The 68913-nt window shown below is 49.5% G+C and overlaps 4 protein-coding genes and 1 non-coding gene across 7 annotated transcripts; 2 read left to right on the forward strand and 3 right to left on the reverse strand.

The window, feature by feature from the left end:
• Positions 1 to 4735: 4735 nt before the first annotated feature.
• Xylt2 (xylosyltransferase 2) lies at positions 4736 to 18706 on the forward strand. Its single transcript, XM_052197083.1, has 11 exons — positions 4736 to 4948; positions 11135 to 11627; positions 11853 to 12028; positions 12513 to 12715; positions 13463 to 13543; positions 13730 to 13946; positions 14031 to 14207; positions 14419 to 14681; positions 14971 to 15166; positions 15728 to 16061; positions 17598 to 18706. Exons 1-11 carry the CDS (start codon positions 4814 to 4816, stop codon positions 17918 to 17920), a joined length of 2598 nt encoding a protein of 865 aa, XP_052053043.1. The 5' UTR covers positions 4736 to 4813; the 3' UTR covers positions 17921 to 18706.
• A 3295-nt stretch (positions 18707 to 22001) lies between these two features.
• On the reverse strand, positions 22002 to 28431 carry Mrpl27 (mitochondrial ribosomal protein L27). The gene is made up of 4 exons (XM_052197088.1): positions 28354 to 28431; positions 25616 to 25747; positions 25201 to 25268; positions 22002 to 22511 (listed from the first exon to the last, which is right to left on the reverse strand). The coding sequence occupies exons 1-4, from the start codon at positions 28388 to 28390 to the stop codon at positions 22305 to 22307; spliced, it is 444 nt and encodes a 147-aa protein (XP_052053048.1). The 5' UTR covers positions 28391 to 28431; the 3' UTR covers positions 22002 to 22304.
• Positions 28410 to 37855, forward strand: Eme1 (essential meiotic structure-specific endonuclease 1). Of its 3 annotated transcripts, XM_052197084.1 has the most exons (9): positions 28410 to 28495; positions 31343 to 32143; positions 32226 to 32353; positions 34238 to 34324; positions 34405 to 34523; positions 34725 to 34842; positions 35061 to 35176; positions 36864 to 37053; positions 37262 to 37855. In XM_052197084.1, the coding sequence occupies exons 2-9, from the start codon at positions 31372 to 31374 to the stop codon at positions 37436 to 37438; spliced, it is 1707 nt and encodes a 568-aa protein (XP_052053044.1). In that variant the 5' UTR covers positions 28410 to 28495; positions 31343 to 31371; the 3' UTR covers positions 37439 to 37855. The 3 variants fall into 3 exon arrangements, with proteins under 3 accessions (XP_052053044.1, XP_052053045.1, XP_052053046.1); XM_052197085.1 differs by lacking the exon at positions 34238 to 34324; XM_052197086.1 differs by lacking the exon at positions 37262 to 37855 and having other exon boundaries at positions 36850 to 37014.
• Positions 37649 to 53470, reverse strand: Lrrc59 (leucine rich repeat containing 59). The gene is made up of 7 exons (XM_052197087.1): positions 53133 to 53470; positions 51111 to 51170; positions 48088 to 48246; positions 47764 to 47868; positions 44398 to 44470; positions 40961 to 41134; positions 37649 to 39561 (listed from the first exon to the last, which is right to left on the reverse strand). Exons 1-7 carry the CDS (start codon positions 53235 to 53237, stop codon positions 39314 to 39316), a joined length of 924 nt encoding a protein of 307 aa, XP_052053047.1. The 5' UTR covers positions 53238 to 53470; the 3' UTR covers positions 37649 to 39313.
• Positions 53471 to 59966: 6496 nt separating this feature from the next.
• On the reverse strand, positions 59967 to 60129 carry LOC127695640 (U1 spliceosomal RNA). Its single transcript, XR_007980022.1, has one exon. It is a non-coding gene; the product is annotated as a U1 spliceosomal RNA (small nuclear RNA).
• Positions 60130 to 68913: the final 8784 nt, after the last annotated feature.

The following is a 68913-nucleotide window of genomic DNA, read 5'->3' on the forward strand; positions in this document are numbered from 1 at the left end:
TCTGCAGCCTTTGGACTGGACTTGAAAATCAAAGTACAGTGGACGATTTAAGGGAAAATAAAATTTAAATGGTCAGAAAAAGGGCCAGTGAGCAAAAAAACGTAGCTCAGTGAGCAGAACACTTGCCTAGCATGCACAAAGCCCTGGGCTCCATCCGGGCACTGGATCAAACCGGACACCGTGATGCACACCTTTGACTCCATAAGTTGGGAGACAGTGACAGGAAAATCAGAAGTTCAAAGTCATCCTCCACATATATAGTGAGTTTGAAGTCAGCCTGGGGCCCATGACATCCTGTCTCAAAAAAAAGTTAATACAAAGCTGGGTGGTGGTGGCGCACGCCTGTAATCCCAGCACTCTGGGAGGCAGAGGCAGGTGGATTTCTGAGTTCGAGGCCAGCCTGGTCTACAGAGTGAGTTCCAGGACAGCCAGGGCTATACAGAGAAACCCTGTCTTGAAAAAAACAAATCCAAAACACCAAAAAAAAAAAAAAAGTTAATACGAGAAGACAATACAATAGGAATGATGTAATTCCCAAAATAACTGGTTCCAAGAGGGGCAGAACCAATTAACCACAGTGTCCAGAAGAGAACTGTAAATTAAAAAAAAAACAAAAAAACAAAACGATGAGCTCACTTCTCACCTACCAGATCAGCTGAAATTAAAAACAGAATAACCCCTGCTGCTGGAGGGTGACAGGAAAGTAATACTCTGACACTGTTAAAATGTGAATGCCACCTAATGTCACCTAATTTCAGGCAAGCAACCTGGCAACATGTGTCAAAACTTAAAATCTCTCTTTCCCTGGTGAAGTCACAATGGATACAATATAGAAGTATCACCTACTCTCATCCACATTCTCCTCCCCAAAGTAAGAACTATCGTGACTTGGTTTTGTCATTAGCCAGGCCTGTCTGGTTTTAAGCTTCCTATAAGTGGATCCATAGTTTATGTCTTTTCCACAGGCTACTTTGGCTTTGGATGAGACTAGCAGGGGCTTTATAACACTGGTAATGTTCTGTTTTATAGCCTAAAAGCTGTTACCGGAATGTGGATGTGTTCACTTTATAATATTTATAAAGCTATATGCTCATGATTTGTATAAAAATTCTACATGTATAACTATAGTTCAACAGAAATATTTTTACTATCCTTTTTTTTTTTTTTGGTTTTTTCTTTTGTTTTTTTCAAGACAGGGTTTCTCTGTGTAGCCCTGGCTGTCCTGGAACTCACTCTGTAGACCAGGCTGGCCTCGAACTGTATGTATCCTTTGGTTTTTGTTCTTTTAAAAAAATTCTATTTTTTATGTTTTGTGTATGACCGTTTTGCCTGTATATGCGTACAGTATATGTGTGCAGTACCCAAGGAGGCCAGAAGAGAGTTCTGGAAACTGAATATTAGCCTTCTACAAAAGTAGCAAGTATCCTTAATGACTAAACCATCTATCCAGCCCCTCAAAATATAAAAGCCATTTTTTTCAGTCCTGGGAGCTGGAACCCAGAACCTTAAATGTTCTAGGCAAGTATGGTACCGCTAAACTGCAGCTAAGCTGCATCCCAAGTCTGTTCATAGAAATATTTAGGGTTCTTTTCTTCTGGCTTCTCTAGTAATCTCGTTCCCAGGAAACTACCATAAAAATAAAAGTATCCATCTTAGAGACAGACCTGGAATCATGCTTATTACAGCCTGTAGCACTGACAAGACTTGGGAACCTAGCTAATGTCCTAGTGGCTAGGTAGTTCTGAGGTCATTAAAAAGAAATGAGGCAGGGCTAGCTGTAGCTCAGATGTATGGCCCTTCCGGAGCACATAATTGTGTATAAGGCCCTGAATTAGTCTCAGAACTGTAAGGAAAAATGAAAGGGGAAAAAATGAGGAATTAAGGAGCTGGAGAGATGGCTCAGTGGTTAAGAGCACTGACTGCTCTTCTTGAGGCCCTGAGTTCAAGTCCCAGGAACCACATGGTGGCTCACAACCATCTGTAATGGGATCCGATGCCCTCTTCTGGTGTGTCTGAAGACATCAACACTATACTCACTGTACTCACGTACATAAAATAAATAATTTTAAAAAAAGATTAATTAACCTATTCTACACAACTAGGGGGACTCTATGTATTTATGTTAAAGAAAGAAAGTAAAATGCAGGAAAATGTTTATAATATGATAGCTTAAAAACACCCCCACTCCCCACCCCCAGTAAGGATAATGATCCCTTCAAAGAATAAAGATGAAACCTGTTTGTGATGTGGCACATTTGTAATTTCTGGCCCTTGGGAGGTGGAGGCAGAACGATCAAAAGTTCAAGGTTATCCTGGGCTACATACATAGCTACAGGTCAGCCTGGGCTTCGTGAAGCCTTGTTTCAAAAAAGGTACAACAAAACTAAAATATAAATAAACAAAACAACCCCCCACCCAAAAAAAAAGAAAAAAAAAAAGAAAAAGTACAACAAAACCAAAGCCATGTGTGCAGGCTCACAGAGAGTCAGCATGGCATAATTTGAACAGTAATTACTTTGGGTGTTGCGAGTGATTCTTAGACAGTAAAAGCTCCTGTGACTACTGTTTCTATGATCAAGGGAAAGAAAGCTGTTTTCCTCAGCTTGGGAAAAGTATCGGCAGGTAGCAGTCTCTAGGATCTGATTTAATGAACACACAGGTCGATATTTAATTAACATATCAATCGCTGGCATGCCAACTGATGTTTTTCCAAATCCTTGAAGCCTTAAATTCTCCTAAGTACCCAAAGTGTCATCTGAAACACTGTTTACAATTTCCCCTTTTAAGGAGGCTCAAACTGGGAGAGGGTTAAAGAAAGTTTGCAGAAGTCCATCAAATGACTGAAGCACTACACCACCACCTCTGACTGCCCCTGTAACCACTCTGCCTTTTGTCTCTCTAATTTGTTTGTTTGTTTTGTTTTGTTTTTGAGACAGGATTTCTCTGTGTAGCCCTCTGTGTAGCTGTCCTGGAACTCACTTTGTAGGCCAGGCTGGATTCAAACTCCTCTGCTTCCTAAGTGCTGGGTTATATTAAAGGCACTCACCCCCACGCTCTGCTTGTCTCTAAATTTTTTTGGACTTTCCTTTTCTTTTGATATAATCTCTTTTCTTAGACCTGTTGATTGTGGTTTTTAAAATTTTCAATTTAATTTATATGATTTTTTTCATGTATGTATATGTGGAGGTGGGGTCTTATGTGCAGCTGTGCATGAAGACCTGAGGCCTGTTTCTCAGGGACCCGCTACTTTGTAATTTTAAGATGAACTCCAGGCTGGCCAGCCAGCCAGCCCCAGAGATACACCCATCTATCTTTCCAGTGCTGGGTTTACAACAAAAATACTACCACTCCAGGCCTTTTATGTAGGTGCTGGGGACTGAATTTGGGTCCTCACCAAGCCATCTCTTACAGTGGTTCCAAAAATCTTCCTTATAACCCTATCATCCTTCTATTCCATGGTTGTATAAATCTCTTAGGAGGCCTTGGGCCTGTTATCCTAGCACTCTGGAAGTGGAGGCGGGTAGATCAGAAATTCAAGGTCATCCTCAGCAATATTTCGAGTTCAAGGCCAGCCTGGGACACACTAGAGACTATCTCATACAAACAAAGACAAACTTGTTTTGCACTTGGGAGGCAATGGTAGGAGGGTCAAGAATTAAAAGCTAGTGTAGACAATAAATACTTTACCAAGTTGGTGAAAGTCCATCTGTAAAGCAGGAGATCAGGGTGGGTGGCACATCAAGACAACTGGGTCAAATATCTCGCTTGTTTGTTTACTTAAAATGTAAAGTATTTCCTCTGTGGGTTTGGTTGCCTCTAATCGCCTTACTCTGGCAGGCCCCTCTTTACCTTCTCTTCGGCTGCCCACTGTGGTCTGCTGGGTTCAGGTGAGCCCCCGGGTGTCTAAAGTCCTGACAGGACACTGCTCTTGAACATGCCAGAAAGCAGTATGGTCAACTGGGTGGGTTCTCTCAGCTCCCTACCCTCCTAACGTTTCCTGAGTTTTTAAAGCTGGGGGCCAAGGCTTCGAAGGCGAACGAGGCACATTCGCGGAGAAATTACCACCCGATGCTTAACTTGTACTGGGGAGGCACAAGCAAAGATGTCATCGGTGGGGTGGAGAAAGGCATGGCTGCCAGGGGAGAGAACAGCATATGCTAAGGTTTGGTGGGTCTCTAAGCGTGGTTTCAGCGGAACTTGTTGAAACATTTAATTTTCAGGTGTTGGGAACTGGCGCTGTTTTGTAAAGCATCTTCCAGGAGATTCTGATGGAAGCTAGAAATTGAGAACCACGACCCCAGCAGAGAGGCCTGAGGGTGCTTTGGATGAAAGGGGCGGAGTGGCAAGCCACGGAAGCCAGTCAAGGGCCTATGCTTAGTCTTCAGGGATGTGGCCTTCAGGTTTTAGGCAGGGTGGGTGGTACTCACACATCTGAGAGTGCCAGCATTTCCCAGGGGTAGGGGATTAGCCGAGTCCTCCTCCCCCCCATGCCCTGCCACACCAGAGCCGTTCAGGCCGCAGATCCTCCACACCCCCGGACAACGCTTTTGCGGTCAGGAGGTGGTTCTCCCACACGCAGACACGCATGGAGTCGTGGAAAAGACCCAGAGCACCAAGACTCAAACCTTGAAGACCCGAATCCAGCGGACAGCCCACGGCCTCCCGCCCAGCCCACGAGAGGGTGTGGCCTCGTGCCCCGCCCCTTGCCCGCCCATGTGGGCGGAGTGTGGAGGGGCTCTCGGCCCGGCGTCCGTGCGCACGCCCGCGGCCGGTTTGCAGGGCCGGACGCGCGCCCCGCGTCCCGGGCAGGAAGATGGTGGCGAGCGCGCGGGTGCAGAAGCTGGTGCGGCGTTACAAGCTGGCAATCGCCACCGCGCTGGCCATCCTGCTGCTGCAGGGCCTGGTGGTGTGGAGCTTCAGCGGCCTGGAGGAGGACGAGCCGGGCGAGGTGCTCCGACGGCCGTGCGGGCGGGCAGGCCGGGCGCGGGGGCGCGCGGGGTCCTGGCGGGGCTGCGGGCGGCCCCGGCCAGGCAAGTGGGGCACGGGCCGCGTGCGTGCAAGGCACAGGCAGCCTCCTGGAGCCCAGCCTCCGGTTCCCAACGCTCCCTTCACTGGAGGGCCTGGCTGGCTGCGTGAGGGAGCGGTGTGAGACCCGGAGGTCTAGGCGGCCGGCGAACTGAGGGGCGCGAAGGGAAGAGCAGGACATGGTGGGGTGGTCTCCGTCCCGGGGAACCCTGAAGGTCAGGCTCGGGGATCAGGGCTGAGAGAAGCGACTGGGCCCCAGCCTGCTCGGAGGTGGGGAGCCTCAGGCCAAACTTTCTGAAGTTGGGAGGGGGCGGTGGTGTACGTGCTGTGGGCGGAGGAGTGGGGGCCGAGGGACCCCGGGCATCCGTGTTGAGCTGAGCCTGAGAAGCAGCGACTGGTGGTGAAGTGGAACTCAGGGTGGAATTATGGCCTGTGACAAAGTGTATACACGGGAATAGAGTGAACAGGAGTGACCCCAAGGGAAAAAACTGAAGTGTTCTCAAGGCGTGGCTTTCTCAGCCAGAGAAGAACCCCGGTGGATCTTCAGGAGAGGGTGGGAATGGAAGGTGAACTGTTGAGTTGGCCTGAGGACATGAAAGGAGGAGGGAGTCATCTCTGGCTCTGGGGTAATGGAGGAGCAGCTGTGAGCTCCAGACCCTGACCCCAGGGATTTTCTTTCTCTTCACTGGTGCTTTTAGTTGCAGGCTCAGACACACCCTCCTGGTGGTGTGGTTAGGAGGGGTCCAGTGGGGTCTAGGTCCTCCGTTGTAGAAAGGCCGGGAGGTTTAGTCAAATCAAAGCCCTAAACCGTGGCCAGAGATCAGGGGTTCTTGCTTTTGGCCCCCTTGTCCCTCTGCGTCCAAGGCTTTGGGAGAGAGGTTCTCTTGTCACATCCTTTTGGGCTTTACCTGGTAGGTGAAGAAGGCATGGACTTGAGAAGCCTTCCCTTCCTGCACCTGGTCAGTCCCAAAGACCTGGTGTGGAGACCAGGAGAAGAGCTGCCCTTCCCCAGTTTCAGGGAGAATCAAGATGCTGAAGGGGTGAGGAGAGCCGGAGGAGCTGAGGATGGGCGTGGGGAAGCTGGCTCTGTGACTTGTGAAGGAAGCGAGCTTGTTCTTTGAGCAGCTGGGACCTCTCTGGTGGAGTGGGCCGCAGAAGAGCCCTCTGACCCTGGCCTTTGTGAGGGATCAGGCTGGTGAGGACTCTGGGGAAGAGCATGGCAGTGAATCTGAGTCTTCTCCTAAGTACATGGCCCAGTGGCTGGGGGTTTGAGTCAGTGAGTGGGCTGAGTCCCTGCTGCTCTGCCCACAGCCCCGGGTGGAGAACCAGAGAGAGGTGAGGGAACCGCGGGTTTTCCCCACCCATCTGGATGAAGAGAGGGGAGAGAATTTGGAATCTCCCCTCACTACACACATACACACACACACACACACACACACACACACCACACCCTGCCAAAGCTGAGAAAGGAATCCTAGACTGGGATAGGTCCCTAGCGGCCAAGATGTGTCAGTCGTCTGGCAGCCACCTCAATAGATTGGAGTTGAGAAGTAGCAGAGTGTAGAAGTGTAGTTGTAATGCTTGTGTTGGTCAGCGTGTGAGCGAGCCTGCTCTCTTCCAGACCTTGTCCTGGCTCTATCAAGCTGACCACCTTCAGTCACTCTCCCTTTCGGAGTAGCGGTGGGTGGCAGCGATTTTGTCAGATGAAACAGTACCTGTGAGCACTTGAAGACATAACACATGGTCTCAGCCGTGCACCCTGGGACATTCATTCAGTCAGTCAGGCAGCACGTGGCTAAGTTGTCGCCTATCGGGCATTGAGCTCAGATTGGGAATACAGAAATAAAGAACAGATGAGGTCCCGGCCTACAGTCTACAGGGACAGACAGACAGACGGAGAAGGGAGACTAGCATGACAAGGGGGCTGGCTCAGAGCCGGAGGCTGGGAAAGGCTTCCTTCAGGAAGCGGTGGGCAGGAGGGTTTGAGCAGAAGGTTCTCAGGAGAGTGGGCTGAGCTGGGGGATCCTCGGGGAATGGAGAGGTGAGGCACTTTTCCCAGTGATGGCTCCATCGTGTATGGCCAAGAGAGGGACTAGAGTGGGTTTTACTGTGAGTGCAGTGGGTAAGCGCCCAGCAGGAGCCAATGAGCATTTAAGGAAGGCACTCTGTGGCTTGTGGAGGGGCGAGAGTGGATACCTGGGATGCCCACTAACCCCCAAAGAGCCACTCGATGCCATTCAAAGCCTTCTCCAACAGCCTTTCACCGCTTGTTTTAAATGCAATCTGAAAAGTCAGAGGTGGGGGTGGGTGTGTGGTGAGGCGGGGTGTGTGTGTGTGTGAGCATTTCTTGTGTTCCCTGTCTTCATGGCTCAGTGAGGATTCAAGGATTCTCAGAGTCAGAAAGTGGCAGAAGACTTCGGATGCCTCCTTGCCAGGGAGGAGGGGGGCCTCTGAGGCTAGAAAGTATCCAGCTGGAGGACCATCCTGATGTCAGAGGCCATTCAGGGCAGCCTGGCAAGAGGCGTAGCCTGAGGCTCTGGGACCTTCCTGAGAGCCGTTGGGGGAGGGGGCTGGCTGCCCATGGGGCCTTTCTGTTTCCTCATTGCCGCCCATCTGGTTCCTAGCCTCCTCTGGGATTGTCCTTCTCAGGGTCAGCCAGCTCCCTGCTGCAGTGCAGGGCACCGACGTGGCTATTTCCTCCTACATCCTGTGCCCCACCACAGAGCCTGGCTCTGTGCCCTCTTGCCCTACACTCCTGACCAGTTTCCAGATGCACTGGTTCAGGCTTGGAGTCCTAGAGCTCATACCTCTTTGCCATCACTACCCTCCATATCTCGGGAATGTTTTCCTGTGCTTGCTGTGTGATTGGGTCAGATGCCACTGCCCTGGAGGTTGGCCGGCCCAGGGTGCCCTCCCCAACATGGGCATGGAACAGAGTCTCCTGAGTACTCCAGTGTCTCGGATAAGGAAGGACACCCCTGCTCTTATGGGGTACACTCTGAAGATATTAGAGAACCATCTGGGTGCTGAACAAGGAGCCTGGGTAAGGTGGAGTAGGATAGGACTGTTGACTGAGGTGACTCCTGGATTCCTCCTATGTTCCTATGGAGAAGGGCAGGGGGAGCCTAACCCTGGCCCTCACGGGGAGCCCACCATGTTTGACAGCCTGAGTCTTAGCCTTACATTGACTATTTCTGTCGCAGTTCCTTGGAATAATGAAAAGGCTGGCAGTCTTTGCAAACACCATGCCTACACTAGGACCTTCACAGTCATTCATTTGAACGTTAGTTAACTGAGTGTTTATTTGTGATACACTCTTCTGGACTCCAGGAATATTCCTGCGAACACACAAGCTGTGTTTACAGCCATGTCAGGGGACAGTCAACAGGGTATGACGTAAATAATGTCAGGATGGTGGAAGAGGCCGTCACATTTCTTACAAGAATTTATTATTGTTGTATTGTGTGTGTGTGTACATGTATGTATGTGAGTGCCTTGGCATGCAGATGGAGGTCAGAGAGTAGTTGGTGAGTTATTTCTCTCCTTCCACGGGAGCCTCGGAGATCAAACGCAGGTTGTCAGATTTGGCAGGAGGTGGCCTTACCTGTTGAGCCTTCTTGTTGGCCCAGAGCATCCTACTTCTGTGGGGAAAGTAAAACAGAGAGGATGGGGGAGGGCCAGAGTTTTCAGGGCAGGCCTTGCTGAGAAACGCCACCTGAGCAAAGAATTGAAGAGGCAGTCCCAGGAGGGCACCCAGACTGAAAGTACAGCCCAAATAGAACTTGAGCCAGGCATGCTAGACGGAGCGGATAGACATCGCATAGGCCACGGGGACGCGGTGAGGATGAGGCAAAGGGCTCCATGGGGGGTGGAGAAGGGGGCCTAAGAGGAGGGGACACTGGCTAGGTCTGGTCATGGGAATGCAAGTTCTAAAAGGAGGGGCTGGAGAGATGGCTCAGTAGTTAAGAACACCTGTCTCCTCTTCCATGAAGAGGGCTCCTGTCCCCATGGTCTTGAGTTCAATTCCAGCACCCACAATGGTAGCACACAACTGTGTGTGTGTGTGTGTGTGTGTGTGTGAATCTGATGTCCTCTTCTGGACTCCACTGTGCATTGTACATATGTGGTACACAGCCATACATGCAGGCAAAACACCCCTGCACATAAAAATAACAATAAGCAAGATATTTCAAAGTTCTGAAAGAAACTCTGATGGCTATGCTGAGAAGAGACAGGAAGGGACAAGAGCATAGGCCAGGGCCTCAGGGGACCCTGGCTGGGGGTGGCGGGAAGATGGTGGAACTCTGTATTTCCATGCATGTATGAAGGCTTGGATGTGGGGTGGAGGGGAAGGTTGGGTCCAGGGCTGGGGCTCGGTGTCGGAGCACTAGCTTAGCATCGTGGGGTTCTCCAGCTCGTTGGAAGTGGTAGGTGTTTGCACTTGGGGTTCTGAGGTCTTTAAGGTCCCAGGGGAGACGGGTGGCAAGGAGGCTGCCTGCTCCGTGCCTGGAGGCTCAAGGGAGCCTTCCAGACCAGTGAGGTGAAGCTGGGTTATGGATCATAGAAGGATGGTGTGCAGAAAGCGAGAGAGACGGGCTGAGCTTACCGGGAGGCAGAGGCTGGAGTCTAAGGCAGGAAGGAGGCTGGTGAGTGGCCGCAGATGGGGAGGGACCCAGGTACCTTCTGCAAGCGCACAGGAAGGGTGGCAATAGAGGAGAGGTAGCGCTTGCTCGAGCAAGGCGTGCGCCTGTTGGTGTCTGGCAGGAAGAACTAGAGCACAGAGCGCTAGCAGAGAGGCAGGGAGATGGCTTTCCGGCTACGGCCTCACAGTCCATGTCCCATTCAAGGCTTGCTCTCACAGCTGAGGAGCGTCTATGCCCAGTGAGTGGCTGCTGGTGAGGAAGCAGAGCCCGCCAAGAGCACTCACAGAACACCCCTTGCCTCCGTCCCTTCCCACTCACAGGCATCCACCACATGTCCCTTGTGCGCCAGCTCCTCATGCCATCAGATCCCGAGGAGATGGTCTGACGTGGCTTCTCAGTCCACTGCCTTCTACAGGAACATTCAGAGTCTCAGAGCTCCGTGTACCCCGCTCTGGGGCAGACGGAATGGCTGTCCACCTGGGCACTTGGGCTGATCAGGAAGGATAGGTGGGCTGAGGGAGGAAGTAGGGGAACTCGGAGGAGGGTAAGGACCTAGATAGGCCACTTGGGACAGCAGGCAGCATGGGGGGGGGTTCTGGGTTCCCTTGAGAGATCTTGTCACACGTGCAGAGGTTGGCAGCCTCCAGCTGTGGACCTACAGCTAGACTCCAGGTTTCTAGCTAGGGATCAGTTGCTATGGTGATTGCTGGCCACTTGGGCAGTCCTGTAGGGGAACCCATTGATCTGACCACACCTCAGAGCTGCTGGGGGGCGAGGAGGGGGGGGCTATGGCGCAACCTGCCCCTCTTTGAGCTTGCCCGGCAGATTTTCTTTCTGCCTGAAGCCTTCCTCTGCCAGCCCAGCCTAGGAGCCCAGGCCCCCCCTTATTACTCACAGGGTCCCTTCAGCAAAGCGCCTGCCTGGCCTCAGCTTCCCGGGAGACCCAGGGTCTCAGGCTTCATCTCTACCCTTCCCTCCTGAGCCACTCCCCTGTGGTAGCCTCAGTATTCTTACATGAAAGGCTTTAGGACAAACAGTGCTTTGGCTGCAGGTGGAGGTTAACGCCGTTTTCCCAGCCAGCCCCCTGTTGGAGGCGTGGATCTCATCGGCTGTTCTCCCGGGTCCTCAGCAAGGTCTGTCCACTCTTCTCTTAGCGAAAGCACAGCCCTGTATTTTAAAATATGCGCAAGAAAAAATGGTCTGAGCCCAGAGCAGGAAACGGAAATACAGTGCTGTGCGGTCTGAAGTCTGGAGGGGCACGGGAGGTGCCGTGGAGTGAGATGGAGAATATAGAAGCCACCTCAGCCAGCTGGCCCCGGCATGTCACTGTGCAGTTTTTGAGTGAGCCGGACTTTCCTAGGTAAAGGGGAGAGAGTTGCTAAAAGAGTTCAAGGTAACCTTGGCCAAGATGGAACCTGAGGGAGGGAGAGGTGAGTGGCTAACCGTGATCTGCTTTTCTTTTACAGAAAGGAAGGCAGAGGAAGCCGCGGCCACTAGACCCTGGGGAGGGCTCTAAGGACACAGACAGCTCTGCGGGGCGGAGGGGCAATGCTGGGAGAAGGCATGGACGATGGCGGGGCCGCGCCGAGAGCCCAGGTGTGCCTGTGGCCAAGGTGGTGCGGGCCGTAACCAGTCGGCAGAGAGCCAGCCGACGGGTGCCCCCTGCCCCACCTCCGGAGGCACCAGGGCGTCAGAACCTGAGTGGAGCAGCAGCCGGGGAGGCGCTGATAGGGGCCCCTGGCTTCCCGCAACATGGCGACACGGGGAGCGTGGAGGGTGCCCCCCAGCCCACGGACAACACCTTCACTCCCAAGTGTGAGATCGTGGGCAAGGACGCACTGTCAGCACTGGCCCGGGCCAGCACCAAGCAGTGTCAACAGGAGATCGCGAATGTCGTATGCCTGCACCAAGCTGGGAACCTGATGCCCAAGTCCGTGCCACGGCACTGCCAGCTGGCTGGTAAGGGACTAGGGTACTCTGGCGCTTTCCAGAAATGGATGCGAGGTGATGTGGCCCAGATCTTCACGCTCATTTCCCAGAAGTACCTCCTTGTCCAGAGTTGTGCTCTATGTACTGATTGGCAGAGGAACAGCTGGGACTAAGGCTCTGAGTCTAGGCTTCTATCCGGAGGCGAGCAGGCAGCCTTTTCTTCATCTCACCAATGTCCCTGTCCACTCCACTCAGGCAAGATGAGCCCCGGCATCCAGTGGGAAGAGACCCGGGCCCAGCAGCCTGTGGGTGGCCCTCCAGTGCGCATCGTCTACATGCTGGTGGTTCACGGCCGTGCTGTCCGTCAGCTGAAGCGTCTTCTGAAGGCTGTCTACCACGAGCAACACTTCTTTTATATCCACGTGGACAAGGTACTGTGAACTAGGAAGACCCAGAGGCTATGGTTGAATAGAACAGAGATTCTAAAGATTGTAGACAGGTAGCCTAGTATGCTGGCTAGATACCTAGAGCAAGGCAGGTTGAGGTCCAGCATGGTCAACCATAGGGTGACATGGTCTATTAGGAGCCGGAGGTTGCCGGGCAATGGTGGCGCACGCCTGTAATCCCGGCACTCTGGGAGGCCGAGGCAGGTGGATTTCTGAGTTCAAGGCCAGCCTGGTCTACAGAGTGAGTTCCAGGACAGCCAGGGCTATATAGAGAAACCCTGTCTCGGAAAAAAAAAAAACAAAAAAAAACAAATCCCAAAAACCAAAAAAAAAAAAAAAAAAAGGAGCCCGAGGTCCTGCCTCTTGCTCTCTCTCTTCTGTGTCTCTTGTGTTCTGTCGTCCTCATATGGTGGGCGGGGTGGGGGGCGGCGGCTATGACTCCATCTACAGAGTATCTCTTCTCCCTTAGCGTTCCAACTACCTGTACCGGGAAGTGGTAGAGCTGGCCCAGCACTACGATAATGTGCGGGTGACACCTTGGCGTATGGTTACCATCTGGGGCGGGGCTAGCCTTCTGAGAATGTACCTGAGGAGCATGAAGGACCTTCTGGAAATTCCTGGCTGGACCTGGGACTTCTTCATCAACCTGAGTGCCACTGACTATCCAACAAGGTGTGAGGATGGGTGGGAGTGGAGTCCCATCTGTGATGTCAGGGTTGGCGGGTCCATTTTGCTAAGTGTCATTTAAGGTCTCCATAGCCCAGATAGTGTTCCTTGGCCTTAGGCATGAGTTGGGCTATGAGGCTGGTAAAAGGTAGTCTGATGACTGGGAATAAGAAACAGGGGTGGGGTGGGGGCTGGAGAGATGGCTCAGTGGTTGAGAGTACTGGCTGTTCTTCCAGAGGACCTGGGTTCAATTCCCAGCAACCACATGATATTTCACAACTATCTGTAACTCTACTTCCAGGGGATCAGACCCCTCACATAGACAGACATGCAGGCTAAATACCAATGCAGAAAGAGAGAGAGAGAGAGAGAGAGAGAGAGAGAGAGAGAGAGAGAGAGAGAGAGAGAGAGAGAGAGAGAAAGAAAGAAAGAAAGAAAGAAAGAAAGAAAGAAAGAAAGAAAGAAAGAAAGAAAGGAAGGAGGAAGAGCCAGAGGCTTACACCTGGAGTACTAGGTCAGACAGCAAGCATGGAAGAAGGATGTATCTTCCTTGTGCCCCTCAGGTACCATCAGCCAAGAGCATCAGACAAGCGCCAGGCACATGGTCTAATCATTTCTGTAAGAAAGGAAGGTCTAAGAAGTGAAGGCCATTCGTGCTAGAAGGCATCAGCTCTGGGACAGGGACTGAGCACCTGCATCTGCTCTGGGACAGGGACTGAGTACCTGCTGTATACATCTCCCTTCCCTCACCAGGACGAATGAGGAGCTGGTAGCATTCTTATCCAAGAACCGGGACAAGAATTTCCTCAAGTCACATGGGCGAGACAATTCCAGGTGAGCTGTGGGGAAGGAGGCCCTGGTGTTGCGCACAGTGCCTCCCACACAAGGGCACCTGGTGGCTCCAGCCCTGCCTTGGAAAGCCCGTAAACCAATCAGAGGTGAAGGCATGCTGGTTGCCAGGTGCAAAGAAGGCTCGGACTCCATTGTCTGGGACCTTCACGGCCTTTCTGCCTCCCTCAGGTTCATCAAGAAGCAAGGCCTGGACCGGCTTTTCCATGAGTGTGATTCCCACATGTGGCGCCTGGGTGAACGGCAGATCCCAGCAGGCATCGTGGTGGATGGTGGCTCTGACTGGTTCGTGCTGACACGCAGCTTCGTGGAGTATGTGGTGTATACAGATGACCCCCTGGTGGCCCAGCTCCGCCAGTTCTATACATACACACTGCTTCCAGCCGAGGTAGGTGACCAGGTAGGCAGAGGCCAGGGAGGGCACTGGTTGACTAGCCCATGGTTCACCCTTCACCTCTCCTGCCACCTGCAGTCCTTCTTCCACACAGTGCTGGAGAACAGCCCGGCCTGTGAGAGTCTGGTGGACAACAACTTGCGGGTCACCAACTGGAACCGTAAGCTGGGCTGCAAGTGTCAGTACAAGCACATCGTCGACTGGTGCGGCTGCTCCCCCAATGACTTCAAGCCCCAGGACTTCCTGCGGCTCCAGGTGCTCTCCCTGGGCCCCAAGAAGCCTGTGCCCAGATGTTCCCCACAAACTTTCAGGGTCAGAGAGGCAGGGTGGCTTTCTACCTAGAGCGGCCCCTTGGGTCTGGGCAGCAGTGGGTGGGAAGGCAAGACCAACCAGTCTGAGAGGGGCAGCTCCTGCTGTGTTCTGGGGTCTGCAGTGTCCTTTATCTTCTTTGCCTCTTCCGCCCCAGCAAGTCTCCAGACCCACCTTCTTTGCCCGGAAGTTTGAGTCGACTGTGAACCAGGAAGTCCTGGAAATCCTGGACTTCCACCTCTATGGCAGCTACCCAGCTGGCACCCCAGCCCTCAAGGCCTACTGGGAGAACATCTACGACGTGGCCGATGGCCCTAGTGGGCTCAGCGATGTCCTGCTCACGGCTTACACAGCTTTTGCCCGTCTCAGCCTGCTTCATGCTGCCACTGCTGTATCCCCACTGGCCACTGCAGTCTGCAGGTAAGACTCCCCGCCTCTTCTAACAGAGAGTAGACTCTTAAGAGTGTGGGGCTTTCGTGAGGGGGGAGCAAATCAGAGACAGACCCTGCCCAGAGTGAGTCCCCAGTCTAAGCCAGGAAAAAAAATTAAGAGGGAAGGGGGGTAAAGAAGGCTAGAGCCAGGACCATGTGGGGTATGAGATTTGGGCCCCAAGAAATGCCTGGGACTCCCCAGTCCCCCTCCCTGGCACTCCAGGTGGTAGCGGGTAAGCTGATGGCCTCTCCCTTTCTCCCTACCGAAACCTTCCTAGGTTTGAGCCCAGGGGGTTGCCGTCCAGCGTGCACCTGTATTTCTATGACGACCATTTCCAGGGCTACCTGGTGACGCAGGTGGTGCAGCCCTCAGCCCAGGGGCCAGCAGAGACACTTGAGATGTGGCTGATGCCCCAGAGGTCGCTGAAGCTGTTGGGGCACAGTGACCAGGCCAGCCGGCTCCAGAGTCTGGAGGTGGGACAGGTCCTCCCCCTTGCTTTCTCCTGACCCCCAGCAAGACGCAGGGAGTGGGAAGAGAGGGACAGACACCAAGGGAGGGGTAAGGACTCCATCAGACCTTTATGGGCTGGGCTCCCTGGGCTCTGCTCTGCCAACAACAGCAACTCTGGCGATGTCGCACACATAGGCCTTTGTTCCCCTGTGGGCACACACTGAGGGGCCCTTTCAGACGATAACAGGGAGTAGGGTCGTAGGGTCGGAGCTGTCAGTTCTCACCTAAAGTGCAAAGATTCCTGAGACTTGGATAGTTCAGTTGCGCTTTGGGTGTCCTTTCCCAGAGGCTCTGGCACGTGTGGGGGGAGGGGGGCTGCTGTTCCCCCACCATTACAGGACAGCTCAGGTGGCAGCCCGGGAGAGGGGTTTCAGTTCTAGGACTTACCCCTTCAATCTGAAGATAGGGAAACTGAGCCCCCGAAAGAAGCAGTGGCTGACCTGAGGTCACACCATGAGAGGCGACATCAGAGCAGATAGAAGGACTTCTCCCAGGCTTTTGCCCAGCTGCCTCCCTCCCTACAGGTTGGTACTGAGTGGGACCCCAAAGAACGTCTCTTCCGGAACTTTGGGGGCCTGCTGGGACCACTGGATGAGCCTGTAGCCATGCAGCGCTGGGCCCGGGGCCCCAACCTCACAGCCACCGTGGTCTGGATTGACCCGACCTATGTTGTGGCCACATCCTATGACATCACGGTAGATGCGGATACTGAAGTCACGCAGTACAAGCCCCCGCTGAGCCTGCCACTGCGGCCAGGGGCCTGGACTGTTCGATTGCTTCAGTTCTGGGAACCCCTGGGTGAAACCCGCTTCCTCGTGCTGCCTCTGACCTTCAACCGCAAACTACCTCTCAGGAAAGGTAAGGAAGGAGAGCCCAAGCGATGCCCAGGACTTGGATAGAGCGCGGTTGTCCACGGTGCTGATCCCAGGGCTGAGTGGGGGAAGGGAGGCCTGGAAGGGAAACAGACTACAGTTTGAAATGTGGCTCTGCCCTTTTAACTGGGCCCTGAACTTGGGGAATCACTCAGCCTTGGCACTTGTCAAGCCAAGACAGCGTAACTATGGGAGACCTGTGGGTCACTGGGATGAAAGTCACTCAGGCTAGAGTCAGCAAAGCCGGAAAAGGCCTCAGGTCTCACTGGGGACCAGGGATGCTGTATTCTTCTAAGACACCTTGTCCCTTATCCTGTCCTGTCTCCGTATATACACTCGCAGTGCAACAGAACCAGACTGGGGCCTTGAGACCCTCAGGTCCCACGTAGCGTGGGATGGCTAGATTTACATGTCCCTCTGGTGATCTGGCTGGCCATGGGTAGACTCCCGCAGGGGTTCCCTCGCTGGCGTGAGTGCTGGCTAAGAGTGGCGATGAAGGGTCCCATGGATAGCTGTCCCCTTTCCCCATGCACCCTACCATGGTAGGGGAGGAGGGGAGGGAGGAGCAGGAGTAACCCAAACAGGTAAGGATAAGGGGCTGGGCAGATGCAGGGCGGGCAAGCACTTCCCCATCAAATGATGGAAACAGCAGTCTGAGCAGTCAGCTCTGCAGGCAGGTCTGGGTCTGGACCACAGAGGGCAAGGGTACAGCATATTCTGGGTCAAGGGGCAAAGTTGGCAAAGTTGACAAAGTTATCTCTGCAAGGATAGAGTGAGGCTGGCCAGCCCAACGTAGGGAACAGGCTGCCAAGAGGTCTGGGAGCTGCCTAGAGGTCAAGGGTTGTGGGTGGCACAGCCAGAGGGTACCTTACTCTCTGATGTACCTTGTCACCATAATTCTAAGGTTTGGGGGCTGGGGAGTTAGCTTGGGTTCTGACCTCAGCTTAGAAAAAAAAATTCCAGTTGGGTGGTGGTGGCGGCGCACGCCTGTAATCCCAGCACTCTGGGAGGCAGAGGTAGATGGATTTCTGAGTTCGAGGCCAGCCTGGTCTACAGAGTGAGTTCCAGGACAGCCAGGGCTATACAAAGAAACCCTGTCTCGAAAAAACCAAAATCAAAAAAAAAAAAAAAAAAGGAAAAAAAATTCTAAACTTGGGAATTTAGGAATTATACCTTCTAATTTTGCTTCCTTATTTACTGAGACTCTGTCTTACAGTGGAGCCCAGGTTACCTACCTGGAACTCACTGTGTAGCCCGTTCTGGCTTTGTACTTGGCAATCCTTAGGCCACCGGCTCTCGTTGGTTAAGAGTTACAAGTGTGAGTCACCACGCCAGCTACCACTTGGGTTTCATATAACTGGTGATTTTATAGGCACAGAAACTTCCTTGGATTAGCCATAGTCCACTCTCTGAGAACCCATGGTAAGGTTAGGGTGGGAACTGCTGTGTTCAGCCCTGACTCCTATAGACTGGCCCCCATGGGACTGAGAGACATGCTTAACTGCTTGTTCTGTGCCCCCAGATGATGCCAGCTGGCTGCATGCAGGACCACCCCACAATGAATACATGGAGCAGAGTTTCCAAGGCCTGAGTGGCATCCTGAATCTGCCTCAGCCTGAGGCCCTGGAGGAGGCTGCCCGGAGGCACACAGAGCTTACCGGCCCTGCACTTGAGGCATGGACAGATGGGGAACTGAGCAACTTCTGGTCTGTCGCAGGACTGTGTGCCACAGGGCCTTCTGCTTGTCCCTCCCTGGAGCTCTGCAGACTGACCAGCTGGAGCTCTCTGTCTCCTGACCCCAAGTCAGAGCTGGGGCCTGTCAAAGCTGACGGGCGACTCAGGTAGCAGGACCCCAGCCAGCACAACCCGGAGGAGCCGGGGAATTGCACCTTACAGACAATGGGGAGACATCTCTCCCACAGACAAGAACCAGAGGCCCAGGCAGTATGCCCATTTGAGCCATCAGGAACCTACACTGAGGGCAGGGAAGGTGGTGCACTACTCCCTACTGCTGATGGCTCTACGAGAGACAGCGGTCCACCGGAGCCATGAGGGGGCTCTCCCTCTGCTCCTCGCTAGTTTATACTTTTTTTAATAATTAAAATGAGTGGCAGAGGGAGGACGATGTGCAATAGGGCTTGGAGCAGCCCCAGGATATGGGCCATGGCCATGGGGAGCACCACAGAGCGTATCTGCTACTGCTCTGGGGAGGCATGGTCTGCCTCACCCTCCAGAGCCTCCGTCCCCAGCCTGCGCCTGAGCTGCTCATAGCTGAGGCTCTTAAGAGGCCCGGAGGACAGGTGATCTGGGGGGTTACTGCGGAGCCGGACTTTACTGAGACGGCTTCTTCTCTGGTAGCCTGGGAACCCTAGAGCAGTGGCGGGGCTGGCTCTCGGGCTTTCCTTAGGAAATGCACGACATCAGGGCTTGCCGAGATCCACGAGGTTTCCCCACTGGAGGAGGGAGCCTCACTGGCAGCACAGGAAGACTGTCAGAGCGCTCAGAAGAGTCGCGTTGTGCCTGAAGCTCAGTGTGAAGTCTGAAATATGCAACAGAGGAAATATATCTCTATCTCTCCAAGCCGAATGTCCTTGGTTGCTTTCTACTGCTGTGATAAAGACCATGACTGAAGGCACGCGCACGGAAGGGTTTACTTCATCTTACAGCGTATAGTCCATCAAAAAGGGAAGCCAGGGCAGGGACTGGGGAGGCAGGCACTAAACCCAGGCCACGGCTAATGCTTTTTGGCTTGCTCCCCAGGCTCATGTGGGACCCTCCCACAACAATCATTAATGGAGGCATTTTCTCAACCGAGGTACCTTCCAGGATGATCCCGACTTGTATCAAGTTGACAAACTAGGCAGCAAACTGAGGTCTGCTGTTTTCTACTGTATGTGAGGGAACTGTGGCTGACCCCTGGATTTCTAGAAGTCAGCCGGTTCTGATAGGTTTGAAATAGTAACAGTCCCTGTAGCAGGAACTGTTGAAAATCCAACCAGAAGCCAGACAGCTTTGCAGCGCAGCCTTCTTTCTGCAGAGAGAATGGGGCCTGGGGGTCTTGAGAATCCTTGTTGCTTCCCAACAGGCCAGCATTAGCGATGGTTAGTTCTAAAAAGCTCACCTGGCACTCTCCTGCCTCCACCGGGCCAGACTGCAGTAAATGATAGCTTAGGGGCTTTCCGCATTCCTGAGGCCCATCCCCAAGGCCACATACATCTTTCTTGCTACCTAAGCCTTGCCTTTGTAGCCTGCTCAGGAAGAGAGGTTGTGGTTATGGCCTGCTGGTTAGTTCTGTAGGATTCCCTTTATGGCCAGAGGCAGGGATTGAATCAGTGCCCTAGGACCTGAGGGAATGGTGTCTAAGTTAATTGCCTGCCTTACCTTTCTCAAGCGCTCAGCCTTCCCTGTTGTAAGAGCTCAGTATTAGTTTTTCATGCCTCACATAATGTGGGAGCAGGAATGAAGGCTTCTGGACCTCTAAAATCACGCCATCAGGTGCCACACCAGGCAGAGCTTTAGTTTAGCTCAGGGAGTAAGCTGGCTGATCACTGCCCGAGGTGCAGCGCTTTCCTAGGCGCCCCTGGCCACCAACAAACAGCTCTAAGGTGGATGGTTTGCAGCCTTAGAGGGTGGGACTGCCAAACTTCTGGTAGCAAGGCTTAAGAGCTGGAAAATGAGCCCTAGGGTCAGAGCTCCTGATGGTGGGGCACTCTTCGGAAGGGGTGGAGGCCTCCAGGGCCATTCTGTACTGCGCTCTGCCATTCTCACAGGGTGTGGCTGGCCAGTCAGGAAGTCCTGAGGGAAGCAGCACACAGACAGTGGTGTTTCGTCCAGAGGTGTTTGTTTTCTTTGATGTGCACTTTAATGAATATTTGATGCTCGCTCTCTAGGTTGGGGGTGGTGGTTTGTTTTTTTTCTTGTTTTATTTTTTATTTATTTTTTGTTTTTGAGACAGTTTCTCAGTGTAGTCCTGTCTGTCCTGGAACTCTGATCTGTAGACCAGGTTGACCTCAAATTTTAGAGATCTGCCTGCCTCTGCCTCCCAAGTGCTGGGATTAAAGGTGTGCCCCACCACTGCCATTTTGTTTTAATTTACCAATATCAACTCTTATGTCAGGTACAGAAAATTACCAACTGGATTCTGCAGATGAGGTACAGGCAGTAAATCAAGCTATTAAGGTAGACTGCATCCTCGAGGCCATACCCAGGACCAGTTAACCAGCACAGTAGTTCCCAGAGTACTGGATTTTGTTTTTTAATGTGCGTACTTGATGTATGTTGGGGGAGTGCACACGCCAATGCACACATGCCAAGGCCAAAGCACAACTTAAGGATCCCACTCTATCCGTTTCTGCCTTATCCTTTGAGACCAGAGCTCTTATTGAACCCAGAGCTTGGAGGTTTTTTTTCAGCTAGGCCAATGAGCCTGAAAACCTCAGGGAGCCTTCCATCTCTGGCGCCCAGCACTGGGGCTACAGCTGCTCTCGGCTTTTTGAGCATAGGTTCTGACCAAACAGGCAACTGTTCCTTAGGGAAGGGGCCTTTGAGATCTGCTGAGCCCAGGTTCCCTCTAGCTCAGAGCAGCAGTAGGAAATGTTTGCAGCATCCTGGCCAGGCCCCTCCCTCACCATTGGTAAACAAACTGCCCCAAGAATTCTCCATGAAGACAAAGGTCTCTTCCTAGCTCTCCAGCTCCAGGGAGGAAAGCCAGAGCAGGTTTCTGAGGACCAGAGGGGGCAACTCCAGCACTGCAGGGCCTCTCTGGGACAGGGCACCACACAGCAGCTATGCAGGAAGCAAAACAGAGCTACAGCCCTAGGCTCTCAACTCCCAATGCTGGGAACCAGACAGAGGATGGAGGGGTGAGGACAGAAAATGCTCTTCAGACTGACCTTCCAAAGGCCTCAGAGCTGAGGTGGGCAGATGGAGCCAATGGCCAGAAAGAAACACACTCTCTTCCTCACCTAAGTGCTTCCCAGACATGCCAAGGGCCTGATAGAAGAAACAGGAGTGAGCAGATGGACGCTGGGATGAAGTGTTAGGACTCTACTCCTTTGTAGCTAACCCCGTATCCCAGGCTTGCGTTGGATCCTAAGGCTTAGCTTCTCCCTGTCTCCGTACCATGGGCCGCCTACAGAGGTTCATCCAGGGAAAGGAGCAGACATATAGATGAGCATCCTTGTACCGCCTCCTCTAAGTCGGGGATACAGTATGTGCTGGTATCCTACAGCCAGGCAAGGGGTCTGATGTGGCTAGAAGGCAGTTGAGGGGAAGATGTCAGCTTGTAGAAGCAGGAGCGTGGTACCGTGGGCCACAGACCCATCAGAAAGACCCAGGGAAGCTGGGTAGCACTGGTGCATGACTTCCCTGTGCTCTCTGCTTTTCTTGGTCATAATGGTGTCCCCAGGGAGGTAGCCTGTATGAGGTCCTGTCCCCAGGACCCAGCAGTAAACCCTGTGGCAGTCAGCTTGTGTGCCCAACTGTTGGACAAGACAACTGGGGCATATTTCCCCAGCTGACTGCATAGTGCTCGGGGTCCTGAACTATCCAGCCCTCTACGCCTTGGGTGCCCTGCAGAACTCAGCTTTTCTCATATAACTCTTACATGGTGTCTGCTCAGTGCCCTTGGGCAGGACACGGAAAGGGATACAAAGCCCCTTGGTACTTGAAAGCACCACTTTGCCTCTGTGGACAGACTCCAGGCCAGGAAAGCCTAAAAGGGGTGGGCAATGGCAGAACCTAAGGCAGCAGTGTAAAGGGTGTGTGTACACAGGGCTGGGGGAGAGGAGAGGGCTAAAACCTTTGCTCTAATTCTTCCAACTGCCACCAAGCCATGAGCCCTCAAGGACACTGCTGCACCTCTACCTCATCATGGCTTGCTCGCTCACCCCTCAGGAAACAGCCACTTGTCCTGTCCTTTTCCATCTCTCTTTTTAAAAAATATTTATTTATTTATTTAATTATATTTTATTTATATGAGTACATGGTTGCTGTCTTCAGACACATCTAAAGAGGGCATCGGATCCCATTACAGATGGTTGTGAGCCACCATGTAGTTGCTGGGAATTGAACTCAGGACCTTTGGAAGAGCAGTCAGTGCTCTTAACCGCTGAGCCATGTCTCCCGCCTCTTCCGTGGAGACGTTGTCCTCACCCTGACCGTTGACTTCCATCATCACTTGCTCCTGTGACCTGGGCTCCAGTCTCCACCCAATGCTGTCAACAGGACTTCAAAGCATGTCTACTAGTTTGAAGGTTCCCTCAGGTTTGGCAGGAACCACGTGGACAAAGGTCTTGTAGAGCACAGCACCTTTGGGCAGGCTAGTGACCAGATTCACAGCCTCCAAGTTTTTGGGATTGGGCACGTAGACTTCTTTGGTGTAGCGGACTATGCCTTCCTCCAGGGCGTATAGGCACTTGTTCTTCCCAAGTCCCACCTGCAACACACAGACCCAGTCAGCTGAGAGAAGACAAGTGGTCTGTCATTAGGCCTTACGCCAGATTTCTCCCTCACAGTAAAACCTGGAGCAGAAGGGCAGGCTCTGAGAGGCCCCTCTCAGGTTTCTCTTTTCCACTGCTTGGCACTTCCTCGCCTCTGCTCCTTCAACTCCTTGAGAGGAGGAAAAAGAAAACAATCCTAGACCGCTAATAGCAGTAACATCAACACAGCTGCTCAGAAGCCACAGCACACAGATGCCCAAGCGGGCTCACACTAAGGTGTCACAAGCCCCTGCTCCTGACAGTGTGCTTTGTTTATATGCTTACACTTACAGAGTTTAGATTCTATAGAAATACAGGTCAGGACTGTACGGGTACTAGCATATGTATGCATATTGCTAGTAAAATAATAATGATGTCCAAGAACACTGACACACGGTGCCTGCTCACAGGTAAGTCCTGAGTTAAGTACTGTTTCACAGTTTACACAGAGAGCTCATTTCTCTGTGCATTAGATAGATGTATTTCCTGCCCTATTTTAATAAATAGTATATTTAATACAGATTTTAAAATTGCTTACACTTTTTTTTTTCCTTTTACAACTTGAAACTAGATGTATGGCAAAACTTGAGGGCCTAGAGAGGTGACTCGGTGGCTAGAAAACCTCGCTGCTCTCCAGAGGACCCAGGCTGGGCTCTCAGCACCCCCATGGCAGCTCATGACTGCTGTGACTCAGCTCCGAACAATGCAATACTCCGAAAAAAGGAGAAACCAGCAAGCTGTGCATCATGGCACATGCCTGCAATGTTTGCCAAACTCAGAAAGGGGATCGCTGCGACATTAAGACCAGCCTGGGATACATGGAGAGTTCCAGGCCAGCTAGAGGTACAGAGCAAGACCTTGTCTCAAAAACAAACAAGCAAACAATAGATGTATGTCAGTCTTACACACTAGTCCCATACTGTTTGGCGTCTCTCTGATTAAAAGCATGAGTCTGGGGCCAGCAGTGGTTGGTGGCTCAGCGCTGTCCTCCGGGCACGCAGGAGGCTGTGGCAGGAGGATGGAGCATACAAGGCCAGCAAGGGGAACGTAAGGAAACTCTCCACGGCTAACTACCCTGTGATGTAGGCGAGTTACTGCAGATTGGGAATAAACTCACTACTTCATAGGGTCATCTTAAGGATCATGAAGAACTTGGAGCATACTTAGGTCAAATCAGCTTCTACTGTCGTTATTTTAGTAGAGAATTCACATCCAATGCCCCTCCCTGGGTGGGGCAGGGGGTGTAGAGCTGGTGTCTCATATGTAGTTCTGGCTGGCCTAAAACTCGCTATGTTGACTAGGCTGGTCTGGAAGTCAGAGAACTGCCCGCATCTGACTTCTGAGTGCTGGGTCGAATGGCATGCACCACTGTGCTTGTCTTTCATGTTTACGATTTTAATTTTTTTTTGTTTTGTTTTTTTGTTTTTTTTTTTTTTTGGATTTGGTTTTTTCAAGACAGGGTTTCTCTGTATAGCCCTGGCTGTCCTGGAACTCACTCTGTAGACCAGAAATTCGCCTGCCTCTGCCTCCCAGAGTGCTGGGATTACAGGCGTACGTCGCCACCACCACCACCCGGTTTTAATTTTATGTACATAGGTGCTTTGCCTGAATGCATGTCTGTGTACCACTTGCATGTCTGCTACTATCTGCTACAGAAGAGGGCGCCAGATCCCTAGAACTGGAGTTACAGATGGCTGTCAATCAGTATGTGGGTGCTAGGAATGAACCCAGGTGCTCTGAACTACTGAGCTGTCTCTCTCCTTCCTTCCTTTCTCTTTTACTTCCTCCATCCCTTCCTTTTGGTCTTTTGAGACAGGGTTTCTCTGTATAGCCCCGGCTGTCCGGAAATTTGCTCTATAGATCAGGTTGTCCTTGAACTCACAGAGATCTGCCTGCCTCTGATTCCCCTAGTGCGGGGAATAAAAGCATGCACCACCAAGGCCATTTGATGTTGTTGGGTTTTTTTTGGTTTTTTTTTTTTTTTTTTTTTGGTTTTTTGGATTTGTTTTTTGTTTTGAGACAGGGTTTCTCTGTATAGCCCTGTCTGTCCTGGAACTCACTCTGTAGACCAGGCTGGCCTCGAACTCAGAAATCCACTTGCCTCTGCTTCCCAGAGTGCTGGGATTACAGGCGTGCGCCACCACCGCACGGCTGATGTTTTTAAGGGAAGGAAAAGTATTCACTGAATCTGATTCTGGCTGAATAAAAATATTTCCTCCTTTGGAGTCATAAAAGAAGAAATATTTTTAATAAATAAATATTAAATAAATATTAAAATTATAAACTGATTACAAAAGCCTGAAAGACACATATATCTGTAAGAAGTACAGCACTTTCAGAAGATAGCTGTATTTAAACCATAATATTTCTAGGTCTTCAGGCAGCAGCAAGTGCTCATACATTATTTTATCTTTCTTTCATATTCTATGGAAGAGAAACATGAGACCCAGGACATGCTATGACCCGACAGCAGGCAGTCTCAGCTTTAACTAGAGTCCCACTGCTCTCTGAGCCTCTGGTATTCATTTCAACCACACAATAGAGATGACATCTACCTCACAGGGACAGGCTGAGGACACAAGACATGCTCATGAGAAGGTTGCCCCAAGCAAGACAAGGAAAGGGGGAGGGCAAAGAGCAACTCACGTGAGCGCCTGGGTGCCATCTAAACTGACGCTGAGTGCCAAGGATGTTGCCAGCGTGAACGTAGTGACCTAAAAGAGGAGTCCACAGTGAGGCGGCTCTGAGAGAAGTCATGACAGCCTGAGGATCCCCGCCAAGCCCCAAGCCTGCTCCCGGATGGACCTCCAAGATGGCCCTACATACACAGCCTGACCCCTACCCAGCAGACTCTTTGGACTGCATGGTTAAGAAAAGGCAGCTCACCGGGCTCCCCCCCTCCCTCCACCTCCTCCCCCTTTAATGTGGGGTCAAGGGCCACAGTGAACCTCGAAGATACAGGGGGAGGGAGGCTCCTGAGTGGCATTCTGGATCCTCTAAGAGAGGGCGGGGCTGCACTACAGGATGCGGCTGGAAACCCGAAACGAAGGCACACCCTCACCTTCCATTTTCTTGATGCCATAGTGTTTGCCTCGTGATTTCCCACCAAGGTTCTTAGAGCTGCCACCTGTCTTCTTGGATGCGTGTCTGACAGCAAGCGCTGGAGGCACTGTGGGACTCAGCAGGGCTGTCACTGCACAGAAAACAGAGACACTGCTCAGAGAGGCTCCCAAATACCATACACTTTCTTTGCCTCTAAGGACCATTTGCTAAGCTGAGAAGTAGCAAGGGAGATGAGAACAAATCAAAGACTTGTGAAAAGAACAGAAATGCTAAGTGTGTGGTGTCCAGGGAAGGCCTGGGCAGGGAGCAATTCCTCCCTGGAATCGGCCCAGAGGTAAGCGTGGTGTGGAGGCTGGGGGTTGTTGTTGTTGGTTGGTGGTGGAGGTGGTGGTGGTGTGCGTATCAATATGCTCTGGCTCCTAACACTTCCAGCCCAGCTGAGCAGAAACAGCACGAAAACAGATGATGTGGACACCAGACAGCTGCCTGCTTCAAAGATTCAGTCTCCTGCCCAAGGGAAGAGCAGACTACGAGACGTGCAGGCCTTCTGCTTCAGCCTCCCTCACCACTGTCTTAGCTATCCACTCACCGACTGAACATCCGACAGCTGCACCAGAAGTGCAGCCTGTCAGAGGGTGGCTCCTGCAGCAACTGGCTATTTCAGAAAGGTTTTGTCTTCCCAGAGCCCATAAGCAGACTCGACAACATTTACTTTAAAAGGCTAAATTAGTGGGAGGCATTGAGGGGGTAGAGATGATCAAAATACACTGTATACGTGAACAAAATTCCCAAAGATTAAATAAAAATACTTTTAAAAGAATGTTATCTAAAATGCACACTAATGGGGCCAGAGAGATGGCTCAGAGGTTAGCTGCAGTGACTGCCCTTGCAGAGGTCCTTGGCTCAGTTTCTAGAGCTTTCGTAGTGGTTCACAGCCATCTGTAACTCCTGTTCCAAGGGATCCAGGGACCTCCGCTGATACCTAGTATACCATGTGATATACATATATACACACAGGCAAAACATTCATACACATAAAATAAAATTCAGGCTAACGGGCAGTTAGCTGTCTTTTTGGTCTCAAGGCATAGTATTGGATCTTAGAATCTAATATCAGCATATTAAGAGATGCTTTATGGGTATTTGGGGCATACTGGTTACCTAGGTTTCTCAAATTCCCCCAAGAACAGGACGTTGCTGGGATACAAGACTAGAGATAAGAACTCACAGAGCAGGCCGGGCATGGCAGCACATGCGAGCCTTTGATCTTGGGAGGCACCTGGTCTACAGAGTGAGTTCTAGGGCAGCCAGGGCTACACAGTGATACAGCATTTCCAAACTAACAAACATCACAAAAAAGAACTTAGGAGACACATTCAGTGTCCAGCAATGGAATGGAATCTTCCTAACTTTAATCCCCTCCCCTCTCCTGTAGCCCAGGAAGGCCCTGAAGTTGCAGTCCTCAGGCCTCTACCTCCCATATAACCTGAGGTTCCAAGCATGCACTTCCTGGCTTCACTCACTGATTTACTGGTATTTTGCTTTGCCTACATTATTTCATTCATAAATCTGTTCTTGTGAAAAATAATCTACACATTACTTCACTTCCCTCACTTTACAGTGCAGTAAGACTTGTGGAATATATCTTCAGAACAAAGAGATGTCATATTCACCCCCTATCCTCTCCAGGTTCTCTACCATCACAACTAATATCTTGGCCAAATCCTATAGCAAGTTTTTCAGATGTGTAAGAGTTATTTATTTATTTATAGCTTTTGAGACTGTGACCCAGGCTGTGACCCAGCAATCCTCCTGCCTCAGGCTCCTAAATGCAGGGATTACAGGCACCGCCATTCCTGGTCCCACCTGGTTTTATTTTCACTTATTTATTTGCATCCAGTCTGCCTTCTCTTAATTTGCTCTTCAAAAATAATGGAAACCGGATCAAGTCACTTTCTTGTCTTCTGTCTACACAGGGTTGGTTGGGTCTGTCTCTTTGAGGTTTTGTTATCTCTCTTTTTTTTTTTTTTTTTTTTTTTTTTTTTTTTTTTTTGGTTTTTTTGAGACAGGGTTTCTCTGTATAGCCCTGGCTGTCCTGGAACTCACTTTGTAGACCAGGCTGGCCTCGAACTCAGAAATCCGCCTGCCTCTGCCTCCCAGAGTGCTGGGATTACAGGCATGCACCACCACTGCCCGGCTTTGTTATCTCTTCAAAAGACTTCCTTGATCCCCTAACCTAAGACTCTCCACAACACTATTCATGATTACAACTAAGTTACTCACGTGCTTACTGGATGGACTTACAACGTTAGAAATCATGTTTATGCTGATACTCTGAACGGTGTCTCACCAGACCTAAGCGTTGGTCATGGTCCTGCAATACCAGCACTAAGACGGCAAACTACAGAGTGAGCGCCTACCTCAAAAGTGAGGACGGGAAAAGAGCTAAGTCCTGAATATCTGCTGATGGCTCGATTAAATTGTTTGAACGTGGTGTTCTTCAAATACGAAGGGATCCACATAAACCCAGAGGGGACAAGGCGCCTGGGACGGGCTTTCTCTCTGCACTACCACCGTGCAGCACCGCCCACCACGTGTCACGTGACCGGAGACACTCGCCCTCCAAAGGTCGCGAGCCCCACACTCCTCGGTTTCTAGAGTTCACCATGGGCTCCAGTTTCCATTTCCCAGCCTCCCTGCTGTTTCGCCCCCGAAACAGCCACAGTGATGAGCTACCTGCTGCCCGCGTCCTCAGCGTAAGCGCCGCCGCCATAGTGCTTCACATTCACTTCCAGGCTGGGAAGGCTGCTTCCGCTGCCGGGATAGATCTACTTCCGGGTCCTGCGTACAATTCGAAGAGTGGCGGGAGCGGTAGCAGGTGAGCGCACATCTCTTGGGGTTTGTGGCTGGGACCTCCGGGGGCTTCTGTGACGGACCGTGGGCCTCCGAGGCGAGGAGTGTGGCCAGCACGGACGTTTGTCCCACTCCAGAAGCCACACGAAGGCCCCTAGGGAGGGACCAGGGCGAGGCTCAGCCAGATTCAATGCTAAACTGGTTGTAGATGCACAATTTCATTTAGTTCCTTATAAACCTAAATTATCAGTATTATGTTAAACTGAGATCCAGGAAGACTGCAAGGATTATCTTGGGCTACAACCCACAGTCACTATTTGTTGAAAGAATGACTCTTGCGTGTAACCCAGCAGTTCCAGGCCAACTTCAGTGTACACACAAGAGAATTGTGAAAACACACCCATTCAGAATATTTGTACATGAAGGTTTGTAGCAGCATTATCCATAATAGCCAAAAAATGGAAGCACGCTAACCGTCCATCAGGCAATACATGCTTAAACAAAATGTGGCATAGCCACACAATGGAATATTATTCAGCCATAAAAATGAGGCAGTACTGGCACATAGTATGGCCACAGAAGGATACCGAAAGCATGACCATGAAAGACACCAGTCACTAAAGGCACATACTGTGTGCTTTTATGAAATATACAGAACACGTAAGTCCATAGAGACAACGGATCTTGTTTTGTTTTTAGGTGCTGGGAGAGGGAAAGAAGTTTTTGTTTGTTTTTAAGATTTATTTATTTTATGTATGTGAGTACACTGTAGCTGTCTTCAGACACAGCAGAAGGAGGAATCAGATCCCCTTGCAGATGGTTGTGAGCCACCATATTGTTTGTTGCTAGGAAGTGAACTCAGGACCTCTGGAAGAGCAGTCAGTGCTCTTAACTGCTGAGCCATCTCACCAGTCCAAGAAGATTTTGTTTGAATTTTTAAATTAAAAAAAATTAAATGAATATAGAATTACTCTTGCTTTTGAGAAGTCTCACTGTATCATGTAGGCTGGTCTTGACCTCAAAATACCACCCTCTATAGCCTCCCAAGAGGTGGGATTGTATTGGGCACCAACATGCCCAGTTTAGGGAGGATTTCTTTTTGTGGTGATGGAGACATTCTGGAATAAGATGATGGTAATGATCACACAACACAGACATGCTAGCCAGCCCCCTATTAGTGTGAATGAATGATTTATCTGTTAATTGTAATGCTGAGGATTAAAACCCATGCATGGCTCTATACATGCTAAGCAAGCACTCCGCCATTGCTGCCCCATCGCCTAAAGTAGAGTTTTAAGTAGTAGACACTGTTTATGCGAATTGTAAGGGTTTCCTGTGTAGGACATGAATGCACATGAGTGTTTGCACAGGCAGGCGATCCAGTGTGTAGGTTCTAGAAACTGAAATCCAACTAGGTAACGTGCGTCTTTGCTCACCGAGGCATCTTATTTACCTATGTTTTTATTTATTTATTTTAAAAATTCATTTATATATATATATATATATATATATATTTTATATAGGTGGGGAGGCCAGAGGAGGGCGTTGGCTCTCCTGGAGCAGGGCTTCCACAAGGTTGTGAGAAGTGCCCAGTGTGGGTGGATGCCGGGAACTGCACTTGGACCTCTCTAAGAGCAGTGTCAGCTCAGCTGCAGAGCTGGATCTCCAGCACCGGCATGGGTTTGTTTCTTATTTTTGTTTTTGGTTTAGAAAGATCTCCATGTGAGGGGAGCCAGTGAGCTATGACAGCTATGGCTCAGCCAGTAAAGGTGCTTGCTGCCAAGCCTTATGACCCGGGTTCAACCCCCAGGGCTCACACTGTGGAAGGAAAGAACCAACTCTCTGAAAGTCATCTTCTGACTGCCACCTATGGGCTGGGGCATATATATGCCTACACACATACCCAAATATTTTAATGTTTTTTTTAAAAGATTCACCATGTTAAATCAAGAATTATTGTGCACACTTGTGATACCAGCACATGTCAGTGCAAGGCAAAGGGATTTGGAGCTCACACTCATTCTCAGCTGCACAAATTCAAAGCCAGTCTGAGCTACATGAGATAGTCTCAGAAAGACAAAACAGAAAGCTCTGTCAAATACAGGGATCAGCAAGGGGAGAGTATTGAGTTTTTTTATTAGTATTCCCATTAAAGTTTTCCAACGCTGTTTTGATTATATGTCTCTATGACCTGGAAAGGTTTTGAAGCAGAGATCCTGAATGTGTTGGAGCATGTTCTATTTCTCGGATTCTCTGAACACATTTATCTTCATAAGGCTTGACGTCGTGAGCACAATAAGCGGGCCAGCTTCAATGGCCTCAGGTCCCATCTCTCTGTTGCAACATATTTCCTATCCATTTACATTGAGGCAGTGAGAGGCCAGTGATTGGAGGGGAGAAAGGAGGAGGAGCTAAGAGAAGGGAGGAGAGAGATGGGGGGGGGGGAGAGGTTTGCAGTCCCCATGAACGGGGAGAGAGGGAGACCAGGATATCCAAATGGCTTCAGATGTATTTCTGGTGTTTTGGAGAGGTTAGAAATATTGGGATAAGACTTTATCATTGTAAATTGGCATTATGAAATTGGGAGTTTCTTATACATACATATATTTGGTTAACTATTCAAGTTTAAGAGTCATGCTTTATTGGATACTTGGAAGGAGTGGGGACCGGGCAGAAGTGTGGGACTCCCACCATTTACAGAGTCTATGGCAGAGAGGAAACACAGCTGGGATGCTGTGAGAGCTGGCTCGAAGAGATTGGCTCAGAGGCGACAGTGAGAGCGGCCCTGAGTGAGACCCGCCGGGACTTGGTGCAGAGGATTGGTGGGGTGGTACCAATTTGTGATTATTGAACACTACATCTCTCCTTTTAGGCAATTAATTTGAGAGCTCTAATGGGTTGATGGCTCTAAGAAAGTTATCCCTCTCTCTGCTTTCCATGGAGAGTGATTCTGAGGAGCTACCCACATTTGCCTTTCTGAAGAAGGAACCGTCTTCAACGGACAGGAATCCACCTCAGAGGGAGAAGAACATAGTGGTTGTCACCTCAGATTCTGAGGCCTCCTGTCCTCCATCACCAGGCTTCAAAGATCTACCATGTGTCCCCAGTGTAGCTGACACTCCCCCACAAGCAGGGCCAGTCAGGGTGCTAAGCAGTAGCAGTGAGGATGAAGACGGATTTGTCCCCCTGGCTGAGAGGATCACATGTAAGCTTCTGACGAGCAAGCAGCTGAGCCCTGAGCACTCTGGCTCCCCACTTAAAACAGGTTTGGATGGCCAAAATCATGGAAGTGCCTCATGTGACTGGAAAAAGCAACCATGGCCAAAGATTCCTCATGTCCCCCTCCACGGTGCCTTAGAGAAGAGTGCAGCAAGTGACAAGGACTCTCTCTTAGGCAGTCAGTACTATCAGCTTCCAGCCTACCAGGCTACCTGCAAGGAGTTGGCAATCACCGAAACAAATCCTGACTTCCCTCTACCCGAGAAGAGAACCAAGCACATTCAGAGAGCACAGAGCGGAGGCTCTCGGGGATGCTGGCGGCGGGGACAGGCAAGCAGAAAGGAAAACACCCCAAGACAGCATGAAAGAAAACAGAAGGCAGAGATGGTCAAGAGGCTCAAAGCCCAGAGGCCAGAAGAATGCCTGAAGCACATCGTGGTGGTGCTGGATCCAGGTCCTCCCAGCTTCCAGCTTCCCCTGAGCCCAGAGGTCTGCCCTGGACTCCTCCATGACTGGTCCTTTCCTGTCTATTGCAGTGCTTTTACAGATGGAAGGTGGGGGCCAGCTCCTGGGAGCGCTGCAGGCCATGGAGTGCAGCTGCGTGATTGAAGCACAGGCCATCCCCCGAAGTATCACTTGGAGGAGGAGGACAGAGCTGGTAGAGGTATGGGCTTCTGGATGCAGGGTCTTCTTCCCCTTAAGCCGTCAGCCCCGCAGGATAAACTGCTGCATTGCCCCCAACTGAGACTCAGTGGCATAGCTGTTACTGTCCCCAAGTCTGGAGGGATGCAGAGAGGAAGTGGTTAGCAGAATCCAGAAGAATACAGAGGAGGGTCACCTTCAGGCACCTCCTTGGGCTGTCCTAGAGTGCTATGGGTACAGTGAACACCAGGCGACACTGTTGTGGGGGAATCCTGGGAAGTACAAGCACTCAGGAGTTTATTTTCTTTCCCTCCAGTTTACCACCCAGGTTCCTAGCTGAGAGCCTGGGATCAAGTAATGTCTAGACATAGCCCAAGTGGAGTGGGACGGGAAGAGAATGTATATGCAGTCCCTAGTTCTCTTGATGGGCTTTGCTATGTCCTGGCCCCGAGGCTTGACTGCTGGACTCTGCAGCTTGTCACGAGTCTTTGTGCTTCAGTTGCCTGTTGCAGAGAGTGAGGTAACTGGTAACATCCCTTTCCCCCGCTGGAGGGCCTAAATGAGGTAATATGGCACCAGCGTCTAGTAGGCTCACAGCACACACCAGCCTCCAGCCTGAGCTCCCTCCCCACATTACTATACTAACTGTTCCTACCATTCTTCCTCCTGTGAAGCCAGCCACTCTACCGCTCAAGAGTTTAGAAATTGAGATGTTTGTTTTCTAGCCCTCATAGCTTTCTCAGTAACAGGACAGTCACCTATACATTTAACCTGTGTTATTAACAAAACTATATTCATAGCTGAGCATGCTGGCACATACCTTTAATCCTAGCACTTGACAGGCAGAAGCAGGTGGATCTCTGAGTCTATATAAACCAATCTGGTTTATAGACTAGTGATCTCACTACATAGTAAGATCCTGTCTCAAAAACAAACAAAACCCCTTATATTCATAGAGCAGTTTATCTTTGAACACCACATGTTCTGTCTTGTTCCTGCCACAGCTGTCCTGAGGGCTGAAATAGCCACACTTCACAGGTAGAGAAAGGGGATCAGAAAAGTTGGCCGCTTGGTTCAGGGTCAGCTCCTCCATGCACCATGTTTGTTTAGAGTCTTGTGTAGGGACCATAAGAAAACTGCACAACTCTTGCTCCCAGTCACTCCTCAGAACTCCGTTGCTATGGGATGCTTGGCCCGGAAGCACCCAGACTTTGACTGAGCCCTCACTCTGACAATTTTCTTTTTATCTTTCCCCTTGTGTGGGACAGATCCCAGGGCCTCCTGTATGCTAAGCCAACCCATAGGTGGCGCCACTTTCCTTTTTTTTTCTTCCTTTCTTTTCTGTTTGTTGTTTTCTTTTTCTTCTAAGATAGAATCTCTCTATGCAGCCCTGGCTGGCTTCACACTCAGAAGCACCTGCATATTGAGACAGGATCTTTCTCTGTAGCTCTGACTTCCCCAGAACTCTGTTTAGGCCAGGCTGACCTTGACCTTACAGAGACCTACCTACCTATGCCTTCTGAAAGCTGGGATTAAAGGTGTGTACCACGACCACCCCCTAGCTTTAAAAAAAAAATTGTATCACAGTTGTGTCTAGATCAGTGGACACGTTTGTGGATCACAGTTCTCCTTCCTTCATGTGGTGTTGCTCCAGGTGTTGAACTCTGGTCACCAGTTTTATGCGGCAAGTACTATTAGCTACTGAGTATCTTGCCCATCCTGATCCTAGTCTGACTTTGAGATGCATTGGGCCAGTTGAGTGGGAAGGACAAGGATCACAGGTGGTTTTTCTTGCCATCGTGACTTCACTGAAGGATATTACCTAGAGCTATTCATCCAGGAAATGCTGCCCACCCACAGGAATCACGCCTGCTGATCTTCCTGTGTCGTGTTCTGGTCTTGGCAGGATGGAGATGACTGGGTGGAAGAGCCGACAATCCTGGTGTTGGTCCTGGCAGAGGTCTTCATGTCCATGGCCTACAACTTAAAGCAGGTGTGCGGGGCCAGGCATGGAACGGTGCCAGCCTCTATCAGAGGAGCCAGTGTTAATGCCCTTTCTGCCCCTTCATGCAGGGACGTCCTGGCAGCACTGAGAAAGGGAAGGAGACCCTTCGGGGCTTTGTAACTGATGTCACAGCCAGGACAGGGAAAGCATTGTCACTGGTGATTGTGGACCAGGAGAAATGCTTCAGGTATGGCTATGCCCTAAACATAGAGGCCTTAAAGGGACAGCTCATGGGTTACCAAGGGGAGCTTATTCACCCTGGCTACAAGGCATCTGCAAGATGGTGTCCCTGACAAGCCATGGGTGGGATGTGCTGGTCAACTGTCCTGCAACACTTCTGCCTGAGCTCAGTTCGGAGCTGTTCTTCTGATTTCCCCCTCTGCTCCAGGGCTCAGAATCCCCTGAGAAGGAAATCAGGAATGGCAAATAAACAGGCCAAGGAGAAGCATCAGCAGAGACAAGAGGCTAGCACAAGACTCATGGTGTCCAGGGTAGACATGGAAGAGGTAAGAACTTCCTGTAGCCCAGGTGAGTGCTTGCTGCTTATCTAGGTAATCTCCAACAGACACCAAATAAAAGGCTCACTAGCACTGCTGCCTGCCGTGGACTGTAAGAAAGTGGGATAAATGGAGCCAAGAGGTTGTGTATAGCTTCAGGAAGCATTGAGATGACTCCCAAACTGTCCCTCCACTCTTCCAGTCCCTTGTTGCCTTTGGCTTTCTAGGCCCTGGTGGATCTGCAGCTATATACAGAAGCCCAGGTTCGGGTCGTGCAGAGCTGGAGAGAGCTGGCTGACTTCGCCTGTGCATTTACAAAGGCTGTGGCTGAAGCACCCTTCAAGTGAGTGACCTGCCAAGTCCTCCCTCCACACCAGCCCTTGCTGCCAGAGAGAATTGCCTTTCTCCTAAACTCTGCCATCACCCCAGTGTGTCTGTTGAGGCAGAAGCCAATCTTACGCTGGAGGTCCAGAGCAAGAGCCTCAAGTCTAGGGGGCTAGAGAGATGGGTCAGTGGTTAACACTTGTTGCTCTTGCACAAGACACAAAACTGTTCTTAGCACCCACATGGTAGTTCAAAACTGTGACTCCATGTTTAACACCCTCTGCTGGCCTGTGAAGTCAAAAGTGATGCACATATATACATGAAGGCAAACACTCATATACATAACATTAAAATGAAAATACATCTTCTCAATTCCAGCCCTTTATAAAACTATTCTCAGGGGCTGGAGAGATGGCTCAGCAGTTAAGAGCACTGACTGTTCTTCCAAAGGTCCTGAGTTCAACCAGCAACCACATGGTGGCTCACAACCATCTGTAATGGGTTCTATTGCCCTCTTCTGATGTGTCTGAAGACAGCTACAGTATACTCACATATATAAAATAAATCTTTTTTTTTTTTTTTTTTTGGTTTTTTTGAGACAGGGTTTCTCTGTATAGCCCTGGCTGTCCTGGAACTCACTCTGTAGACCAGGCTGATCTTGAACTCAGAAATCTGCCTGCCTCTGCCTCCCAAGTGCTAGGATTAAAGGCATGTGCCACCATCACCACCCATCTTAAATAAATCTTAAAAAAAAAAAATCTCTTAACTCAGATGTAAGTATATTCTATAAGTTGATGCTGTGTTACCAGGATTCACTTAGGTCAAATCTTCAGTGAACCTAGTCAGAATTAAAAACGGAGGGACCTCAGAGGAAACCTGTTTTGTTATATTGAGAGAACTAAAATCTGAGATTGAGTTGTTTTAAGCTCCCAGCAAGGACCTGAAATAGATTCCAAATTGCCTAATACCCAGTCTCCCATGCCTACTCCTAAGCAGTACAACCCCATCTTAACAGTGAGACAGAGACACAGACACACACACACACACACACACACACACACACACACACACGCACGCAATCTATACCTTCTATAATAAAAAGGACTAGATGAAGGGGTTGTTTTCTAACCTTTGTGTGTGTGTGTATGCACATCTGTGAGATTATAGACAATAACCCTGGTGTGGGTCCTTACAGGAAGATGCAGGAACTCCTTTGCTGCTGCATAGGTAGGAAATATTGGCCTGTGCTTCTAGGAATTCTGTCTCCACACCCATTTCACCATAAACTCAGGTTATAGATACACCAAATACTTTACCCCCTTAACTATGCCTCAGGCCCTAGATGCAGTTTTCTTTTCATGTGTCTGGTGTTTTGCCTGCAAGCATCTGTGCACAGTATATGTAGTGCCTGAGGGAAGAAGAACGCATTGGATCCTCTGGAAATGGAGTCAGGTGGGAGTGAGTGCTGGGATCAAATCTGGTACAGTTAAGAGCAGTCAGGACTCTTAATTTCTGAGCCGTCATCTCTCCAGCTCCACTAAATGCAATTTTTAAAGGAACCAAAACTATGCTTAAGAACAAAGAGACTGTACTGGCCCAGTGTAACACTAGTCCACCACCGGGTTCCTGGAGAACATTTTAGTCCACAGTTAAAGGGACAAATAAGTGGGCTAGAGGGACTCAGGTCTCCAGTGGTGCCCTTGCAGGAAGCTCCGGGATCAAGCCAGCTTTTCCTTCTTCCTGGAGAAAGACTGGGCTGGAGGGATGAAGGTGGACCAGTCTGGTAGGGGACTTGCACTGGTCTGGAGGCGGCAGATTCAACAGCTGAACCGCGTCAGCTCAGAAATGGCCAGCGCTATTGTGGATGCCTATCCATCACCACAGCTCCTGGTGCAGGTATGCTATGGGGACCTTGCTCTCCAAACAACCTTGAGGGAAGTTTTACTGAGGGGCCAGGAATGTAGGTCAGCAGTGTGGGTTGGCTGACCTGAGAACAGACCTCCGGCCTGAACTTGACCTTCCTACTCTCCTATATCAACCCTTCTAACCAAGGGATGGCCATGGATGGGTGGTGTGGTTTTAAGAGGTCATTTATCATTTCCAGGCTTATCAGCGGTGTTTCTCAGAGCAAGAACGCCAGAATTTGCTGGCTGATATACAGGTGAGACGTGGGGAAGGTGTGACAGCCACCTCCCGCCGTGTCGGGCCAGAATTATCCAGGCGGATCTACCTTCAAATGACCACAGTGCAACCAGATCTCATCTTAGACAGTGTTGACTGATAACCCACCTTGACACCTGACTGCAGAGGGGCCAGAAGTACCTCCTAGGTACAGTTAGGGAGCAAGTCTCCCATCTGTGGGAATGGAGAAGGCTGAGACACTTGAATCTACCTCCACCACCATTTACTGTTCCTCTCCCAGCAAGCAAGATACCAAGGACAGCCATCCACCCCATCCCAGCTGACCCTCATAGCACAAAGGAGAAAGGTGGACCACTCAGACACGGATTTAATAATCGTAGAAATCCAAGAAATAAGCATCAAATCTCGAAGTCAGAGTGAACTTGCCTGCAGGTTGGCTTGACTACACCAGCCACTGAGCTGCCTCAACCAGCCAGGGAACTATGACGAGGCTGACTTCTGTTTTCATGATGTCATATGTAGTATGTATTTTGTCTCAATAAAGCATTTGTACCAATGGCTCTGGAGCTTGGAGGAAGACTAAAGGAATGTGTAGTGATGCTGAGTAAGGTGTGGACCTACATGGCAGAGCTATCGGGGGAGGAAAAAACAAAGGCCTTTCTTCCAGTGTCAGGACAGTTTTGAGTGACAGACCTATCCAGATAGGCCACTAGGGCTACACCGTCTGAACGCCGACAAGTCCTTGCTCCTCTAGGGAGAGCTTGCGACTGGGAGGATTTAGCAAATAAGCACCGAGACAGTGGCTTGTGATCCCTTCATGCAGCTGTTGTGAAGAGAAGGGAAGGGGAGAATGCTCTTGCGTACAGCAGGGAGATGGGTGGGGCTACCCTGGTTTGTGCTAATGTTTAGATATGTTCACCTGCAGGGCCACCATGTAACTTTGTTTCCCTTTGGCTCCCACTGTTCTATTCCTTCCTTCCCTTCTGTTCTAGGTCCAGAACCAACTCTAAACCTGCGTCTGTGAAGTCAAGTCTCTAGGTTGCCTTTGAGGTATTTCATCACACCAAGTGGTAGTAGAGCAGTCACAGTGCAGCTTTACAGAGAGGGATCTGTCTCTGCTTCCCAGGCTATCAGGGAATTAATGCTCTAAAACTGAGGCAAGGAGCCCAGCCTGCTGCCATTTTGTGGAAGCCATTGATAAGCTGAGGCAAAATTGCACAGGAGTTTCCCAGGACCCTGATGATATGAGATCTACTTATGGATAGTAGGACTGTCTATTATGAAAGATTCACTTTAGCTGAGACAACTCTGGTGTGAGTTCGTCCTCTTGGGTATTATACAGGAGGCCAAATGACATAAAGGAAAGGAAGAAAACTGGAGTGAGAGCTGGGTTGCGCCTTAGACTAGCTTGAACACTAGCTTAGGCAAGTAAGTCACGGACAGCACCTCCTGCCTCGGTGTTACACCAGACCAAAGGCAGTGAACGTAGTTCACAGCAGACATTTTAGACATTGCTAAAATGCTTGACTGAGACCTTTAAAGGAAATGTATTACTTCACCTTCCCAGCTTAGGCTGGGTTTACCCAAGTATTCCTAGTCCCCTAGTCCCCAGTAACACTGCCCTCCCAATCTGTCCTGGTTACCCAGGGAGGAATGAAAGAAAGGGTTTGTGACATACAAAAGTATAAATGTAGTGACAGCTGACCATTTAGTAGAAAGGAACCTTGCCTTACACAGCTTTGAATAGTTAGAAAAGCCTATGCCTTCTCTCCCCACCCCTAAGCCTACTCCTTTAGGCATGCAGGACTTCCTCCCCCTCTCCATTCCTCCGCATCCACCAGGGAACCCTGGCTAAGGAACAGAAGTCCTACAAAGGGGAGATCTCAAGTACCAATCAGCAGCCATTGATGACGGCAGGTAGGTCTGACGCTATAAAGAGGTTGTGTCCAGCAGAGCCCAATTCCATAGGAATCCAAGCCCCAAGGCTGGAAGGCGGCAGGGGCTGAGGGCGAGCTCACTGCTGGGAGTCGGTCTGCAGGACCCACTGGAGGATCTCATGGTGACGCAGGCCCTGGACAGCATTGTCGTAGATGGTGTTCACGCTGGTGCAGAGGGGCTGCTGCTGCAGCCCTGTCACCCGGCATGCAACCAGCCCTCCTGCCACACACAGCAGCAGCAGCGGCAGCAGCACCCTCAGCACAGCCCAGGAGCGAGTGTGTTTTCGGGGTGGTGGCTTGCGAGGGCGAGAGCCAGACTTCGATTCTAGAGAGACAAGAATAAGTCAGTGTGGAGAGAGGCTCTGCAGGCAGTCCATGCAGATCCATTTCCTTCTCAAGCCCTGAGAGACAGTTTAGGAACATCTAAATGAGAGCTAGCCCCTCCTCTTAGAGGCAGAAACAGTCTTCCAAGGACTACATTTGAAAATGGGATTCTAGCTGGGTGGGGTGGTGGCAAAGGTAAATATCAAAAAAAAGAAAGAAAGAAAGAAAGGAAGGAAGGAAGCAAGCAAGCAAGCAAGCAAGCAAGCAAGCAAAGGTAAGTATCTGAGTTCAAGGCCAGCCTGGTCTATAAAGTGAGTTCCAGGACAGCCAGAGGACAGCCAGAGATACATAAAGAAAAAAAGTGGGGTGGGGGTGGGGAGTTCCTTCTGCCTTCTAACTGTAGCTCAGTCCTCAAGGTTTTCCATTCTCTTTGGTAATGGGGAGATGATTTGGGGGCCTTCAGAATCACAAGGTGTGTTCATCAGGGGTGTCCAAAAGGGATAGATTGCCACCCACTTGGGGAGATGGGTCCAAATTACTAATATATACTATGTATAAACTAGGCATGGTGGCACAGGTCTGTAATCCTAACATTCAGGAGCCTGAATCAACACAGGAAGTCTGAGGACAGTCTGGGCTATACTGCAGCTGTCTCCAAAAGGGGTGTGGGGTGTGGGCGGGAGTGCGGGGTGGAATGTATACAAAGTCTTTGGCAAAATAATGCAAGTCTCTAAAAAAAGACTTACCAGTTGTGGTAGCTCATGCCTATAATCCCAACACTCTGGAGGCTCAGGCAAGAGGATCAGAGACTCAAAGCTAGCCTAGGCTCTAGTACAAGACCTGTTCTCAAAAAACAAACTCAGATAAAGGCACACACATTATAAATGCAACTACTACCAGTGACACTGAAGTTCTCTGTCTCCCCTGTGATGAACATATTTTTTTGTTTTTGTTTTTTTGGATTTGTTTTTTTTCAAGACAGGGTTTCTCTGTGTAGCTCTGGCTGTCCTGGAACTCATGCTGTAGACCAGGGTCGCCTCAGATTTCTGGAACTCAGAAATCTGCCTGCCTCTGCCTCCCAAGTGCTGGGATTACAGGCGTGCGCCACCAACACCCAGCTGTGATAAACATACTTTAATTTCCCTCTTCTCTTTTTCATTTTGAGACAGGTTCTCACTGCCACCCATAGCTTGAACTCCCTACCTAGTACTGCCACACCCACTTTAGGCAAGAGCTCTGAGGGTTTTCTCATTTATATTCTTCACCTGCTGCCAAACAGATCCAACCCCCACCTTCAACAAGCCTCGGTGACATTAGTCACTAGCTCAAGGCAAGGAAGGACAGGCACAGAGACACAGACCACCACCCCGCCCTTCCCCTGAAAATGGAAGCAAGCTTACTTGGGGCCTGGTTTGTTTCCTTCTTCGGCTTCTTCTCCTGCTCCCGCTTGGAAGCTTTCTGGGCGTCGTACTCCTTCCGCCGGCGCTCCTTCTCCTCCGCCTTCTCCCGCTTCCGCAGCTCGCGCTCCTTGGCTTCCTTCGCTTGCTGCTTGGCCTCTCGCTTCTTCTCAGCCTCTGCAGCATAAATGCGATCTTTGACTCCTCTCTCACACACACACCCCAGCAGCCCGTTTGCCTGAGGGCTAAGGTTGGGTTCATTTGCCTTCTTCTCCCTTAGTCCATGGACCACACAGGAACTGTAGGAGCATTCAGGTACTGCAGCACTTGGGGTGGAAGAGTTGCTGATTGTGTGTGGGATTATGAGTTTTAGGCTACTTTGGACTATATAAGAAAAATCTGTAAGAAAAATGTACTCCCACACTCAGGAAGCCCAGGCAGAGGATCGCCTGCTCCAGGTCACCCTTAGCTACACAGTGAGTACTTGGCCAGCTAAAGACAAATAAGTTTCCCTTAAAAACAATGCTTCTCTCAGGGTTTACTGAAGCTTATTAAGAGACTTCTGGCTATGGGTGTAATACAGGGGAACTTCAGAAAGTTATGGGTGGGCTAGCAAGATGGCTAAGTGGGGAAGGGCGCCTAGCCTCAAGCCCAGTGACCTAAGTTTTATCCATAGGTCCCATACAGAAGGGAACAGCCTCCCACAAGCTGCCCCCTACCTCCATCACATGTGCACCATTGGAACACACAGTAACTAACTAGAAGGCTGAGGGTAGGGGAACACAATATAAGCCTGGAAATTAGAGACAAGAAAACACCTCCTGTTCCTTGCAAAAAGAAAAAAAAGTACAAAGAAGGCAGAGTCTTCTAGAACTTAGTCATAAAGTACACAGAAGGCAGAATCTTCCAGAACTTAGTCATAAAGGAAGATCTAGCAGAGGTACTGATAATATGGAATGAAAGTGGAACAGGAGGATTGTGAGGTGAGCTCCTGTCAGCTTCCAGGCAGTGCAGTGTCTTTGTAGAGTTAAACCAACTTAGGTCAGGAAGATTCTACTCAACACTAGATTTGCTACAGTTAGCTTTATAGCTCATGTGTGTTTACATAAAGTATCCAACTGCCAAATTATTGGATTCTAAAAATGCATTTTCAAATTAGTCATTTATAAATCTGAAAAACATGTTTGCAAAGTCAGAATAGCACAAAATAGTGGTTAAATGTCCATTTAGAGCTTGAAAGCCTAGGGAATCTGTGGAGAGCATGGGGGGGCTGGGGGGGTCTTCAGGCAGGAATCTGACATTAGGCCATGACAAGGAAGTAAGCTCAGGCAGGAATCTAATTTTAGGCTAGAACAAGGCTGAAGTAGGCTTCAGGCATGAATGACTTTGGGCTAGGACAGGGAAGTAGGCTCAGAGAGATCTTGGTCATCCTGAAGAGCCCTTAGAAACAGTGATCACAGGAGTGGGATCACAGGACTTTGTTTACTGCCTTGCTTGTTCCTGGACTATTTGTGTTTTACTGCCTTGCTTGTTCCCTATTGTACTATTCTCCCTTAATACTTGCATGTAATTAAAATGGTATAAAATTGGGAGAAAATAAACCTGCCTTCAGTCTCAGACTTGACTACGGTCATGCTGCAGCTGTCTGGAGACCCTGTTGACTGACAGGGAGCTGAAAAGTAGCACAAGCTGCTCTCCAGGGACCAGGCACTGGCAAGGAATGGACACAACAGAAGTCAGCTGTCCTCCCATTGCAGCCACGAGCCTACCAAAGAGCTGTGGCGCAGGCACGGTGAACTCGGGGACTGCCTGGAGGCAATACTGGACATGTCCTTTCTCCTACCGCAGCTTAGAAGCCAGCCAGTCACTCAAGATTACTGAGTGCCAAGATGCAGAGGGGAAAAAACAGGACAAACTCTAATGGCTGCATTATTTGCTTGCTTTCTTACATTTTTAAAGGTTAATTTTAGTTTATGTACACAGGTGTTTTGTCTGATGAATGTCATATCCCCTGGAACTGAATGGCTATGAGCCACCACAAGGGTGCTGGGAATGGAACTCAGCTCCTCCAGAAGGAGAGTGAGTGCTCGTAACCACTGAGCCATCTCTCAGATCTATGTTTGCTTTTTTTGGAAAAATATTTTAGGATAGGCATGGTGGCAAATAACCTTAACTCCAGCATTCCAGAGACAGAAGCAGGCAGATCTCTGCATTTGAGGCAAGCCTGGCCTGCATAGTGAGTTCCAGCCAGGGCTACATCTTAATACATTAATATTTTTTATTAATTCTTTGATCATGGGGCTGGAGACATGGCTCAGCAGTTAAGAACACCGACTGCTCTTCCAAAGGTCCTGAGTTCAAATCCCAGCAATCACATGGTGGCTCACAATCATCTGTAATGAGATCTGACACCCTCTTCTGGAGTGTCAGAAGATGGCTACAAGGTACTTAGATATAATAAATAAATCTTTAAAAAAATATTTTTTGATCATATTCACCCCATCCCTCTTACCGTCTCCCAGGTCTGCTTTCACCTTCTAATCCCCACCCCAACTTCACGGCCTTTGGTTACGGCTGTTGGCATTGGTTTGGTTTGGTTTGGTTTGGTTGAGACAGGGTTTCTCTACATAGCCCTGGCCGTGCTGGAACTGAGTGTGTCCCAGTGAGTTGTGGTCTATATGCTGCCAAAGAAAGTATGTACATGGCTAACTTAATGTCATGCTTGCCTGTGGCTGGCCTTGGTCACAGTAGGCCTACTGGCCACCTCACTACCTTGGGATGCCATTCTAAAGCCAACAGAAAGCCAGAAAAGAATTTTAAGCATACTGTTTCAAAAAGTTCCCAAGCTGAGCGGTTCTGACAAGTCAGAGGGACTGCGGCTCCACAGAATGATGAAGACTCACAGAGGGCTAGCTGACAGACCGAGCACAGCAGACAAATCATGGGCATCTGTTCTACCTCAGGTTGAGAACTCCAGAGATGGCAGCTTCCTACCACAGGAAGGCTGAAGGGGGGGGATGGGTCTTTAGCGATTTGTTTTATTTGGGGGGGGGGGGTTTATATCGGTTTTTGATTGGTTGATTCTTTGTTTATTTTGATTTGTTTTCTGAGATGAGGGTCTTGTTTATAGCCCAGTCTACCCTTAAATTCAGAGTTCTTCCTCAGCCTGCCAAGTACTGGAATTATAGGTATGTGCCCATATCTAGCTCCAGCCATGTTGAAAATATGAAAAGCAGTTGTTTGTCTGTGGAGCCCTGTGGAGAAGCCTGGGTGGAGAAAGCCATCAGATAATGGGGAGAGGAGGCACCACTCTACTGCCTTTGCCCCAGCACCCTGCCCCTGCAGCACCCGACTCGAGTGCCCGCCCTGCAGCACCCCGCTTGAGCACCTGCCCCTACGGGCTGGTTAGGACAGGGAAGCCTAGCAGGAGGGCCACCCACCTCGCTCCACCTCCAGCCGGCGCTGCCGCTCTCGTTCCTGGTCTGCCTGCACGGCCTTCATGTGCTGTAACACCTGCAGGAGAAAAGAGGCTGGAGCTGCTGGGGGGCAGTCTTCTCAGCTCAAGTCTGTTCAGGACTCTTTGCTGACCACAGCCACCGGCCCTGAGGGTGGGGCAGAGCCAATGGAGGTAATCCTATCTTTGCATCTGAAACACGAATCTTCCTTGAGTCCCGTGGATCCGGGTCATTAAGACTGTCAGAAAAAAGCTTCCTGTAAAACACCACCAACTAGAATCTAAAAATCCTGTCACATCAGCTGTACAGGGATGATGTCACACAATGCACTGAGGTGCTCCCTCATCCCCAGGGAGACAGCAGCACGGCTTCCAGCAAGCTCTCCTGACCCTCTCCTTAGCGGGCATTGGCCCTTCTTCCACGTCTGTTCACCCGCTATAAATTCCCTCTGGTCTGTTGTTGGTTTGACAGTCTTAACAGGCATCAGCCAGCACAGAAAGCTACTCCATTGTAATTCCTTGTTACCTTTCTGTCATAAATTCCTTCAAAAGCAGAAACTGCTTTGTTCATAGGTAAATGGCTAGTTGCGACCAGTAGGAGGCACTGGCTAGATTTCTACTTCAAAAGGAGGGAAATCAAGACAAACTGTTATGCCCAGGACACACAACAGAAAGTAACACAACTGAGACCTGAGGAGTGGCCCTCTGAACAGAAGACAGGTCAAAGAGAAAGGCCCAAACACTGCCACTTGTAGTCAGCACCCAGTGCCCCAAATTCTCAGGTTAAACTCATGAATGATCTCTAGCTGAAGGTCAAAAAGTCTCACTGGACAGGGGAGCCAGAGTCCTTTTATCTTTTCTGTCTGTGTTCAGAGCTTCTACATGTTACATGCTAAGAAACTGGTGCTCCAGGGTTGTAACTCAGCGTCCCAGCAATCCAAACTATCACACTGTGTAATCTCAGCATGCCTTTCAACTGTGTAGCCCTGGCTGTCCTCGAACTCAGAAATCTGCCTGCCCCTACCTCCCTAGTGCTGGGATTACAGGCGTGCACCACCAAGCCGATCTTCTGATCAGGAAGCCAGAGATAACATGTGCTTGCCTGACCACTCAGCAGTCAGCCAGCAGCATGGCAGGCACTCAATAAACACTACTGCAGAATCCCACCATCTCCACTGCATGAACATGGCCAAAGCCTGAACTGCTCTAAAGAAGACAGCACAAGGGCCTGACCTTCAAGACAGTGGTCAAGCGTAACTCTTGGAAAGAACACACTCATAAGAGTGCTCAATAGCCAGCCTAGAAAACCCTTGCCTATAGCTTGGTTTTAAGCCACAAACTACTAACCCAGGACTTGAAGCTGCCAGTACCTCTCAAGGTAATCCAACTTATAAAAATGGCTACCTAACAAGGACCTGCAGGCACTGGAGGCTGGGCGGACATCATGGCGAGGAGAGCCCAAAACTGCACAAAGCTCCTGGTTCACTCCAAACTGGATCCTAAACACACTGTGCTCAGCGTCTGCCCTAAGGTAAGCTCCTGGGGCCTGTTGTTTTAGAAACTTCTGACCTTATTCTCATTCGTCCAAGCCACTCCTCTGCAATGCCTAGAGGTGTGCGGCACTTGTGCCAAGGACTGTGGTCAGTTACAACATCTGCAATGCACGGGACTACCTGGAACATGCCTGGAAGAAATGAGTGATCAGAAGGGACCTCTGACTAAATACAAACTCTCTCTGTAGCCATAAGCTATGAAATACCAATGGGTATCAGTGAAGACCGGGCTGACTTCGAACATATTGTGGTTCAAGAGTAGCTTTGAATTTCTGATCCTTCTGCGTCATTGTCAGTGTTGGGATTGTGGCCTTCTACCACCAAATTTGGTTTTATGCTGTCCTAGAGATCTCAAACCCTAGCTGGGCGGTGGTGGCACATGCCTTGGGAGGCAGAGGCAGGCGGATTTTCGGAGTTCAAGGCCAGCCTGGTCTACAGAGTGAGTTCCAGGACATCCAGGGCTACACAGAGAAACCCTGTCTTGGAAAAAAAAAAAAAAAAAAAAAACCCAAAAAAAAGAAAAGAGATCTCAACCCCAGAGCTTCATGCACATTTGGCAAGCACTACACCACAGTCTGCTCTTGATAGATCAGTTCCAGACAGTCCCCCATTGTCTGCTGAATAGAGAGGTAATGATTTGTGCGCACACACACACACACATACACACATACACACATACACACATACACACACACACACACACACACACTTCACAGGTTGGAAAAAGGAAAACACCCACTACCCAGGGTCATGAAGACTAAGACACTCACGCAAAGCAGGTAGGGCAGAGGAAGTATCGGCCACTAGCAACCTTCAAAACCGAGACTGCTCATCAATGCCAAGTTTCACACAGGATTTCATGAGCCATGTGGGCCTTGGCTGCTATGTCGCCTTGCCTGGCTGGTCATGTTACCTTAGAGCTTGGTGTTTTCTAACAAAGAGCCCCACTGATGGTGAGATTATATAAACTCTGAGGAGATAAGGGGAAAGAGGGGGAAGGCCACTGCTCTCGAGCTCACAGAGGAGACTTCACACATGTTTAGCTTACACTAACTGTAGTCAAGCTAAGTGTCTCGTACCCACAGCCCCCAGACATAGTCCAGTGAGCCTTTGGTGCTCAGCTGAAGCAGCAATCGGCTCCAATGGTGGGGTGGGAGGTACTGAGGGCACAGTGCTACCAAGCAAGGCAAGGAAGGCATCATCGAGGCGACTGGTCACCAGAAAGGTCTGTCTTGCATAAATGCCCTTGGTTCTTCTCACTTGTCAGGATAGGTCTGTCAATAGTGATAAACGTCTAACCCTTAACCCCCTTTTTAAAAAGCTGTAATTATGCCAGGCGGTGGTGGCACACGCCTGTAATCCCAGCACTCTGGGAGGCAGAGGCAGGCAGATTTCTGAGTTCGAGGCCAGCCTGGTCTACAGAGTGAGTTCCAGGACAGTCTCTGGGTCAGCAGTTAAGAGCACTGGCTGCTCTCACAGGAGCTGGGTTCGGTTCCCAGCACCCACATCAGGCAGCTCACAGCTGCTTGTAACTCTAGGTCCAGGGAAGTCAAAGCCCTCCTATAGCCTACATGAGCATCAACATGTACGGTACACAAACTCATGCAGACACACATACACACATCTTTTTAAAAAATAATAATAAATACTAAGTAAGCACAGCACCACAGACTCTCCCTCAGGCTCATCTCACTGAGAACTGGAACTGTGGGTACCCTGGGAGAAAAAACAAGAGGAGGGAGGGGCAAGTCCCAGGGGAGGCTGTGAGCGAGAACCCTGGGAGTTGCACACACACTTACCTTGTTTGCACACTGCTTACACTGCTTCTCATCCAAGCAATCACCTGCCACCTTGGCCAGGACAGGATCCAGGGGATTGTCCTTCAGATCCAGCCACTTCAGATTCTACAGGGATGGAAAAAAAGAGCTGGCTAAGCCTGAGTTTACACAGTCCCTCAACACAGAACAGAACCTGCTAGAAGAAAACTGTGTTCCACGGAAGAACAGCTGAGGCAGGACCAACAAGATGGCGGGGTCTGGTGTCCCCCTCCCTGGCTCGAGGTTCTGCTCCCGTAGTTCCTGAGCCCTGGACCACACTTGGCTGTGCAACCCGGGGAATGCTACCTTGAGCTGAGCGAAGCTCACAGGCAGGGTGACCAGCTTGTTGTTGAGGAGATCCAGGTGCTGAAGGTTGACCAGGCGGCCGAAGTCTGCGGGCAGCTGCTGCAGCTTGTTCTTGCTGAGGTCCAGCTTCACCAGGTGTGTGAGGCCACAGAAATCCGACTAGGACCCGGAGAACGGAGACTTTGGAATAAAGGTGTAGAAACCCCCAAGTAAAGAGAACCTATGAATCCCAACTGTACCTCTCGCCACCTAGCTCTCCTCAAATAACAATGAAGAGAACACTTGATATTCCTGGTGGTATCCACCAAGACAAGCTCGTAAAACAGCTTAGCAGGAAATGCATTAGAAATGCATACCCGCCGGGCAGTGGTGGCACACGCCTGTAATCCCAGCACTCTGGGAGGCAGAGGCAGGCGGATTTCTGAGTTCGAGGCCAGCCTGGTCTACAGAGTGAGTTTCAGAACAGCCAGGGCTATACAGAGAAACCCTGTCTCAAAAAAAAAAAAAAAGAAAGAAAAGAAAAGAAAAAAAGAAATGCATACCCACTCAGGAGGCAGAGGCAGACAGATCTCTGAGTTCTAGGCCAGTCTGGTCTACAGAGGGAGTTCCCTCTGTCGGCTAGTCAGGGCTGTTACATTAAACAAACAAACAAACAAAAAAACAAACTCTGACTACCAAAAAATTTTGTCCTGCCTTCCTCTTATCAGAACTAGAGCTCATGTCCACACTGCTACCACAGTGATGCAGGGTCCTCCCTGCCCTGCCAGTGCCCTGCCTTCATCTTTTGCAGGAGTTCTCACTGGACACGGCGGTATACATTTGTACTCCTAGCCACCTGGGAGACTGGTACAGTGAGAAGCTGGCCTGGGCAGAATAACGAAACTCCATCTCAAACAGCAACAGGACAGCTGCAGCTCAGTGGCAGAGGGCCTGCCCCGCATGAGCAAAGCCCAAAGGTAAATTCCTAGCTCCACACGCACAAAAGCTGCACGGAACTTAACCACGAGGCCCTAGGTTCGATTTCTACCCCCAATGTCCCTCCAAAAGAAAAGAAAAATACATATGCAGTTTTATAAAAAGGGACAGTACATGAGTACTAAGTCTTAGTCTTTGTTTTTTGTAACACCTAGTACACCTGATACTCTGCATAAGTACTCCGTGAGTGTTAGGATAAGTAACTAAGTGCCGAGGACCTATCTACTCAAACAGGCTCATTCTCGGCGCAGACCAAGCCATCTCTGACAGTGACAGGACCACTCAGCTAGGGCACTCTTCGTGCCCTGTGGGGACTTTTTTATTTATTTTTTTGGTTTTTTTGGATTTGCTTTTTTTCAGACAGGGTTTCTCTGTATAGAACTGGCTGTCCTGGAACTCACTCTGTAGACTGGCCTTGAACTCAGAAATCCACCTGCCTCTGCCTCCCAGAGTGCTGGGATCACAGGCGTGTGCTACCACCGCCCAGCAGGGGACTCATAATAATCACCAGTGGGTGAGAGGAAAGCTGTCAGAACAGACTCAGACTGAAAGGTGCACTTGAGGAGCGGAGTGAGTGTTGGGCGCCGTGGACAGCAGGTGCGGGAGCCGCTCCCCTTCTTTAATGAGACACAGAATACCTCCCGGAACAGAAACCGTTTTTAATGAGCTGTGGGAAGATGGTGCTGTTGACAATAAGAGAAGCCCAGGAGACCCTGAGAGAGAAGGCCTAATGAGCCAATGGAGAAACTGCTAACTTCTGAACTCCGTTACTGAGACTGAGCCAACAGGCGGCTACCCTGGACTCCAGCAAGGCAAGGCTGGCCACAGCAGAGCAAGAGGCACACTGACAGTGTGGAAAGGCCTGATATAGAAGGAGCACAACTACTGAGTGGCCTCTGCACAGGAGAGGACCAGAGGCTGAAGAAATCCAGTGCCTACGCAGGTCAACTAGCAGCTGGGTGCTGTCATCCCTGTAACCACAGACTCAGGAGGCCGCTGAGACCAGCCTCGGGCACACAGTGAAACCCTGTCCCCAGAGAAAACGAGAGCTGAGACAAATTCTGCTAGAGGACAGATGGGAGCAGGGGTAGGGAGCATGTGAGCAGGATACAATTATGTGTTATAATGACACGTTATTTTCTATACTGAAGAAAGAAAAGATTCCAAAACAACAAAAGGACTTGATATACATTGGGTATGCTCAAAAACAAGAGAAAAATCTCAAGCAATTCGAGTCCTTGTTTAGGGGAACAAAGGCAGGATAGTGTCCCATCAAACCACAGTCTTTCTTGTTCCTCATTGAAAGATATGTGGGACCCAATGTGGTGACTCAGGCCTGAGATCCCAGCTCTTGGGATGCTAATGCAAGAGGACTGCCTGGGCCAGTTTCTATGATCTCAACGCAAAATAGAATACAAAACCAAACAAACCACACTCAGAGGGTGAAGCAGGGACATTAGGGGTTCCAAGGCCAGCCTGGGCTACCTAAGACCTAGTCACAAAACAATATGCAAGGGATGGGGAATCACTGTCCCACAGAATGCAGAGCAAACTGACACAATGGTCTCTACCTCCTTATGCAAGAGAAGGAAACTACTTTCCTCAAAAGAATGAAATAACCAGAACATTGTAGGGGAGTACCAGGACAGGGAAATGGGGGGGGGGGGGTGATTAGGAAATAGGTGAAGGGAAGACGGCTTATGAGACCGGGGAGGGGGGAACCAGGTAAGGGGAAGCATTCGGAATGTAAACAAAGAATATAGAAAAGAAAGAAAGAACGCAGAAAAAGAGGAGGCCAGCAAGTGACTCAGCCACTCAGCCAACACCCACACGCTGCTGGCTTTACCTTCCATGGCCCGACTCTCCTGCTGTTCGAAAGGATGTACTTCTGAGGTAAGCCTCTCTCCCCCCGAGTGTCCCCACCGATAACCTCAGATTCAGTTGGACCATGTAGACCTAGCCTGAAATCACACTTTATGCCCTGTCTCCCCCTGGCTACAGGAAGGACGTTCGGGGCTCTGGGACCCAGTGCAATGTGCCAGTCTTACCGGAAGAGTACTCAGTTTATTGCAGGACAGATCCAATACGGTAGCCTTTGGAAGTGCAGCCTAGAAAGAGAGATGAGAAAAATATGTCAAACCAACACCTGGAATGATTCAAAGACATCTGCGAATAAAGCATTTTCCAGAGAATGTTCCCACAATTAGCAAAGACCTTTAAAAACAATATGGGGGAAGGCAGGGTGGCACATGCCTACGACCCCAGTATTCAGAAGACAAGAGGATATTAAGTCAAGTCTAACTTCCACTTCATAGTAAGACCTTGAGGGCCGGTTGGAGGTGGCACTCGCCTGTAATCCCAGCACTTGGGAGGCAGAGGTAAGCGGATTTCTGAGTTTGAGGCCAGCCTGGTCTACAGAGTGAGTTCCAGGACAGCCAGGGCTACACAGAGAAACCTTGTCTCAAAAACAACAACAACAAAAAAAAAAAAAACAAACAAAACCCTAAAAAGACCTTGAGGGGGAAAAAAGGCACAAAAATATAATGTTCTTGGGGATAAGAAGAAAAAAGCCAGTCAACTAAGATCTTGGGAAGATTGGAAAAGGAGGGATTTGACTATAGAATGTCCAAGGAAAAACTAAACCTTCATAAGCCCCCAGGGAGCTTGAAGTTTTCTCTAGTGCCCGTTATCTGGATTCAGGACAGGAACTGGGTCTAATAAAGCACTGCGTATTCATTCAGGTCTCCGTCCACCAACATGTGTTGGTACTAAGTGCCCTCTCTGGGGAAGGTTCTGGCTAGAGAACAAGAGAGCAAGACCCTCATAGCCTGCCTCTTCCTCCGTGGTGTCCAGGACTAGAGAGGCTCTGCAGAGCTGACCCTTTCTTCACCCTAAGGACAGCACTATCATGGCTGTATGCCTGGAAGAAGTGATTCCAGATAGCTTTCCTCAGGTCAGGCATAAGCAAATCTGGCCATCTTCTATAGAAGGGAGGTGGACATGCAGTCAACGACCCTACATCCACATCTCAAGTCTGACCACCTAGAGAAGTTTGGATACCACAGCAGGGAGAACACCAGCTACTTTTTCTTGCTACCCTCCAAGTATTTATCTTATGATAATCTCTGCAGAACATTTATCTTATTTTAACACTCCTAAGTGTATGAGATCGGAACCATTAACACCGTCTTATGAATGAGGAAATCTAGACACAAAGGTTGGTTAGTTAACGTGCCAAGAACATTCAGTTATTGAGCAATGATGCTGGGATATGAACCAGGCATGCCACTCAAACCACTATACTACACAGCCACAAAGTGGGGTGGGAATTAGGCCAAATGCCAAGGGCAAATATAATCCCTTAAAGTGTAGGGCATCCAAAGTGAAGTTAACAGGAGATGTTAGAGCTAGGGAGCACGGAGCTGGGTAAGCACTGATCAAGGACAGTAGCACCATGCTGGCAACAAATGAAGTGTGACGTCCCTAGGGCCCCCAGGCTTCCAAATGGGATTGGGGGTAGAGGAAGGGGGATGGAGGGGGGAGCGCGATTCCGGACAGTTTCAGAGCAGCTGGGATGAGACCTTGCCAGTCCTGCAGAGAGATTTCACTTTCTTCACGGAGGGCTGCCTGCAAGCTGGGAAAGCCAGCTGGGATTGCAGGCTTCTTAGAAAAAACTGGGTTCGGCGCCACACCCAGGTCTATCCGAGGCCTACTTCCCGGGACCAGGTCATTCATTCATCCTCAAACAACCCTTCTCAGCAACCCTTCTCTCGGGTTTCCACTCTAAGGCCCAGCACGAAACTGGACATTGTGAGAGCTTCCACAATCATGGTAAAATTCATTACTAGCCCCTAAAAAGTCCAGGATTGAGTAGGTAGAGCTACCCTATCTTCTGGAACTGTGCCAAAGTGACACGTGTACACCGCAATAAGAATACTGGGACGGACCGCAGCCTCCCTGGAGACCTAGTTTTTAAAGATCGGGAAACTGAGGCTTAGGAGAGGGGCCTGCCCGCGTGGGGCCGGCGTCGGGAGTAGGTGGGCTCCCGGGGTTCGTGGGGCCGTACTGACCAGCTCCTTGACGGGGACCTCATTCAGGTCGCTGAGGCTCAGGTCCAGCTCATTGCCGTCCAGTTTGTCGCGGAGGTTCCCGCCCTTGCTACCGGTCTTGGTCATGATGACGCCGGCTAAGCGGGTCCCTGCTCCCGGTTTCCGACGTACAGGAGAGAGGGCTGAGGCGCCGCTCGTGGGCTCAGCGGACTCGCACCCAACGGACCACGCCTGCGCCTTAAGCCGCCGCCGCTGCGAGGCCTCCGCCGCCCGTCCGCTCGCCCGCCGCACTCCCAGCCCAGGGCCCCGCTCCCACCGGTGCCGCCGCGACGACGACCACTTCCGTGTCCACGTCACCTTCCGCGGCTACTGAGATGGGCCGGGCCAGAGAGACCCGAGCGTGTGCCGGCGCGCCCTCTGCCGTTCAGGCTGGTGAACTGCAGCTATGGGGCGCCACCTCTGCCGGGAGGAGTTGAGTAGCTAGACGTGGCAGTCGGGAGGCATCTGTACAGAAAAGACAGAAACTGGGTTTGCCTCCCTCATGAGATCATCCCTATCCTCTGGATTAGGAGCCAACTCTGAGGGTGTCCTCCAAAATTACTTCTAGTCCTCGTCTAAATCCGGTTACTGTAAACTTCCTCTTCCTTCCTTCAGCCCTCCTCTCTCCACTCTGGAATCTCAGCACGTGAAAGGCAGAAGGATCCCCCACCAATTAGAGGCCAGCCTGGAGTTCCAGGCCATCCAGAACTACGTAGCAAGAACCTGTCTTTAGCCCAGCAGCGTTGGTGCACACCCCACCACCTTTAATCCCAACACTTGGGAGGCAAAGGCAGGCGGATTTCTGAGTTCAAGGCTAGCCTGGTCTACAGAGTGAGTTCCAGGACTACACAGAGAAACTCTGTCTCCAAACAAACAAAACAAAGAGCCTGTCTTTAGAAAAGGAAGAGCAAGATGGCTCATCTGCTAAATGTGCCTGCCACCAAGACTACCAATCTCAGTTGAATCCCTGGAGACTCACAGAGTAAAAGATAACTGACTCCCCCAAATTGTCCCCTGATTCCTCCATTCGTGTGCCCTGGCATGTACATGTGTATGCCACACACTAGACTAAATCAATCAATCAATCAATCAATAAATAAATATAATTTAAAAATGAAAAGTTTCTGTTGAATGGATTGTCTTCATCAGGGTTCTCTTAGAGTCACAGAACTCATGGGTAGTCTCTATATAGTTAGGGAATTTGTTGCTGACTTACAGTCTGTGGTCCAACTCCCAACAATGGTCAGCAGCAGCTGCGAGTGGAAGTCCAAGGATCTAGCAGCTGCTCAGTGCCACAAGACAAGCAGATGGAGAGAATCTTATTTATTCTAATGTCCTTATCTAGGTCTCTAGCAGAAGATGTAACCCAGATTAAAGGTATACACCACCATGCCTGGATCTGGGACTTGCTTTATCCTAGATGACCTTGAAGATGACAGAGATCTCCCTGTCTTAATCTTCTGGGATTCATAGTCCCTATGCCTTGAGATCTCCACGCCAAGATCCAGGTCAGAGTTCATTCCAGATATAGTCAAGTTGGAATTAGGGGATGTATCTATGGATGTATGTGGTGTCCATGCATGTACACATGCTCACATGTGTGTGTGAACATGTATGGAGGCCCTGGGTTGACACTGGTTGTCTTCCTTGATCGCAACCCTCACATACTGAAGGAGGGTCTCTCGTGGAAGCCAGAGTTCTCTGACCAGCAGGTTGTCTGACTGGGCAGCTTGTGCCAGAGATTTCCTGTCTCTGCTTCCCACATCCTGGGAGGGGAGACTGAAAGATAGCCCACCTGGCTTTCCTGTTGGCTTCTGGGGACCCAAGCTTTGGTCGTCATGCTTGAGTGACAAGTGCCTTCTGCTGAGTCATCTCTGGGAAGACACTCGTCTCTCCGCAGCCACAGGCACGGGCGATCTTGACCTCAAGTCCTGTTTCTTTTTATCTCATCCTACTATTCCTACCCGCAAAGGAGCTTACACTCCGCACACATAATCTGCAGGTGCAGACCCTGCCATGGAGGGCTCATCTCCCCCCACCCCCCATCCTCCAGTCTGTCCTGGAGCTAGAAAGTATTCCAACAAATTACGGTATGCCATTTTCTAAGGTCTGGGTCAAAATTCTGTTATTGATTAAACATTCAGTTGAGAAGGGAGTCCAGCAGAGTGACAGTAAGGCTCTCCATGACAACCTGCCATGGAGGGGGAAGGATAAAACGGCAAAGGATTAAACTTGGGCTGGAGAGATGGCTCGGCAGTTAAGAGCACTGACTGCTCTTCCAGAGGTTCTGAGTTCAAATCCCAGCAACCACATGGTGGCTCACAACCGTCTGTAATGGGATGCAATACCCTCTTCTGGCAGATCTGAGGGAGTGACAGTATACTCACATACATTAAATAAATAACTATTAGACTGGCCCCGCTCCACAGAGTATGCTCCTTGAAGAGGAAGGTGGGATGAAGCTGGAGATTCCGAGGATAGCCGCTTCGGGAAGCTTTCCTTAGGATGATGAATACTTCTGGCTTTGGCTAGAGATAGAGACATCATGACGTCTCTTTTTATTCTCCCTTTCTTTAAACAGAGTCCCCCCATAATCTGCATCCCTTTCCTGGGTGTAGAGAGTGGTTTTTAGGCACTCTCTAATTAAAGAACCAGGATTCCTTCCAAAGAGCTCCCTGCGAAAGGCGTTGTGGCTCGTGTGCTGTTTTCTGCTTGAATGAGAACTGAGGGAGAAGTAGCTCTGGCTTTGAGTGATGACTCGTCACCAGCATTGTAGGAGTAAAGTCCTGGCGGGCACGCGCCCAGCCACGTAAGCCGAGAGCATGACAAGGGGTAATGGCTCCTTCTTCCTTAGACTCTGGGTAGACAATCTATAAACTGTCTCAAACATTCAATCCAACCTAGAGGATAGACTCTGTAATTCAAGAAGGACTGTATCAGCTTATGTTACAAAAAGAGACAGAGACATGGGTTGGAGAGATGGCTCAATGGTTAGGAGCACTGGCTGCTCTTCCAGAGGTCCTGTGTTCAATTCCCAGCAACCACATGGTGGTTCACAACCATCTGTTAAGGGATCCAGTGCCCTTTCTTGGTGCGTCTGAAAACAGCTACAGTGTACACATATACATAAAATAAATAAATAGGGAGAGAGAGGTTGAGTTCTTGGATGTAGGGACTGCACTAGTCTGGGAAAGCCTTATCCTTAGAATATAGTAATGAGATGTCTGAAGGAGTTGTGAAAGACCAATCTATCAAAAGGAAGATAGATATTATTCATGATGGCTGCACAGTGACCCAGCAATTTATCTTTTTTTCCCCCAAGACAGAGTTTCTTTGTGCAGCCCTCTGTAGACCAGGCTGGCCTCGAACTCAGAGATCCACCTGCTTCTGCCTCTCAAGTGCTGTTTAAAGGCTTGCACTACCATACCCTGCCTCTTTATCTCTTTAATTGCTTACTTACCCATGCAGGCAAGCATAGGAATTATTCAACCAAATCCGAAAGCACAGGAATAAGTCTGTCTCCACCTCCCATTGTAACCCAGACCAAAGGCAAAGTGAGAGAGATGGGGGAGAGGGAGCACAGAAAGCCACCAAAAAGAGGGAGAAAGTTCTCTTTTCTAGAAACAGGAACAACATTGGAACAGGGTACGGGAATCTACTTTGTTACATCTCATTTAGTCCACTGAATTCATTGGGTTAGCTATGAGTTTGCTGCAAGCCCAGCAGAGAAGGCACGTGTAGCCATCGTCTTATACGTCACAGCCTCCTCCATCCCGGCAGAGTGGCCAGCCCCTGTTCTCTTGTACTTGACCTGACACCTCTTGTCCCATTCACCTTTACCTCTGTCTTCTTACCTGACATCGTGGGCCCAGAATAAAACACTAGAGAGAGAAATTTGTATCCATGAAGCAGGAGGGAATTCATTTCTGTTACTTCCAGGATGTCTCACCAAGTGTGTTACTGATGGTCTCTTATGTTTGTGGATTCTTGGCATCTTGTTCAAAGACCCAACAAAGCACACACAAATAGCAAAAGCAGCAAGGATTTTTTTTTGTGGGTCCATGAATAGAACTAGTTGGTTTGCTTAGGGGCAGAATGCAGGTGGTTTTCTGTGTTGATAGATAGGTTACCTAAGCCTTAGTTACATCCTGTGGTGGTTTGAATCAGTGTGGCCCGCCCTCATAGACTTATGTGTTTGGATGCTTGACCCATAGGGTCTGGCACTATTAGAAGGTGTGGCCTTGTTGGAGGAAGTGTGTCATTGTAGAGGCCATCTTTGAAGTCTCCTAAGCTCAAGCTACGCCCAGTATGGCACACAGTCTCCTTCTGCCTGCAGATCGAGACACAGAGCTCTCAGTTGAACTAAACCTCTGGACTGTAAGACAACCCCACTTAAGTGTTTTCCTTTTTAAGAGTTGGTGTGGTCATGGTGTCTTTTCACAGCAATAAAATCTTCACTAAGACAGAAGTTGGTGACAGGGACTGGGGTATTGCTGTCATTGGCCCCACCGTGCTTCTGTTTGAAGGAATGTGGATTTTGGAAATGTGTTGCAGTCAACAAAGCTGAAGCGAGTTGGAGATCTGAAGAGCACTGGACATCTGACACGGAGATGCAGGGCTTGGAGTTTGTCCGGCTGGCTCTCAGTCTTGCTTTGGTCCAGGGTTTCATCACTATGTTCCTTCCCTATGTTTTAGATCGGTAAAGTACGTCCTGTGTAAGTATGTGGTCTGCTTTTTATCTTTAGATTCTAGGGTATTACAGTTAAGAGATTGCATGAATCTTAGAAGAGATTTCAAGCTTTGGACTTTTAAACCTTATTGAGGTTGTGATTAAACTGTGGGGGCGTTTGAAGTTGGACTTAGTGCATTTTGCACTATGTTATGGCATAAGCCTATGGGGGCCAGGGAGTGGAATGTGGTGGCTTGAATAGGTGTGGCCCCATAGACTCCTGTGTTTGAATGTTTGCCTCATAGGAGGTGGCACTAGTAGGAAGTGTGGTCACATTTGTAGGAGGAAGTGCGTCACCGTTGGGGTATTTTTGAGGTCTCCCAGTGTGGTGCACAGTCTCCTCCTCCTGCCTGCAGACCAGGATGTAGCGCTCATTTCCTTCTCTAGCACCGCTGTGCCTGTGTGCCACCATGTTTCCTGCCACATGAGAACGGACTAAACCTCTGAACTGTAAGCCAGCCCCAATGAAATGTTTTCCATTATAAGAGTTGGCATGGTCATGGTGTCTCTTCACAGCAATAAAATCTTAACTAAGACACGTCCCTTTTCATGATGCATCTGATTTGGGTCATATGCATGCCTAATTATGTACGGGTATAAGATGGTAAGGAGGGGCTTATCCCTGAATTTGAACAGACAGTTTGCCTTACAGTGAATGCACTTAAAAATCAGTCTGGCCTGGTTTAGCTTATTTCCTTTAGAATGTGCTTGACTGCACATAGGAAGTACTCAGGGTTACTAGGAAGCCGTAGATTGGAGTAACCCGACTGCTTTGTTTGGAGAGAAGTGTACAGTTAGCTAGATGCAGGTGGGGTCCCAGCTTGCTAAATACAGTTGGGGGAAAGGGGTGTGTATGCACTGTGTGTCTTAGTCACTGTTCTATTGCTGCGAAGAGACGCTGTGACCAAGGCAGCTCTTATGAAAAGGGGCATTTCACTGGGGGCCTGCTTACAGTCTTGCAGTCTCAGGGGCTTAGTCCATTAGTATCCTAGCCAGGGGCATGGTAGTGTGCTTGAGCTGGCACAGTATCTGGAAGCTACATCCTGATCAATAGGCAAAGATAGATAGATAAAGAGAAAGGGGGGTGGGGAGAGAGAGAGATAGACAGACAGAGACAGACAGAGAGAAGAGAAAAACAGAGGCAGACAGAAACCAACAAAGAGACAGAGAGACAGAGACAAAAACACAGAGAGGAGGGAAAGAGGGAGAGAGAGAGAGACCTGGCATGGTCCACCCCCACCCCCAGTGACATACTCCCAACAAGGCCACACACCCCTAATTCTTCTAATCCTTTCAAATAGTGTCACTCCCTGGAGACCAGGCTGGCCTCGAACTCAGAAATCGGCCTGCCTCTGCCTCCCAAGGGCTGGGATTAAAGATGCGTGCCACCACTACCCAGTGAGCCATTCTTATTCAAATCACCAGGCAGTTCAAACCAAGCACCGGATAAGAGGTGCATGACTAATCCTTGCACTCAGGAGGTAGAGGCGGGAAGATAAGTAGTTCAAGATTATCTTGGGCTGTGTAGTAAGTCTGAAGCCAGCCTCTGTGTGAAGGTGTAGGGTTGTGTGTGTTTGTATATGGGCATGTAGTTGAGTTATATTCAGGGCTGATGGGACACTCAGCAGGTAAAGGCTACACAAGGTTACACAAGCCTGCCAACCTGAGTTTGATCCCAGGATTACATGTAAAGACTGAAGAAATTAACTGACTCCAGCAAGATGTCCTCTGATCTCCACAAGCACACCATGCCAGTCCCCAACCACACACAGAACAGGCACGGGCACACGCCCACACAAGTAAAAGTAATCATTTCCTCAGAGGAAGTTATGAGAGGAGAGTTGTGCCAAAGCTTTACAAATACAGCTTGGCTGAGCTAAGAGCATTTCGGCCTAGCTATCCCTAGGCTCAGGCTTGGAAGCTTCTAGCCTCCAGCGTAACCTTCTGCAAGCCCGAACCCTGAAGGTGTCAGCTTCCAGCCTCCATCTCCCTCCATCTGCTGACCTAGGCCTCTGAGACTCACTGCTGAAGAAGCTAACCTTTCTAGATCTTTCTGAACTCTGTTTTTTGTTTGTTTGTTCTTTCCAGGAGAGATTGAGAATGCAGTCCCCCACTACCACAAATTATGCAGTTGAGTTTCCCCACATTTGGGGACATCGCAGGGGTCAGCACATCCAGAGTGCAATGGATAAGCCTCACCCTGGGAAAACCACTTTCATGATCATGGTATCTCCCCTGCCAGGTAAGTATCTGAACTCTGGCTAGCTGGTTCAACTCAGCCGTTCTGGCCCAAACTCCTCTCCAAGGTATCCCATTCAGTCTGGCTTCTCTCGGCTTCTCACTGAATTGCTTTGCTTGGCCTCAAACTAACTCTGGCCATTTGTTCTAATCATCTGGCTCCTTCTTATCTCTGGCTTCTCATGCCTCTGCTGGCCTGCACAGAACCTCATGAACTCCACTGCTCCTGCTCTCTCTCTCCCTCCTTCCCTCCCTTCCTCCCTCCCTCCCTCCCTCCCTCTCTGTACTGCTGTACTCTGTACTCTGTACGGGAGCATTCTATCTCTGACTTATTCTGTCAAACTTTTCTCTAATCCATCTTTGTCTGCCCCTCAATTTGATGTCTGCACCACTACTGCCCAACCTGACAAGACTTTAAGACTGTGTGAAGTCTCCTCTGGAAAGGTAACTGTTCCCCATGTCCCCTGCCCCAAACCCAGCCCATCCCCCACCCCCAGCTGGGACACTTTGCTTCTTCAAGCATGGTATTTCTGGGGAATTTCCTATGTCTTTGGAGTTCATTGTTTCAGTTGTCTGATAGATTAAGAGAATATTGTTCCTGCCACCTCCTGCTGCCAGAAGACAGCCTGGGCTATACCCTTGGCAGAGTTGTAGAGAGTGCTTCTGAGGGAAGCCAATAGTACTAGAAAATGTAACTTCCCGTCCCTGCACAGTTGGTGGCTCAAAAGGAGCCCACCTTGGGGTTGTGAGGGTTAAATGGGACAACATAGCTGGTGATGGGCACCCAGAGAGTCTGAATAAATGAAGAGAAGGAGAGAGGGATCCCCACGTGGCCAGAAATGACCAAGGTCCTCAGGCTGGGGACTGAACATCTCTCAGTTTTAGCCCCATCTGAAAGGTTATTTCTTCACTGCCCCTGAAATGAACTGATTTAAGCCAGATTAGATCATATTAAAGGCAGGTTTATCGAGAAGCTGTCCTCCGTTGGGTGAGTTCACTGGGCCCAAGGACCACGGCCCGGGAATTCTCCAGGGGGCAGGGGCAGGGGTAGAAGACAGAAAGCAAAAGAGGGAAGTAAACATGAAGAGAGAAAAGGAGGAAGGGGGAGGGAGAGAGGAGGGGGGGAGAGAGAGCAAAATATCTGGGTTATATAGGGAGGAACCTGAGAGGGAAGAGGCTGGAAAGTTCAGGTGGAGGCCTCATATGCCTGGCTTGGACTGAGGGATGCTGGGAGACCCTGGAAGCCAGGTCTCCTTTGGAATGTAAAATATGTACTCCAGTCCTTTGTATGGTGTGTGTGTGTGTGTGTGTGTGTGTGTGTGTAAATCCAAATGAGGTGGTGTGATTCACTCTCAGAATTTGCACCCAGGGCTGGTCACTATTGTTTTTTGTTTGTTTATTTTTGTGTTTGGTTTGGTTTTGGTTTTTTGAGACAAGGTTTCTCTGTTACCCTACTGTCCCAGAACTTGTCCCATGAACCAGGCTGTCCTGGAACTCATAAACATCTGCCTGCTTCTGCCTCCAGGGTACTGAGAATAAAGGCACCGCGGCACCCAGCAGCTTTTGGGTTTTTTTTTTGTTGTTGTTGTTTGGTTGGTTGGTTGTTTTTTTTTTTTGTTTTTCGAGACAGGGTTTCTCTGTGTAGACCTGGTTGTCCTGGAACTCACTCTTAGACCAGGCTGGCCTCAAACTCATAAATCTACCTGCCTCTGCCTCCCAAGTGCTGGGACTAAAGGCATGCGCCACCACCGCCCAGCTAGACGTCACTTTCAAATGTGGCTCCTTGCTTTTACAAACTAGTTTTTCAGTAAAGGTGTGTACTGAGGCGCATCTGCATTCCAGTCAGATCACACACTGTCTTCAGGCGTGACTAGAAGCCATATTGCTGCATTAACAATTCTCTTCTCTCTCTCTCTCTCTCTCTCTCTCTCTCTCTCTCTCTCTCGCTCTCTCTCTCTCTCTCTCTCTCTCTCTCACACACACACACACACACACACACACACTCACTTTAGATATGGAAGCCAGGTCCTTTCTTTCTAGGTAAGTACTCTACTACTGAACTACTACTTCCTTGGTCATTTATTGTTCCTTTTTTAACTCAATCTTCTCAAAATTATCTGAGTGTTACAGGAGAGGGAATTGAGACTCGCAGGTATCAACCATTTAAATCCAGTCAAGGGAGTGAACGCATTGTAAGACAGGAGACTCATACCAGCTTGGTAAGGAGGAAGAGCTTGAGGGAGGGGGAAATCAGGGCAGGCTCCTCGGAGGATGTGGCAGGGTGGTGGTGTGTTGGGTTCTGAGGACTATGTATGATAAAAACCCTTAGAGGTTTGACCCAGGGAATCAGGTAGCAGAAAAGGACAGGCAGGGGGTGCTCTCTTCAAGGGAGGCTGCTTTAAATCCCTCAAGTGTGGAATGGGCAGCGTGGGAGACAGTAAGCCTATCACACCTTGGCAGCATTACCCTCGGGAACAAAAGACTGGCCCGGTGCTGATCTCCCCCGCCACGGCCAAATGTCATCTTGTACCCTCCTGTGCGGTCCAGGTTGTTTGGGGGAACTGCCAGGAAACACAAGTCCCAGCAGCCCTTGGGAAGCTGGTGTAGCAGTTTCCAGATTACAACCTTCTACCCACTCCCCAGGAAAACCTGTGGAGACACAGGGTATTCTAAGGAGCCTGGGGGTGAGATGGACGACCACCCCAGCCTGCAGGAAAGCCCCTCATGTTCAGAAGGCAACCAAGCCCATGGCTTCGGGAGCTCTGTAAAACTGACCAGATTCCTCAGGTCCCTCCCTCCCCAAGGGAATATGAGCAGTAATGCCAGCTGGGCGATGCTCTCAGACAAGCTAAGCTGTCTAGAAGACCTACTGCGCGGCCAGGAAGGAACAGAGTCCAGCCCAGCAGATGGACAGATGCTCAGACCGAGTGAGCCACCCGGAAGAAACTAGTAGAAAACGTAATGTTAACGGAAATAAATCAGACACCAAAAGATAAAGAATTACACATCCTGTCTTATTTCTGGAAGCCGAAACAAAACTTGACCTGAATATTGAATCATAATTAACCGGCAGGGAGGTGCAGATGTGCAGGGGAAAAGCGGGTATCGTTTGTGCCGCCCACTGCGCTCCAGGTTCCCGGCTTTTGTGAGCTGTCAGCCCTGTTGGAGTGTGCTCTTGGGATGCAGTGAGTCGTTTCTCTTTCTGTAACTAACCTTTCACCTATGATTCTATAAGTAACCTCAATAAAACTCATGGTTCACCAAGCTGGACTTTGGTGGTGACCGTATTTCAGTCTGTCGTTGGTTCCCTGTCTGAAGCAAAAAGATGTTTGCCCATGTCTCCCCAGGAAGAGAGTCACACAGGAGAAGCCAAAGGTCAGCATGGGACAGGACGCCTGGACTTTAAGCCAGCACTATGCTAAGCACTAAGGTCACCTTGATATGTCACTGCATTCCTCAAAGCTTCCGTTTACTCTTCTACAAAATGTGTGCACTAAGAATTTCATTTTTGCTGGGCAGTGGTGGCGCAGGCCTTTAATCCCAGCACTAGGGAGGCAGAGGCAGGCAGATTTCTGAGTTCGAGGCTAGCCTGTACTACAGAGCGAGTTTCAGGATAGCCAGGGCTGCACAGAGAAACCCTGTCTCAAAAAACAAAAAAAAAATTTGATTTTTTTTCTCCCCCCCCACCTTCTCCCTCTTGCTCTGGCCCTGCTCATACCGGCCCATAGGTCTTTTATTTGTTTCTCATTATGGATGGTTGCGAGCCACAATGTGGTTGCTGAGATTTGAACTTATGACCTCCGGAAGAATGCTCTTGCTGAGCCAGAGATTTTGTTTAGATATAATTTATATAATTATAATTTATATATAATATAAATAAATTAATATAAATTAATATAAATAAATTATTATTGGTACATGTCTTTATTCTCAGTACTCTGCCTTCTGTTTATGAGTTCCAGGACAGCCTGGTCTATAGGACAAGTTCTGGGACAGTAGGGTAACAGAGAAATCCTGTCTCAAAAAAAACAAAACCAAACTAAACACAAAAATAAACAAACAAAACAAACAAACAAACCAGCCCTTGATTTTTTTTCAACAGTCATTCCTCTGTATACATCTATTTGAGTGAATTTAGATTATATTATTAGAATTATTTTTTTTTCTGTCTTTTTTTTTTTTTTTTTTTGATTTGGTTTTTTCGAGACAGGGTTTCTTTTTTTGTTTTGTTTTGTTTTTTGGGTTTTTTTCGAGACAGGGTTTCTCTGTATAGCCCTGGCTGTCCTGGAACTCACCCTGTAGACCAGGCTGGCCTCGAACTCAGAAATCCGCCTGCCTCTGCCTCCCAGAGTGCTGGGATTAGAGGCGTGTGCCACCACTGCCCAGCTTATTTATTTTTTTAAAAAATATTTATTTAATCATTTTACATTCAGATTGAAGCTCCCCCCCTTCTCCCAGTACCCCCCTCACACTCCCTCCCCATCTCCTGACAGATGGGTACCAGCATCTCCTACCCTCCATCTCCTTATCTACTGAGGCCAGACAGGGCAGTCCAGCGAGGGGAAAGGGATCCAAAGGCAGGCGACAGAGTCAGACACAGCCCCCACCCACTCCAGTGTTAGAGGACACACATGAACACCAAGCTGCACATCTGCTACATATGTGTAGGAGACTTAGTCCAACCTCTGCGTGCTCTTTGGCTGTTGGTTCAGTCTCTGTGAGCCCCCATGGGCCCGGGTTAGTTGACTCTATGTCTTCTTGTAGTGTCCTTGACCCCTCTGGCTGGCTCTCTCTCTCTCTCTCTCTCTCTCTCTCTCTCTCTTTGGTTTTTTTTCAAGACAGGGTTTCTCTGTATAGTCCTGCTGTCCTGGAACTTGTTCTGTAGACCAGGCTGGCCTCGAACTCAGAAATCCACCTGCCTCTGCCTCCCAAGTGCTGGGAGTGCGCCACCATGCCCGGCTCTCTTAATCCTCCCCCTCCCCACTCTTCCACAAGACTTCCTGAGCGCTGCCTATTGTTTGGCTGTGGGTCTCTGCATCTGTTTCCATTCAGCTGCTGGATGAAGCCTCTCAGAAGAGAGTTATGCTAGGCTCCTGTCTGCAGTTACAGCAGACTATCATTAACAGTGTCAGGGCTGGCTCTCTCTCATGGGTCTCAAGTTGGACCAGCCATTGGTTGACCATTCCCTCAATCTCTGCTCCATCTTTATTCCTGCACATTTTCTAGGCAGGACAAATTTTGGGTTGAAAAATTTGAGAGTGGGTTGGTGTCCCCCTCCCTACCTGACTACAGAAGATGCCACTTCAGGTCCCATATCCCCAGCTACCAGGAGTCGCAGCTAGCTAGTGTCACCCCATAGACTCCCAGGAACTTCCTCCAACCCAGAGATGCACCCCACCAATTTCCATTCTTTCTCCCAGTCTTCTCCTTCCTACCCCCACCCTCCCCACACCTGATCCTCACCCCCATTTTCCATGCCCCCTCTCCCACCCAAATTCCCTCCCTCCTTCCACTTTTGATGTCTATTTTATTTCCCTTTCTGGGTGAGATTCAAGCATCCTCTCTTGAGCCCTCCTGGTTACTTAGCTTCTTTGGGTCTGTAGATTGTAGTGTGGTTATCTTGTATTCTATGGCTAATATCCATTTATCAGTGAGGACATACCATGAGTGTCTTTCTGGGTCTGGGTTACCTCACTTAGAATGACATTTTCTAGTCCCATCCATTTACCTCCAAGTTTGTTGACGTCCTTGGTTTTAACAGCTGAGTAGTATCCCATTGTTTAAATGTACATTTTCTTTATCCACTCTTGAGTTGAGGAACATATAGGTTGTTTCCAGTTTATGGCTATTTCAAATTTATTTGGTTTTGGTTTGTTTGTTTGTTTGTTTATTTGTTTGTTTGTTTGAAGATAGGGTTTCTCTGTGTAGAACTGACTATCTTGGAACTCTCTCTGTAGCTCAGGCTGGCCTAGAACTCACAGAGATCCATCTGCCCCTGCCTCCCAAGTGCCAGGATTAAAGGTGTACACCACCGCTGACCAGTTTATTAGAACTATTTTTAAAATTACTTTGTGACTTGTTGGTTTGAATTTCATGAGGACTAAACATGAAGGAGAACTGGAGAGATGGCTCAGTGGTTAAGAGCTCTGGCAGTTCACAGCTGTCTGTAATTCCAGTTCCAGGGGATCTGACACCCTCACACAGGCACACATGCAGACAAAGCACCAGTGCACACAAAAATGAACTGATTAATTTTAAAAACCATGTAAAGGAAGCGAGGCTGTCTGTAACCCCAGCAATTGGGAGGCAGATATACAGTGAACTCAAAGCCAATCTGGGTCACATGAGGCCCTGCCCTAAAATTTTAAAAAAGCACATAGCTAGATCCTGTTTCAAAAAACAAAATGATAGTAATAAAGTTAATTAAGGATTTTGAGATGCAGCCGGGCAGTGGTGGCCCACGCCTGTAATCCCAGCACTTGGGAGGCAGAGGCAGATGGATTTCTGAGACTGAGGCCAGCCTGGTCTACATAGTGAGTTTCAGGACAGCCAGGGCTACACAGAGATACCCTGTCTCGAAAAACCAAAAAAAAAAAAAAAAAAAAAAGGATCTTAAGACGCAGACATTATCTTTACTTATATGGAGGACCTCGCCATATAATCTCAAGTGTTTTTCTAAGAAAGGCCTAGGGAAATTGGGTATGGAAACCGAAACAGAAAAGCAGCCGTTAGAGCCAGGAGCATAGAGCACCTGGGCCATCAGGAGCCCCGGAGCGTCTCACACACAGTCCTGCCCAACCTTTGACATAGTGTTTGATGTTGTAATACACAAATGTTGGACCTCATTCTTAGCTATCATTGGACACATAAAGCTCATGGGCCAAGTGTTGGACACATTTCTAAGAAACCAGTGTAATGCAAACACCTTGACTTTAGTGCCATTAACTTGTTTTAGACTTCTAGTCTCCAGAACACACACACACACACACACACACACACACACGCACACGCACACGCACACGCACACGCACGCACTCTCTCTCTGTCTCTCATTTATTTGTTTGTTTATATATTTATTTAATGTGTTGAGATAGGGTCTTGCTATTAGCCCAAGGTCCTCTAGCCCATTTGGTTTCAAACCTCAAACTCAGGATCCTTCTGCCTCAGACATCCCAGTTCTGGGACTACAGGTGAGCACACCTCCCCTGTTTAAGGGCATTAAACATGTGTGATTTGTTGCCGTAGCAACAGGAGGTGAACACAGTGCCCAGTGCCTCTGCTCCTCTCACTCAGTCCCTGCCCACCATCCCTAGGCTGTGAGCCCTCTGCTAACATCAACACCAGGCTCCTTGTAACTAAACAACACCCTGTAGTCTTACCTCCACGTTCAGGGCCCAGCTACACACACAGTACAGTGTTACCTGCTGGATGTCTGATGAACCAATGCACTGCAGAAGACGGATTTGCTTAACTTAGTTCCTGACTTTGACCCAAGGAAAGATAAAAGTCACATCATTCAAACAAAGAGGCTTGTTTTTCTCTTTACAAAACCAAGGCTTTCACAACATTTGGGCTGTGTGAGGAGTGATTTTTTTTTCTTTTTTTGGTTTTTCTTTTTCTTTATTTTTTTCCCACTTTTAACTTATTTTATTTCACATGTATCGGTGTTTTACCTGCATGTGTGTCTCTATGACTGTGTCAGATCTCCTAGAACTGGAGTTACAAACCGCTGTGATCTGCCAGGATGGTGCTGGGAATTGAACCAGAGTTCTCTGGAAGAGCCACCACTGTTCTAACTGTACTCTAGCCATTTTTTTTTTCAATTTGGGGCTGCAGAAAAATATAAATAAATAAATAAAATCAATCTCTTCAGAGCCCATCTTTCTGGGTTTGCAGTTTCCTGTGAACTGTGGTCAAATTTAATTTTACACCAGGCAGCAACACATGGCAGATTCCTTATTTTCACTTTCAGTTTGAAAACCAGAAACATCTGGGTTTTGTTTTTTTTTCTAGTTTTTTCAAGACAGGGTTTCTCTGTGTAGCCCTGGTTGTCCTGGAACTCACTCTGTAGACCAGGCTGGCCTCAAACTCAGAAATCCGCCTGCCTCTGCCTCCCAGAGTGCTGGGATTACAGGTGTGTGCCACCATGCTGGCAACATCTGGGTTTTTTTTTTCAGAGCGCTTTTATCTGGCTTTTGTTGGTGGTGTTGGTTTATGGGACATTTGGTATTGGTGAGTAGGTGGATCTATTGGGCCCAATTAACAGAATAAGAGCATTGTGTTCTAAGTCTTCTAAATCTCTCTGGAGATTAAACCATTGCCTCTGGCATCTCCCTCCTACCTGTACCCCTTCTCTTTGCTGGAGATAGAAGTCAGGGCTTTATACACAGTGGCCAGTGCACACATCCTAGGCAAGTAAGTGCACACAGGCTAGACCAGTGCACACAGGCTAGACCAGGGGGCTATGAACAACAACACTTTTATTCTCGGGATGTCCTTGTTTGTTTTACAAGATCTTGGTTTGAAGCCCAGGCTAACCTCTGACTCTTCCTGTGTTCCTCGGCCCTCTTAGTCCCGGGGCTACGCCACTAGGACAGTCCTCTGCATTTCACTGTGGCAACCTTATTGAACCTCAGTCCAGTTACTAATGGCTGGCATTAAGGTGAAAGTTTCTCTTGGGCCTGTTAATAAAGCTTTTTTATTAGGTTACAATTAAGCTGGAGGTTTGTAGCTCAAGTGAGTGTGTGGCCCCGAATTCCTTCCCCAGCACACACACACACATACACACACTCACAC

The sequence above is a fragment of the Apodemus sylvaticus genome, chromosome 10 (genome assembly GCF_947179515.1).
Source record: "Apodemus sylvaticus chromosome 10, mApoSyl1.1, whole genome shotgun sequence".
NCBI classification, from domain to species: Eukaryota; Metazoa; Chordata; class Mammalia; order Rodentia; family Muridae; genus Apodemus; species Apodemus sylvaticus.

Excerpts from the sequence above, each read along its gene's own strand:
- Xylt2 (XM_052197083.1), top strand. The coding sequence starts at position 4,814 with ATGGTGGCGAGCGCGCGGGTGCAGAAGCTGGTGCGGCGTTACAAGCTG. Across the intron at positions 14,208-14,418 it reads AGGACTTCCTGCGGCTCCAG|CAAGTCTCCAGACCCACCTT; the intron begins GTGCTCTCCCTG and ends CTTCCGCCCCAG. Across the intron at positions 16,062-17,597 it reads CAAACTACCTCTCAGGAAAG|ATGATGCCAGCTGGCTGCAT; the intron begins GTAAGGAAGGAG and ends CTGTGCCCCCAG.
- Mrpl27 (XM_052197088.1), bottom strand. The coding sequence starts at position 28,390 with ATGGCGGCGGCGCTTACGCTGAGGACGCGGGCAGCAG. Across the intron at positions 25,748-28,353 it reads GCTGAGGACGCGGGCAGCAG|TGACAGCCCTGCTGAGTCCC; the intron begins GTAGCTCATCAC and ends TTTTCTGTGCAG. Across the intron at positions 22,512-25,200 it reads GATGGCACCCAGGCGCTCAC|GTGGGACTTGGGAAGAACAA; the intron begins GTGAGTTGCTCT and ends TGTGTGTTGCAG.
- Eme1 (XM_052197084.1), top strand. The coding sequence starts at position 31,372 with ATGGCTCTAAGAAAGTTATCCCTCTCTCTGCTTTCCATGGAGAGTGAT. Across the intron at positions 32,354-34,237 it reads GGAGGACAGAGCTGGTAGAG|GATGGAGATGACTGGGTGGA; the intron begins GTATGGGCTTCT and ends TGGTCTTGGCAG. Across the intron at positions 37,054-37,261 it reads CACCACAGCTCCTGGTGCAG|GCTTATCAGCGGTGTTTCTC; the intron begins GTATGCTATGGG and ends TATCATTTCCAG.
- Lrrc59 (XM_052197087.1), bottom strand. The coding sequence starts at position 53,237 with ATGACCAAGACCGGTAGCAAGGGCGGGAACCTCCGCGACAAACTGGAC. Across the intron at positions 51,171-53,132 it reads AGGTCCCCGTCAAGGAGCTG|GCTGCACTTCCAAAGGCTAC; the intron begins GTCAGTACGGCC and ends CTCTCTTTCTAG. Across the intron at positions 48,247-51,110 it reads ATAAACTGAGTACTCTTCCG|TCGGATTTCTGTGGCCTCAC; the intron begins GTAAGACTGGCA and ends TCCGGGTCCTAG.